This window comes from Salvelinus sp. IW2-2015, unplaced genomic scaffold, assembly GCF_002910315.2.
Source record: "Salvelinus sp. IW2-2015 unplaced genomic scaffold, ASM291031v2 Un_scaffold16674, whole genome shotgun sequence".
NCBI lineage: Eukaryota > Metazoa > Chordata > Actinopteri > Salmoniformes > Salmonidae > Salvelinus > Salvelinus sp. IW2-2015.
Window position 1 is genome coordinate 1 of NW_019957703.1, and position 65000 is coordinate 65000.

The 65000-nt window shown below is 43.2% G+C and overlaps 2 protein-coding genes and 1 long non-coding RNA gene across 12 annotated transcripts; 2 read left to right on the plus strand and 1 right to left on the minus strand.

The window, feature by feature from the left end:
• Positions 1-38: 38 nt before the first annotated feature.
• LOC139027508 (golgin subfamily A member 6-like protein 25) lies at positions 39-3880 on the plus strand. Its single transcript, XM_070442823.1, has 2 exons — positions 39-264; positions 803-3880. The coding sequence occupies exons 1-2, from the start codon at positions 127-129 to the stop codon at positions 2453-2455; spliced, it is 1791 nt and encodes a 596-aa protein (XP_070298924.1). The 5' UTR covers positions 39-126; the 3' UTR covers positions 2456-3880.
• A 7731-nt stretch (positions 3881-11611) lies between these two features.
• Positions 11612-58685, minus strand: LOC112081032 (kinesin light chain 1). Of its 10 annotated transcripts, none has more exons than XM_024146992.2 (17): positions 58370-58685; positions 44865-45134; positions 44194-44424; positions 35387-35465; positions 34703-34931; positions 33777-33864; positions 32839-32940; positions 32019-32192; positions 31089-31188; positions 27577-27629; positions 27259-27326; positions 26889-26997; positions 25141-25149; positions 24639-24797; positions 15584-15714; positions 14493-14553; positions 11612-13695 (listed from the first exon to the last, which is right to left on the minus strand). In XM_024146992.2, the coding sequence occupies exons 2-17, from the start codon at positions 45108-45110 to the stop codon at positions 13621-13623; spliced, it is 1914 nt and encodes a 637-aa protein (XP_024002760.1). In that variant the 5' UTR covers positions 45111-45134; positions 58370-58685; the 3' UTR covers positions 11612-13620. The 10 variants fall into 10 exon arrangements, with proteins under 10 accessions (XP_024002760.1, XP_024002758.1, XP_024002759.1 ...); XM_024146990.2 differs by having other exon boundaries at positions 35387-35468; positions 58370-58683; XM_024146991.2 differs by lacking the exon at positions 58370-58685 and adding an exon at positions 52875-53167 and having other exon boundaries at positions 35387-35468.
• Positions 15967-17027, plus strand: LOC139027509 (uncharacterized). Its single transcript, XR_011479607.1, has 2 exons — positions 15967-16094; positions 16155-17027. It is a non-coding gene; the product is annotated as an uncharacterized lncRNA (long non-coding RNA).
• Positions 58686-65000: the final 6315 nt, after the last annotated feature.

The following is a 65000-nucleotide window of genomic DNA, read 5'->3' on the forward strand; positions in this document are numbered from 1 at the left end:
TATACCAACCTCAATATCCCTACTGCCCTAAAGGTGTGTAGGCAGGGCAAGGAGAAAATCGATTCAACCCAGAAGAAGAGGAAAAAGAAGAGGCTAAATGAGAAGGGAACCCAGGTTGAACTAGGCATGCGGGAAGATATCCATGACCTTGACCTCGCCCATTGGAGATTGGCCAGACAGACATGGAGAACTGAGCGAGGAAACATGAGGGAGATTAAGGCGCTGTATGGAGAAATATTTAGGCTGCACCAACTCTTGGAGGAGGTAACAAGAGCAGTTTTCTTTAATCAGACTTTCATATAAGTAGATATACTGTAGTTGCTTTAGATGTTCCCAATCCTGATACACAGAAATGAGATCTAAATATTGAAAAAAGAAGGCAAGAACAAAACTGCACACTGGAAGTATTCTGAGGAAGGTCTGCATTCTGCACTGGTAGTATTCTTAAGAAGGCCTGCGTTCTGCACTGGTAGTATTCTTAAGAAGGTCTACATTCTGCACTTGTAGTATTCTCAAGAAGGTCTGCATTCTGCACTGGTAGTATTCTTAGGAAGGTCTGCATTTTGCACTGGTTGTATTCTTAGGAAGGTCTGCATTCTTAGAATAAAGTTGAATTTTTTTTGAAGAATTTGAATAAATCCACAAGTGTGGACCTTCCCATTTTCCTAATAGGCAAATATACAGTAATAAAACATGTTTTCTCTATGATATTTATTACCCATACACATGTAAATGTTTTTAGATAGTAATATCAATGACCATCAAGCTATTAAGTAATAAAAATGTGTCTGTCATCATACAGATTGGGGTGGATAAAGGGGTGATCAAGCAGCGCTCCACCTCCTCCATTCTTCGTCCCGTCTCCCCGACACTGCCAGCTTTCCACAGGTACAACCTCCATAGGTACCTCACCAACAGCCAATCGGAGCCTGACCAGCATGCTGCCGGCACCCAGAAGGACCCATCTAAGAAACACTCAATCTTTCCCCCTCTGGACACACAGAGCTGCACCTCCCCTAAATGGCCTCCTTCTCAGTCCAAGAAGTCACATCCACACGCTTCACACCGATTTGCTGTCCCATCCCACCCCCTGGCTTCCGGCCCTCCTGCCCGGATGAGACAGACCCATCCGCATGTCCACCCCAGATCCTCATTGACTGGCCAGGCAAAGGTCAAGAAAGAGGTCTATAGGCCAGAAATTACATCGTCTGAGGAATTGTCTGAAGAAGTTCAACGGAGAGGTGCAGAAATTGCGAATATGTATAAAGCACAGCTGAAAGAGAGGATGGCCCAAAAGAGAAAGGACGAGATTCTGAAGAAAAGGGTAAACAACGATGACAAGAACGATGACACTGAGGCCTCCTGCTCCTCTGCAGTARAACAATCCAATACCCCTGCCACAGCTGCCGAGCGCCCGGCCAGCCCAGACGCCACGCCAGTGGCCGCCCGAGAGGACACTCAGGGGGAAACCCAGCAGGACCTGGCAGASGTTGTGAATGTGCTCAAGAGGCAATCATCTGATCACCTGCCTGACAACGTTTGTGAGGAGTCACTCACATGGAAGTCCATTTACGAGGAGCTGTGCCCGCTCGCTCACAGGGTGAACACAGAAGCTGACTACATCAAGGCGCTCCGCGTCATCACTGAGAAGGCTGTGACTCCCTCGTGCTCGTCTGAGGATGATGTGTCTCAGAGTGTGAGTGAGGTCACAAGTCAGGAGGGGAGTAGTGAAAGTGAGGAGAGCATGAGTGGACAACAGCAGAGATGTCTACACAGGGAACCTTATGGTGAGAGGGACAGGAAGGAGATTGATAGTGGTGAAATGGAAGGGAGATATGCAACCGCCAATGCAATGTCTGTGATGGTGAGCCGAGCGAGAGAAGAACTTAATGCCATGAGCTACGCAGACAGGATCAAATATTTCAAGGACGAGGCTAAGAGAAATGAAGAGATGATGAAGATTGAAAGGAGGAAGGAAAAAGCCAGGGAYGAAGAGCTCAAMAAGTGGGAAAAGAGACAGAAGAAATTGAATGAGGAGGAAAGGAAAAGGACAAAAAATATGGAAAAAAACWAGTTAGAGGAGCAGAGGAAAAGGGAGAAGGCAGAGATGAAACTAAAGATCGAACATGAGAAAAAGAGACAAGAGCAAGAGAAAAAAGAAAGAAAGAAGCAGGAGATGCAACAGAAGGCCCTTGCAAAAGAAGAGAAAAAGAGGGCAGAGGAAGAGAAAAAGATGGAGAAAAAGAGGGCAGAGAAGTTGAAAAAGATTGAGAAACAGAGGATGGAGGAGGAGAGGAACAGGGAAAAGGAGAGAATGAAGGTGTTGGAGATGCAGCAAAAGGCACGAGAGAAAGAAGAGAAGAGGAGGAAAGAGGAACAGAAAAGGAGATTGAAGATACAGCAGGAACAAGAGAAGGAGGAACAGAAAAGGGACAAGGATACGGGACGAGGATAAGAAGAGAGCAGAGCTTCAAAGAATAAAAGATCACGAGGCCAGGTTCAAGATGGAGATGGAGAAACTGTATGAGAGAGAAGAGAGGAATGCACAGATTGAAAGAGAAAAGAGGCGTGCGCTGTGTCAGAAAAAAGGGCAGACACAGAGAGCAAAAACAGGTGGTGGCATACGAGGTCCAGCGTCTACATCTGACGCCTCTGTGCGGAGGGAAGAGAGGGAGCAGCGTCCAGAGACCGCTCACGCACAGTCTGCGAAGAGGAGAACAAGGAAGAAGCAGAAGAAAGCGGCGGACGAGGCATTGACAACTTTGAGTAGATGACAAAAGAAAATACTAACAAAAAATGAGAAAATAAGCAAAAGGAGGAAAATATTATAAGGAAGCCAGGCATGAGGGTGAAGAGGAGGAAACATGGAGAGGAGGAAGGGAGACCAGAGTGGTTTATCAGGAGTAGTAGAAGATACAGAATTCAAGTTCTGATGGACAGAATCAGGAAGGACCATGGGATAAAAGGTAAATGAGATTAGCAGTAAAGAGCTGAGTGGATCAAAGAAAGTAATGGAAAACACAAGGGGGAGGCAAGATAAACAGAGACCCAGAAAAAGAGGTGAAAACATTTATAAAGAGTAAAAGAGAGGAGATTGAACTAGAATTCCGATGGACATATGGCCAAAATAACTATCTAAATAACTAAGGATGAGCAGAAAAGGAGAAGACCAAGAGCACAGGAAAAAGAGCCAACAGACATGTCAAAAAGAACTGAAGTCTGCCTCTTCTACTTCTCTTTTAAAGTTGCTTTGGTTTCCTTTTGTCCTCTTTCCAAGCCTGTTCAAGTCTGAGATAGATGAAAAGAGCAGCCAAAGAAACAGATCTGTTGAAGCATCAATTGGAAAGGAGGGAGGGTTGGAGAGGAGCACAGCTGGATGACTACATTAGGTAAGTGTTTACTATCAACGCCTGTTCTCTGTAGACAACTGTATTAGGTGTTGATAGACATTTCTTTCAACTCAAACACTACAATTCCTGATCTCATGTGATTATTCACCTCATGTGATTGGGCTTTCGGATGTTTTTTTCCTGAAACAGATTGTGGCATATAGGTACTTTATCTGTTGAAGCATCAATAGGAAAGGATGAAAGGGAGGAGGCAGGAAGAGGAAAACACAGAGAGCAGATGAGGTAAGTGCTTGGGCTTGTGATGAGAGGATAGGGGCTCCAGAACTGGGGTTCATGATTGAAAATTCTCAGACAAATGTATTACTGTGAATCCCATTCGTTCAATACTGTTTGATTCATTCCTGACGGGATAATTGTTTTACAGGAGCTCTGTTCTGCTTCCATGTGGATTGACAGCATTGCTTTCATGAGCTCTGGAGGACACCATGGAGGGAAGAGGGTCTATGATAGGCAGTTTGCCATGGCCCTAAATGGGCTTTTGGATGTTAATTCTTCCTGCTTTATATCATACAACTTTACAATAAAAATGAATTGCAAGCATCAGCCTTTTCTGTTTGATTGTGTCAGTGCAGTAGTAGTAAGATTGGTGTAAACCAATGAATATTCTGGAGTAGTTAGTGATAGTTATAAGAATGATCAAATCTATGAAAACAATATGGAGATAGAAATATCAAAAGAAGTGTTGCATTTACTTAGTAATGCATATTCTCCCTCATAGAGAATGGTGTCCTTGTTGTGATCAGTCCATCGACAAATGCATGTATGCGCGACACACACCCCAAGAGTTAGTCATGATTTCCCTGAGTCATCAGACTCTGGTGAAGGTTTCTTTGCATTTGAGCAGTCTGTGTTTTACTTGCCGGACTCATCTATAACAATCTCGAAGGCCGCCTCTTCTTCTACCTCTTCACTTTCTCCCCTTTCGCTGCAAGGATTTCCTCATGTTCCTGTAGGGAAAAAAAACACATGACTCATTAAAAAAAATTATTCAGGAATAATACTCCAGTCTTAAGGAGGCTACACACTTCATGCAAACAGAGCGAAGGAGCATCGTATATAGTTTTGTCCAAAACTCAAGTACCTACAACTGTGTGAGAAAATGATGCTGCATTTGCGTGAAGTGTGTAGGGCCCTTTAGTCCACACAAACGTTACAGCCTATTAATACGGGATTCACTTATGACTGCAGTTCCATTTCTCTTCTGTGCAAATCACTATCAATAGGGATAATACATATCCTTGTGGCCAAAAGTTCTGAGAATGACACAAATATTAATTTCCACAAAGTTTGCTGCTTCAGTGTCTTAGATATTTTTGTCAGATGTTACTATGGAATACTGAAGTATAATTACAAGCATTTCATAAGTGTCAAAGACTTTTATTGACAATTACATGAAGTTGATGCAAAGAGTCAATAGTGGCAGTGTTGACCCTTCTTTTCAAGACCTCTGCAATCTGCCCTGGCATGCTGTCAATTAACTTCTGGGCCACATCCTGACTGATGGCAGCCCATTCTTGCATAATCAATGCTTGGAGTTTGTCAGAATTGTGGGTTTTTGTTTGTCCACCCGCCTCTTGAGGATTGACCACAAGTTCTCAATGGTTCAAACAGCCAAACTGAACGAGCTCAACTATGAGCTTCAGGGAAAATACAAGAGACTGCACACATGATCAGCGCTGTCAATGCTTTAAGGCCAAGGTGGGGGTGTGGGCTCAGCTGAGGAATGGATGGCTGGTGCACTTCTCAAACCTGGAGAAAATGTCGCAAACCATCGGAAACATAATTTCCCCCCGCAATCATTTTGTGCCCAACTGGAGAGAAACTGGCATCCGAATTCAACAGCCGTTTTCAGGAGTTAAATGACATAGGGGAGGTTGTTGCATTTATCTCAAATTTTTTCCTCCTCTCCCATTGAGATTGAGGAGGTGTCCGCCAAATTCCAGTAAGTATTTGCTTTACCAATCGGAGTTGACATGGAGATAATTGAATTGCAAAATGACATCGAGTGGAAAACAAGCTCAAGAGACAGTGACATTTGAGGTCTTGTAAAACACTGGAAGTGTCCCCTCCTTTCATCCTGCACACTTAAGGTGAAGGCCCACTTTGAATCAACATATCTCGGTGAGATGAAAAATAATCAAGTCAAAGAACAGGTCTGTCTAACTAATAGACATCTCACAGACAGTGTCAGACTTGCTGTGTCGAACTGTGAGCCAGACTACAGAGCACTTGCTGATCGTGTGCAATCACACAGCCGTCACATTGAATGTGGTGTGGGGAGGGATCTCATCCACAGCCATCAGAAGGAGTGAGTATTGCCAGTTTGAAATCTGTTGTAGGCTATATCGTTTACAAAAGGATATGATCTGTGTTGTGTGTTGTTTAAAAAGGGGAAATGAAACAGTACTGTACATGATTGGCTTAAGCCTGTAATTGACTGATTATTGAGTAATGAATGGTATTGGGCAGTGATTGGTGTGAAAATATTTTTGGAACAATTGAATGTATGTATTGATGTTGTTATATTTTGAATGCTAGTTGCACTTACTTGAGTATTTTGAAGTGTCTTGAAATATGTTTAAAAAGTGAAACAGGACTGTACATGGCTTCGGCCTGTAATTGACGGATTATTGAGGTTATATATGAATGATTMATGAGTAGTAGGCCTGTGGAAATATTGAAAAATGTAATATGACTGTCATAAAATGTTGAATGATAGTTGCACTTCTGATTATACTATTTGTTTGTGCTTGTGACTGACAGGTAACACAATAAAGAATGTCAAAGTGGAAATACATTGTGGCCTTGTTTATTCGTAAGTGGTAGATCATGGTTTACATTTGGACTTGGGATGATATTTTAGGCTTGAAAAKGTTGGTGAMCACTGGTTTAAACCATTTATTTCTATGTGATGGTGCTGTCCACTCAGTAGTGCTGAATTTTGGCATAGATTTTCCTTTGTACTTCCTAATGTCCACCAATTGTTTGCCATGCGTCCTTGATAAAAAATATCCTATGCCTTAATTCCAATGCATTCTATTTATAGCATTGTTTGCTTTTGTCAGCCAGCTGTTTAGAGCACTCATTGCTTTGGTTTTCAGGTGCACACAGGTGGAATACTGGTGTTCTCCGTGCCATTTTTTAGTCAGCTGTTAGAGGTCATTGCTTTGTTTTTTCAGGTACGTGCGGGTACTGGTGTTCTTTGTGCCATCCGTGGCCAGAAGTTGTAGACTGTTTATTTAGCTTTATTATTTTCTATCAATATTTGTTTTCTTTCCTGGATCAGCTGATGATGGTCAACAATATCACTAGACAACTAGCCTACAGCTAGACACCAATGCGCATCCAAACCATCCAACAAGTAAGCTATGCGTTAGTGACAGTAGGCCTATAAGGTGATTATTTTGGTTAGAAGAGTTTAACGTTCGGTTAGAAGCATTAGATTTTGCAATGGCATAGGCCTACATTATTTTGGATTTGTGTGCCCATGAGAACTGTTTTCACAGCGAAACATAATTAAATGTTACTTAGGCATTGTTACACTTACGGTGCATTTTCKGAGATCTCCAAGATCCATGATTCGTACAGGGTTTAAGTTCAATGTCCTAATTAAATTGTTAAATCCTTAAGAATGACAAAGAACACTGTCATAAATGTCATTCATGTATGGAAAGAAAGGTAGAGTTTTATGCCACATGATCTGTGAAGGCAGCAAGCATTAACTCATGAATTTTGGACAACTCATGAACTAGGGTCTTAAACATGTTTTGATTCAACTCATGTTTTATCTTGAATGTAGGCTACCTGTTTTGCGTGTGTTCATGTGTGTAAACTTGCCTCGATTGAGATGGTAGGCTTCCGGCAGTGTAGGCCTAGTGGAGGTTAAACGCAAGTAAACGCGTTTACCTTTTTCAGAAAAATGGGGAACGTTAATTTTTTTTACCGTGACCAGCAATCAGAGTTTACCCACCTATTTTCACTGGCCTATATGAAGTTCATGGTAATGCATATTGTAGCCTAGTCTAGTAAATTAGGGTGAATCTCCCGTTTTTTCCCGGAACCATTTCAGGTGTCCCAACTTTTCAGGCTACAAAAAAGGTACATTTGTCAGCAAGACGCATCAATTCATGTAGGCCTAATMAATGGCAATCRTTGAATGTCATTAGGCACACTTTTTGGTGTTTTGTAACAGATGTCTATTTCCATTCATCAAATGGCACAAGTATGCATGTGGCTTCGATGCTGGAATTACACTATATATATACAAAAGTATGTGTACACCCCTTCCAATTAGTAGATTTGGATATTTCAGCCACACCCGTTGCTGACAGGAGGCCAAACCCTCCCCATAACCCGGACAATGCTGGGCGCGCTGCCCCATGGGTCTCCCGGTCGAGGCCGGCTGCGACAGACCCTGGACTTGAACCCAGAGTCTCTAGTGGCACAGCTAGTACTGCGATGCAGTGCATTAGAGCACTGCGCAACTCGGGAGGCCAAGCCCACTACTGTTGTGTCGTCTGCAAACTTGATGATTGAGTTGGAAGCATGCATGGCCACGCAGTCATGGGTGAACAGGGAGTACAGRAGGGGGTTGAGCACGCACCCTTGTGGGGATCCAGTGTTGAGGATCAGCGAAGTGGAGATGTTGTTTCCTACCTTCACCACCTGGGGGTGGCCCGTCAAAGTCCAGGACCCAATTGCACAGGGCGGGGTTTAGACCCAGGGCCTCAAGCTTAGTGATGAGTTCGGAGTGTACTATGGTGTTAAATGCTGAGCTGTAGTCGATGAACAGCATTCTTACCTAGGTATTCCTCTTGTCCAGATGGGATAGGGCAGTGCGCAGTGTGATGGCGATTGCATCGTCTGTGGACCTATTGGGGCGGTAYGGAAATTAAGGTGGGTCTAGGGTGGCAGGTAAGTTGGAGGTGATATGATCCTTGACTACTCTCTCAAAGCACTTCATGATGACAGAAGTGAGTGCTACGGGGCGATAGTCATTTAGTTCAGTTATCTTTGCCTTCTTGGGTACAGRAACAATGGTGGCCATCTTGAAGCATGTGRGGACAGCAGACTGGGATATGAAGAGATYGGARTACTCTGGAGTACTTCTCCTGTCTTATCCGGTGTCCTGTGTGAATTTAAGTATACTCTCTCTAATTCTCTCTTTCGGAGGACCTGAGCCCTAGGACCATGCCTCAGGACTACCTGGCATGATGACTCCTTGCTGTCCCCAGTCCACCTGGCCGTGCTGCTGCTCCAGTTTCAACTGTTCTGCCTGCGGCTATGGAACCCTGACCTGTTCACCGGACGTGCTACCTGTCCCAGACCTGCTGTTTTCAACTMTCTAGAGACAGCAGGAGCGGTAGAGATACTCTTAATGATCGGCTATGAAAAGYCAACTGACATTTACTCCTGAGGTGCTGACGTGTTGCACCCTCGACAACTACTATGATTATTATTATTTGACCATGCTGGTCATATATGAACATTTGAACATCTTGGCCATGTTCTGTTATAATCTCCACCCAGCACAGCCAGAAGAGGACTGGCCACCCCGCATAGCCTGGTTCCTCTCTAGGTTTCTTCCTAGGTTTTGGCCTTTTCTAGGGAGTTTTTCCTAGCCACCGTGCTTCTACACCTGCATTGCTTGCTGTTTGGGGTTTTACGCGGGGTTTCTGTACAGCACTTTGAGATATCAGCTGATGTAAGAAGGGCTATATAAATACATTTGATTTGATTGAATATGTCCGTAAACACACCAGCCAGCTGATCTGCGCATGCTCTGAGGACGCAGCTAGGGATGCCGTCTGGGCCGGTAGCCTTGTGAGGGTTAACACATTTAAATGTTTTACTCACGTTGGCCCATGGAGAAGGAGAGGGGGGGGTCGCAGTCCTTGGTAGCGGGCCACGTCTGTGGCACTGTATTATCCTCAAAGCGGGCAGAGAAGGTGTTTCGTTTTTCTGGAAGCAAGACGTCGGTGTCCGTGACATGGCTGGTTTTCTTTTTGTAGTCCGTAATTGCCTGTAGACCCTGCCACATACGTCTCGTGCCTGAGCCGTTGAATCACGACTCCACTTTGTCCCTATACCRACATTACACTTGTTTGATTGCCTTGCAGAGGGAATAACTACACTRTTTATATTCGGCCATATTCCCAGTCATCTTTCCATTTTTAAAYGCAGTGGTTCGCACTTTTCMGTTTTGCGCAAATGCCGCCATCTATCCACAGTTTCTGGTTAGGGTAGGTTTTAATAGTCACAGTGGGTACAACATCTACAATGCACTTCCTTAACTCACCGAATCAGCATATAAATCAATGTTATTCTCTGAGGCTGTCCGAAACATTTCCCAGTCCGCGTGATCAAAACAATCTTGAAGTGTGGATTCCGATTGGTCAGACCAGCGTTGAATAGTTCTAGTCACGGATACATCCTGTTTGAGTTTCTGCCTCTAGGACGGTAGGAGCCAAATGGAGTCGTGGTCGGATTTGCCGAAGGGTGGGCAGAGGAGGGCCTTGTATGCATCGCAGAAGTTAGAGTAGCAGTGATCCATTGTATTGCCTGCACGAGTGCTACAATCAATATGCTGATAGAATTTAGGTAGCCTTGTTCTCAAATTTGCTTTGTTAAAATCCCCAGCTACAATAAATGCAGCATCAGGATATATGGTTTCCAGTTTGCATCGAGTCCAGTGTAATTCCTTGAGGGCCGTTGTGGTATCGGCTTGAGGGATATACACGGCTGTGAAAATAACCCAACGAGAATTCGTGGTCCTCATTTGATTGTAAGGAATTCTAGGTCARGTGAACAAAAGGACTTGAGTTCCTGTATGTTGTTACGATTACACCATGAGTCGTTAATTATGAAGCATACACCCCCGCCCWTCTTCCCAGAGAGATGTTTATTTCTGTTGGCGCGACGCATAAAGAATCCCGGTGGCTGTACCGACTCCGACAACATATCCCGAGAGCCATGTTTCTGTGAAACAGAGAATTTTACAATCCCGGATGTCTCTCTGGAAAGCAACCCTTGCCCTAATTTTGTCTACCTTGTTATCTAGAGAGTGGACTTTGGCGAGTAATATACTCGGAAGCGGTGGGCSGTGTGCACACCTTCGAAGTCTGACTAGGAGGCCGCCCCATCTACCTCTTCTGCGGCGACGTTGTTTTGGGTCGGCCTCTGGAATCAGACCCAATGTCCTGGGTGGTGGTGCGAACAAGGGATCCTCTACGGGAAAGTCATATTCCTGGTCGTAACGTTGGTAAATTGACGTTGCTCTGATATCCAATAGTTCTTCCCAACTGTATGTAATAACACTTAAGATTTTCTGGGCTAACAATGTAAGAAATAATACATAAAAACTAAGTACTGCATAGTTTCCTAAGGACTAGAAGCGAGGCAACCATCTCTGTCAGCGCTGTCTTGCTCACTAATACCTACGTGTTTCAAGCAGACCACCATAGTCTCTGTGCGTCAATACATCACCATGAGAACATTGCCAACATAAATGTTTTCTTTGATACGTTCTTCTGTCCTGCACCTGATAAGTTGGATGTGCATATTGTCGATTTTTTTTCAATCAAAGGATCTGAACATAAGACATTGCAAGWGTTATCAGTTTTGAAAATATAAAGTACTGTACCACTTGCATCTGGAAAATGTACCAAAGTGATTAAAAAAACGTATATTCTAAGGCATCTTTTTAACCCAGTAGGCCTACACCACCTGACTCCAAGGGTGAATTGTAAACCTAGTYAATTACAAAAGTATGTAGCTGACAGACAGTGATTTGATTATTATCTAATTATATTAGAGATGATCTGCTGGGTGTGAAAAAATTATATAGTTCAATCCCATCAGATGAAATCAACATTTCTTTGTCACATGCTTAGTAAACAACAGGTGTAGACTAACAGTGAAATGCTTACGTCCTTACRGACAATGCAGAGAGAAAAATAGAAAAATAATRACTATTGGAATAAMTACACAATGAGTAACAATAACATGCTCTTGCTCTGTTATATTACATTGTAGATACACAGGGTACCAGGTGAGCCACCATCGTGTCAACGGTTATCCCACACTTAGCTCACTAAGTCCTCTATCCAGCTTCATAGTACACCCCTCAGGTGTCTGCCAGTCGAATACCCGTCACTTTCTAAAATGTAATATAACAGAGAGCAAGAGAGTTAGGCACAATGGGCAGGGGAACACATTTTTATTGGTAGACAGAAAAACAGAACCGACAGTGGAAAAGACCGATGTACAGATGACATATCCAGTATAACATGTAAGAACCAAAATAGATACAAGACAGACAGAACCTTACTAGAGCAGATGCATTGCAGCATATTGTTCAGCTGTACCTGAATGGCTTTTAAGTACAAAAGATGAATCGTTTAAATATGGAGAGTAGATAGAAAGAAGCCTTACATCTCACAAACCCTGATTATGAAAAGTGTGGAGAGATATCTGTCAAACTACTATGCAGATACCCAATATGTACCAGTGTTAAAAGGACAACAAAAACAAAGTGTTGAACAAAGTCGTATTCATTAGGGCACACTGTTTCAAAACGTTTCAAGACTTTGTGTAACGTCAAACGAAAGTGTTTCCTTTTGTACATTTTCAGATAGCACCTCCCCGTTTGACAGTTTTCTTTCATTTTGTGCCTAGTGAATATGACCAAACACACAACAAGCCAAGMAACTCCTTTACAATCACATAACATGCCATTTATGTTCAGTGTTGATTTTCTTTACATTACAGTTGATCAGTTGGTCCAGTGTGGCACTTCCAACACCAGGGTTGTGGGTTAAATACCCATGGGGGCCCAGTACAAACAAAATATGTTAATAAATAAAATGTTGCACTCACTACTGTATGTCGCTCTGGATAAGAGCGTCTGCTAAATGAGTCAAATGTAAATCAAAAGATAGAGACCCATCCAAGAGTTGTGCAAAAGTATCACTCCCAAAAATAATCAGTATGATACATTTCTAAATGTGTGTATATAAGTAACTCCAATTTAAACCATACTCTTAAGAGAGTGCCTGCTGGTRGTGATCCTAACATCAGACAGTAAATTCAATGAGCTCATTCTGGGTGGAGCCATCCTGTGAATTCRCCGACTTTTCAAGCATCTTACTTCAGAACAACAATGGCACCAGCGGGTGGCAGCAATGTGCTTAACATCACCCCTGTTATCTATGGCTACTTCCCAAATGGCACCCTATTCTCTATTTAGTATGCTACTTTTGACCAAGGCCCATAGGAGGGCCCTGGTCAAAAGTAGAGCACTATGTAGGGAATAGGGTGCCATTTAGGACACCCTCCTATACTAGTCACACAGTATTTCATTTTATTCGCCCTATTATCCAAAGCGTTCTACCAACACCCTGTCTCCCTAGGAATCTCAATAGGCAACTAAAGGGTTAATAAATCTTAAGGTTATGTAAATCCTGCCAGAATGACAGCAAACCAATCTGTTTTTGTTTTACAAGGTAAAAATGCAAAACAATTTGCAATGTTAAAACAAGGAATAGCAGCACAGGAATACTAAAATCAAAAACGGTAGGATTCATCACAAATAAACAAAATGTTACAGTATTTTACAGGGATGTATAAACATATCGCAATTACAGAAAAGCACAGCAATGGCAACAAAGATTCCAGATGTAACTAAAGCGTGTACACACACACACGCCTATAGTTATTTACTAAGGATATACAGGAAACATTTCACAAGAGGTGTGTTTCTTGCTGGGTMGTTTCCCAGTCTGATCCCAATAGCCTATAGGGACACACACCTGTTTCAGGAAATGCCCTGTTTTTAATGTGTCCCATAGCCAACATACCCTGTATACCTCTAGCCCAGAAAACATTCCCTCACTGGTGGAGGGTGTGGCAGGGGGGTCTTTGGGAGCAGGTCCCGATTACTGAGAGGGAGAAGCGGGCATGTCTTTGGGGACCAGAGTATCTGAAAGAAACAGGCAACTGCATCTTTGGGTTCAAGGCTCAGAAGACTTTCGAGCAACATGGATGTGTCTTTAGGGCAGTGGTTATGGTAGCCGAGATCGAGGTGTCGCTGTATCTTTGGGCTTCTGGCTCTGGGAGCTGAATTGGCGTAGTAGCTAGATGTTTCTTTGGGGCAGTGGTTATTATGGTGGGCTGAGACAGGAGTAACGTGTGCTAGTATGTTGCTCATTTCTCAGTTTCCGCTGTACAGATCTGCAGTGCTGGAGCTCAGGCCACGGCTCTCCTTTAGCCTGCTGATGCCTGGACCCTGAGAAAGAAAGAGAGACAAGAGGAGTTAGAGAGAGGGGCGCATCAATATATGCATCATAATTAAAGGAAAGAAGCTACCACACAAATAAAATAACATTTTATTTATCACATGCGCCGAATACAACTGGTGTAGACTTTACAATGAAATGCTTGTTTACGAACGTTTCCCAACAATGCAGAGTTTTAAAATTAATGATAAAAAAATGAAATAGTAACTAACATAAGAGGTATAAAATAAAATACACACGAAAGAAGCTATATACAGGGAGCACCAGTACCAGATTAATGTATAGAGGTACTTAGAGGTAGATAGTGTATGTACACGAAGGCAGGGTAAAGTGATTAGGCATCTGGATAGATAAGAGTAAAATAAAGAACAGAGTAGCAGCAGCAAATGAGTGTAAATGTGTGTGTGTGCTAATGTATTGCATATGTATGTTTGTTTTGTGTCTCTATGCATGTGTGTGCGTGTGTTGTTTGAAAGTGTGAGGGATTTGTGTGGGTGTGACAGTTTGTGTGTGTATACAGATAGTTCGGATACCATTGGTTGACTATTTAGCAGTCTGGCTATTTAGCGGTCTTATGGCTTGAGGGTAGAAGCTGTCTCGGAGCCTGTTGGTCCGAGAGCCGATGCTCCGGTACCATTTGCAGGACGGCGAAGTATACAAAGAATCAYTTTTATTACTAACATCTCAGCCTCACTGCTTTCATACCTTAATATAGGCATATTACTGTAGCAGTCATATGGAGCCCTCATTTCTACATCCCACGGAGCTACTAGACAGGGTCTCTTACCTGGAAGCCATCTAGGTCGCTGGCCTTGTTCAAGTAGTTCAGGGAGGCAGCTCTCTTCATGCTGTTGGAACACCCCCCAAAAATTTTAAATGTAACCTTTATTTAACTAGGCAAGTCAGTTAGGAACAAATAGTTATTTACAATGAAGACCCACCGGGGAACAGTGGGTTAACTGCCTTGTTCAGGGACAGAATGACAGATTTTGTCAAGTCAGACTTTTGCTAGGACTGTCTGGGAGTGGTCTGAGTGATGGACAAGCCTAGTGGGAGGCATATTTTACCTGAAAACTAGCGGTTATTGGCAGAGGATTGAAACTCTGTTATTGGTCTATTATTATGGTCTACTGTTGGTGACGTCGCCTGGCAAACCAAAACTCCTTGCCACCAAAACAKGCAGAAAATCCAGGTGGTGTTTTCAAACAGCGCTTACACTAAAAGGGCGTTATCATTGTCACAGTATTATTCCAACACAGAAAAAAATCATGTTTTTGACTACACTGGGCCTTTAAGAACACCAGACCTGGGTTCAAATACATGCATGTTTAAGTATTTGTATTTTAAATACTTGTGTATTTTTGTTTTTTCAAATAATGTGTCTGAATCAACTACTTCTATTTGAAAGTATTTTCTAATAAGTTCCCATAAATAGCCTACTATTAGAAACTACTTTCAAATACTTGTTTCCAAATACATTATTTCAAATACCCCTRGGATGAAAAAGACCTGGGTTCAATTGCATGGAATATTTGTGTATTTCCAAATATATTCAACTACTTGCATTTTTAAAAAAAAGTTGAAATATCCAAATGTGAAAGTAATTGAAATAGTATTTGAACCCAGGCCTGAAGGACACAAGAGGTTGTTTGTGATCTGAGCAGGTGTCTGCTTTACCAGCTTTAGCAGATTTTGTCATGTTAATGTGAAAAGTATGTTTCAGATTGGCCAAGCATCTTGACACTGTTTTTTCCCCCATGACTTTCATCGAGTTCTTTTCATTAGGCACCAAACAGATGAAGTTGGACTATGTCCATTGCAAAATGTTTTCTGCTGTGTGCCCTAAAGAACACGACTCGGTGACGGTGTTGTTCTTACTTGGTGCTGGTTCTGGTTGGTTCTGGAGGTCCATTGCCCTGTAGTTTTTTCACTAGTAGCTCGCTGCTTCTACGCAGGACGTCCCTTAGCTTCCCTAGGGAACCACTGCGCTGTAGCGCCCCACTACCATCCTGTAGATACACCCACACATCAATGACCCTACACATACTGTACACATATACAATCAAAACCAATCAGTAAACACAAAGACAACCACACATCAGGGACCCTATATACATATTAAAATTACACAATCAGTGCAAATCAGTAGACCTGCAGAAAACCACAGCTCATTAAGCTAGCAGGCACTTTCACAATCCACAGCCCAATCCACTCACTCCACATTGATTAAATAGATGTGGCATTACTGGGTTATCAGTTATTTTGTGTTCATTTCAGATTGAAGTTGACATGAATACGCTTGTGGCATAGGCCAATTAGTATTTCCTGTAGGTAGGGGATCCTTTTTTAATTATATATTTTTTTAAACGTGGCCATCTTTATCCAATTTGTAAGTCGCTCTGGATAAGAGCGTCTGCTAAATGACTTAAATGTAAATGTAAATGAATAGAGGTAAAAGGTACACAAGTGGAAGAGGWGTATGAATGTTTATTTCACTATAGAAGTGGTCTACAGTGGGCTCCACCTGTCAATCCATGCATCACTTTCATCCAGACGTGTCTGTCCTACATAACAGGTCCCTCTGGACCCAAACCAGACTTTGGTAGCATCTTTTGAACTGGACACTTTTCACAGCACTTTGATATAAAGTGATTTTCATAGCATTTTCACTAACCCTAACCTCAGTCTCGTAACCTGCTACGATAATTCTACTAACCTGCTGCGTACATTTTCATGACCAGGAAGATGTGCAGAGAGAAATGACACCTCACAAATTAAAAACTTTATTTGGGAATACCAACAAGCATTGATGCAACAATCACAATGCAAGAAGAAATGGTAAACATTATGCAGTCCTACATTCTAAGATGGTGCTTATAGAGCTTGCCATGGAGTTTACTCCTGCCCTAGGAAACAGAAGTTCACACTATATAACATCAATTACAGGCAACTTTAATAATTAATCAGCATTCCACTATAACAATAATACTGTCAGAATTACATGATGAACATTGTCGTTTCTCTCCCTCTTTTTCAGTGTTGCTTGCATTCTTAAAAGTATGCTTTAGGGTTAGGAATGGCAAAGGACATTTCAAAAGCCTGTGYGATGAGTGCCTTATCAAATCCATAAAATATCATTACTACATTTACGCATAATATGGAAATTATATTACATTCAGTTAGTTAAACACTTAAGATAATGATCTTAAACCAGCACTGACTATGGGTTTTGCGGTTCTAAAAGAGGTCTAGTCAAAATGGACAATGTTCACCTGTAATGAACTGTGTGATGTRAGGGGTAGGGAAGGCAACATATTAAAAACACACAAATACACACATGCAATGATTCATATGTTTCCTCAAAATGGCAACACTAATATGTCCTATAATCGCAACACCAACATATTCAAAGGCAATATAAAGCAGGCAATGAAGAGCCCACGTGGTCACTAACTTGCCCTTGGTCTCAGAGGTTTAAAAAAAATCTAATTTGAAGGCAACAGATGTGCTGTTGCTTCGAAACAGRGATGTTTTGGTAACGTTACATGTTGGTTCTGTTACAGTAGCCTTTAACCAGATAATGTGCCACTATTCCCTTTTTGAAATGTAACCTATGCACGGTAAACAATAGGCCTACAGTATGTAAAATGCTATGCATCAAAGGAGGGAGAGCAGTCTAGCCAAGAAGAACTCGAGCTCTAGGGAAATTGTGAAGGTGACAAGGACAGTTTGCTTATAAAGCTGCTGTATTACACAGGCTGAAAATGCTGCAGTGTGTTTTAGTCCATCAAGACAAACAGGCAGCGGTTACTATAAGACCACATATTGGTAGTATAGTAGGTTGACATACCACCGCCTTCTTCGGCAGTCAATACACAGCAAGCATAATAAAAGTTGTAAATAAGAAGAAAAACACACTAAATTAAAAATGAATAGGAAAAAAAATATAGAAAAAGAGGATACGTTTGAAACCCCAACATCCCCACTTTTGTCAGAGTTAGCCAACCTAACATACCAAAGTMATAAGCATTTATTACAATACAGTACCTTTTTAAAACTGCTCAGGCATATGGTTACACTTCAAAATKATGAAATTAACTTTAAGGAAGCAAATTTATATTTTAAGATACAGGCACCAAGTCTGTCAACTGCAGACCCCAAGCCATTTTGTATTTGATCACAGACTATTTTCACCTGCCAGCTGCTTACAGTCCTGGGAGTGTGCGTGTACGCTATAGAAGGCAAAGCCACTCCAACACAAATACAGACTGAGGCCAATGCAAAGCAACAGTGAAGTCCTGAAGGGAGATGTGAGATGCAGACAGTCAAACCACAGCTATGTTGTGAAGGCAAAAGCACAGGTGTTGTCATGGTAACRGACTGGCGTTTTGGGCAGATGTTAAGGGCTGTGGGAGCAGTTGCAGGTCATTGTCCAAAACCACTCTGGCATTTCTGCTTTGCTCTGTGTTCCCAACGGGCCACCGTATTTCCAAACACTTACCCCTTCTATCATGCCATTATTAAATACAGTTGAATATTACAGATGCATGTTAGAAGAAGACTGAGGTGGAGAGAGAGAGAGAGTTGATGAGTTTTAGAGGAGAATGTGATAGGCATGACTTCATGTTATGGGAATAGGCAGAGAAAATTCTGACGAAGGAGCAAGACGGGGTTAGTGAAAGAAAAGGGTGAAAAGAGAAAGAGGGATCAGAGGGAAGAGGAAACCAAACATCCCAACGGTTGTCAGTACAGGGACAGAGGTGACAACAGGGAGCAGTCTCGCCGAGGACACCGGGAATGGCAGAGGAGGAGCTTTTCATTTGGTGGTAGGAGAGAAGAGAAGGCCAAAGGGAATCGACAAAAACATCCTTTACTATTTTGGTTGGGGAAGAGGAGAGAAGGATGGAGGAATAATCTTGATGTGGCTTAGGCCTGAAGGAAAGAGGAAAAACACACAAACAAACATATGATTAAAAAGCTCTGGGGTGGGGGCATCTTAATTATCCTAATGAGAAAAGACGTGACCTTGGCCAAATCTGCACTGCAGTATGATCTACTCTTGATGTAAAATAGAATCCATCTTAATTTGCATGGCATACATGTTTAAATAGAAAGGAAGCATGCTTATGTTGAGACTTATGTGGCTCTGCCTTCCTATTCGAAGCGCAGAAATAAATGTGTAGGCCTATGCGTTTATCGATGTACTTTTACAGCTTCACCATAAAATAGCAAATTAATGACTGGCAATCAAATCAAATAGCCTTTCCGAACACATGAAATTCATCCACTGACCTAAATAGCCTGCAGCATCACAGCTGTGTTTTGTTTGATGAAGGAATAAACAGTGGGCAGTTTCTGGATGGAGCTACAGCCTCCCTCCGCCTACAGGGCTGGTCAGTGATGTTACTATTGTGTCTGTGTGCAGTCAGTCACTGTGACTCAGCTGTTTGCTGTACCGTCTCTGTGGGTGGACTTGGCACAGCGAGCCCAGCCAGTGACGGTGCACTGCAGACTGAAGGGCATTTGCAAGCATCAGCACTTCAGCAGCACAGTCATCGAACTAACAAATTGAGAGGCTGGGTAAAGAGAGAGGTGTCTGTACTGACCATGGCTAATACACCTGAAAATCTATCCATCTCTCTATACATATGATATACTGCTGTGAAGAAACCAGCAGTGGCACAAGAGAGGAATATGTATAGGCCTGATCATATGAATGCAGGACAGCTAATTGTTATGAACATATCTTAAATTGTAATGAATAAAYATTTTTGTTATAGATATGTTAGATAACATAAGGTAGTCTATGTTAAGTGATAACAGCCCAAATTGTAACCCCCACCCCCTACTAGGCTACCTTATAATACATGATATAATAGCTCTGATATTCTAGTCTGTTTTCTGACATAATGACCCCTCCCCAACCCCCCCCAGCTTTGGTCCAACCTTAGTAGAATGCCGGAATCAAGAGGAAGAGTACAATCCACTGAATGAAGGAGGAACATTTGATGGACAGGCTGATTGGTTGCCATGGCAAGGGTAATCATCAAAAGGGTAGGTTAGTAGTTGCACAAACAGAAAGAGAAGGGAACTTGAAGAGGATGACATGCATAGACGATGCAAAAAGGCACCTACATCACAAGCACAGTACATACGCACATTCAAATCATGCATTTTTCACAGGCACACATACTGAGACAAGTTCTTCATAACTACAGGATACGAACACAACACCTGCTTCCATGCTGCACAGAAAATCCCCACTACCCTCCGTGTACCGCTCTCGAACACTTGTTCAACACAGTGAGAAAGGAGTAAGGATGTAAGAGGGAAGGGACCTTGCGCCAACAATGCTGTTTTCAGCATACTTGTATTTTTTCATAACTGGTAATGCAGTAAATAGGCTATTCAATATACACTGAGTATACCAACCATTAAGAACACATTCCTAATAYTGAGTTGCACCCCCCCCTCTTTTGCCCTTAGAACAGCCTCAATTCGTCTGGGCATGGACTCCACAAGGTGTCAAAAGTGTTCCACARGGATGCTGGCCCATGTTAACTCCAATGCTTCCCACAGATGTGTCAAGTTGGCTGGATGTCCTTTGGGTGGTGGACCAGTCTTGATACACGTGAAACTGTTGAGCGTGAAAAACCCAGCAGCGTTGCAGTTCTTGACACAAACCGGTGCGCCTGGCACCTACTACCATACCCCATTCAAAAGGCACTTTTGTCTTGCCCATTCACCCTCTGAATGGCACACATACACAATCCGTCTCAATTGTCTCAAGGCCTTCCCTTTATCTACACTGATTGAAGTGGATTTAACAAGTGACATCAATAAGGGATCATGGGCACACCAGGTGAAAACTACGCCATGGAACGAGGTGTCCCTAATGTTTTGTATACTCAGTGAGTCACACACTAGCCTTTACACTGCACAAAGGAGTCAGAATCCAGAAGACAAGATCACGTTTCAACAAACCAACTGTATTGCACTTCGAACGATTCAAAGTGAAAGACGTCTGACCTATTGACCCAGGAAGAGTCAAGAAAAGTTTCCTAATGAAAAAAAACACAGCTTATGAATCAATGTAGGTGATGAACTGGTAGTAAGTACCACACCAGAATTATACATGGAAGTGATGAGCATCCCATACTCAAAATGAGTTAAGAAAACAGCATAATTATGCTTAGAAGGAACCTTTTATTGTAGAATTTGACATGTTCTTACAGTTGTACATGTATGAAATATTGATTGATTCTCTATTCATGCTTTCATTGCAATGGATGGATGGATGGAGAAACATGTTCTTGAATCTGAAGAGTTTCCCCCTTGATTGCCATGATATTATTTCAACAGCTATGGCCATCACAAGGATGATAAACGCGAGCATTCACCAACCAAGATTTACCTTGAGGAGACCCGGCACAAACCTCAATAAATGTATGGGCTGCTGTGAACCTCATTGGACAATTTAATAGTGTGATCTATCAAAATCAATTTGTAGCAATCTCATTGGCAGAACTCAAGCGGATGAGTGAGCTTTGTCATCTTCTTACAAGATCATTAATTACACCTATGTGAACGGTCTGATGATATGGTACTAGGTCCGCAGAATTCCTGTAGGAGACTGAATTTTGGCAAATGGAAAACATATATTTTTTAAACCCTCKGCATATCCGAATAATTGAGTTCAGACTGTGATAGCAAGCATCATATTTGTTCAGCCATCATACACGATTCAACAAATATATACTCTACCCTTCTTYAAAAGATAAATTCCAGATATGAAAATTATGACATGAACATATGCAGAAGATTACGGAAAGGATTATGATGACACGTGAATCAGCCGCAGCACAGCAGGTGGTTAATGGGTAATGTAGTGCAGTTCAAACCAACGGAACACAACACGTTAAACATCGCTGGCCTGTGTTAAAAAGGTGAGCCTCGCAGCCTAGCAGTTGTGGAACATGCGCGTTTGGGAGGGGTGCAGTGAGGAGTGGCTGGGTGTGCTAGTGAAAGAAGGAGGCACAGACTCAGACTGGGGATCTCAGGGCAGTACCAGAGAAGGGAATCCCAAATACCACCCTACAGTGTGTCCCCTATACTCATTTGGCTAAATCACATATATAAAACTGGTAAAGTATATATATATATATATATACGTATATATATATATATATATACATACACAGTATCAGTCAAAAGTTTGGACACCTACGCATTCAAGAGTTTCTTTATTTTAACTATTTTCTACATTGTAGAATAATACTGAAGACATCAAAACCATGAAATAACATGTTTTCGCTTTGCCATTATGGGGTATTKTRTAGATTGCAAAGTATTTTTTTTATTTAATYAATTTTAGAATAAGGCTGTATGTAAAGTAACCAAATGTGGAAAAGTCAAAGACWATTTATATATTTTTAAGGATGGTAAAACGTTGACCTTCAATTGGCGGACAGATAGCCTTACATTCTCYTGCAAAATGTCTTGATAAACTTGGGAATTCATTTTTCTGTCGATGATTGCAAGCTGTCCAGGCCCTTAGGTAGCAAACTGACCCAAACCATGATGCTCCCTCCACCATACTTTAGAGTTTGGATGAGGTTTTGATGTTGGTGTGCTGTGCCTTTTTTTCTCCACACATAGTGTTGTGTGTTCCTTCCAAACAACTCAMCTTTAGTTTAATCTGTCCATAGAATATTTTCCAGGTGCACTTTTGCAAACTTCAACTTTTGAACAGCAGTGGCTTTTTCCGTGGTGTCCTCCCATGAACACCATTCTTGTTTAGTGTTTTACGTATYGTATACTCGTCAACAGAGATGTTAGCATTCAACTGAAATGTGTCTTCCACCTTTTAACCCAACCCCTCTGAATCAGAGAGGTGCAGGGGACTGCCTTAAATCGACATCCATGTCATCGGCGCCCGGGGAACAGTGATGGCCCTGGCGGAGTGGTGCCAGGAAAATAACCTCTCCCTCAACGTCGACCAAATGAAGGAGCTGATCGTGGACTTCAGGAAAGAGCAGAGGGAGCACGCCCCTATCCACATCGACAGGAGAAGGTGGAAAGCTTCACATTCCTCGGCGTACACATCACTGACAATCTGAAATGGTCCACCCACACAGATAGTGTGGTGAAGAAGGCGCAAGAGCCTCTTCAACCTCAGGAGGCTGAAGAAATTAGGCGTGGTCCCTAAGAAACTTTTACAGATGCACAATTGAGAGCATCCTGTCGGGCTGCATCATCAAATGCACCGCCWGCAACCGCAGGCCTCTCCATRGGGTGGTGCGGTCTGCCCAACGCATCACCGGGGGCACACTGCCTGTCCTCCAGGACACCTATAGCACCCGATGTCACAGGAAGGCCAAAAAGATCATCAAGTACAACAACCCCCCGGGCCAGAGCCTGTCCAACCCGCTATCATCCAGAAGGCGAGGTGCATCAAAGCTGTGACTGAGAGACTGAAAAACAGCTTCCATCTCAAGGTCATCAGGCTGTTAAATAGCCATCACTAGCCGGCTTCCACCCGGTTACTTAACCCTGCACCTTAGAGGCTGCTGCCCTGTATACATAGACATGGAATCACTGGCCACTTTAATAATGGAACATTAGTCACTTGAACAATGTTTACATACGGCTTTACTCATGTATATACTGTATTCTACTCTACTGTATTTTAGTCAATGTCACTCCGACATTGYTCATCCTAATATTTATATRTATTTCTTAATTCCATGATTTTACTTTTAGATTTGTGTATTGTTAGATACTACTAGGGGTGGCAGGTAGCCTAGTGGTTAGAGCATTGGGTTGTTGGATCGAATCCCCGAGCTGACAAGGTAAAAATCTGTCGTTCTGCCCCTGAACAAGGCAGTTAACCCACTGTTCCTAGGCTGTCATTGTAAATAAGAATTTGTTCTTAACCGACTTGCCTAGTTAAATAAAGGTGAAATAAAAAAAATAAAAAATGTGTATGTGACCAATAAAATAAAATTTGATAACTGCCTTGCTCAGGGGCAGAACGACTTATTTTTTACCTTGACAGCTCGGGGATTCGATCCAACAACCTTTCGGTTACTGGCCCAACACTTCTACCCGCCAGGCTACCTGCCACCCCTATACTAATCAAGCTGTGAGCCATCAGATTGACACATTAGCTAGGTGTCAGCCTGGTGAATTAGCCTGGTGAATTCTGTAAAAAGGGATTCTGCCTTCCCAGGATGCCCCAGAGTGAACCTGTGCCATTTGTTTCTCTCCTGTTTAAGCAACATTTAACAAAACTGTTGGATATTAAAACGAGAAATAAAATACTTCAACAAGCGCCACCCAAAAAATGTAACACATACAAAGCCAGCAGTTAAAATGAACAGGAGTTACACATCAGGTTATGCCAGCACTCAATCAGCTTTGTGCCTTTCCAAAAAGGATTTACAGGTGACGCTTTGGTGAGGACAGGGCAATAATACAGAGAGCTGSCTGACTGATACAGTATATATATCTGGAATAGAATTCCTTATAGATGCATCTCCAGGACCAGGGGTGAACAGCCTTGATTGCCTTGCACACATACTGTACTAYTGATGACACTGTCAGCCTCCCAAATGTTTCATGCTTCACCCGAAATGTGCGCTTCAGGCGACGGTACACWCCCTCTCATGGATTTAACTCCCTSCAGCAAATGMTTACACACCAATCYAATGCTTTTAAATMCATGATAGGTAGTGCGCAAGTACACAMTTCGGGAAAAGTGTGTAGAATTGGTACACAACCACTGTATGCAGTGTGCAGTGTTTAAGATTAGGGCTGCGGGGGGTGTGCAACCTGTACCAGCCCATCAGCGTACTGTGTATAACTGCTCTGTCCATCATTAAGGCCACCGGAATTTAGGGGACTGAATAAATTGATGTGGATTTGTACTCACCCCGTTCCACTCTACGCCCATACTCACTTCCTCGACGGTCTCAGAGCCRCTCTCGTACTTGACGCTGGACAGGCTGTCCCGGCTCCTCCGCCTCTCCCTGTCCCCCTCGCCATCCTTTAAGATCTCCACCACACGTGTCTGTTGGATGGGGTCTATGCCCTGGGGGAGGTACCAAAGACAGGCGCCACAGACACACACACAAATACACACAAACAAACAAACACATGCATACACACGCAAACCCACACTTTAAGAAATCACTAACCTTGAACAATTAAATGGCTAGCTAGTGCATTCTGGTACAGTTCGGCTGTGAAATTAGAGTGGAATTACAGGGGGTGCTATGTGATATTTGTTCCACTGCCTCAGGCATTCTGCTGGTGCATGGAGACAATGGAGCCACTACAGAGACATGGACACCACAATGACAGTTACATGAGAGTGATGTTAGTAGGGATACATGGAGACTATTGACAGTTCCTGTTATAATTAAACCACTTACTGTGTTGATCTGCATCCAAAGCATGGTAGAGAGAGGAAAAAATAGCATGAGATTCTTTGCCCATCCTATGAGCAGGTAATGCATACTGTACCAACTTACGCAATAGATGTGCACTAATGGTTTATTGGTATATGAGAAAATATTTATTCAAATCATACAAGTATTCAAGTATCACAAAAGCATTGTAGCTTTAGGCATATACAGTGACTATAGAAAGTCTACATCCCCTCAAACTTTTTTCACAAAATTTGGGATTGAGAAAGATTGAATTTTATTTTTTTGTCATTGATCTACACCAAATACTCCATAATGTCAAAGTGATTTCATTTTTTTTTTTTTACTAAAGTAGTAATTTCATAAGTATTCACCTCCTTTGTTTAGACAAGACTAAATTAGTTCAGTGGTCAAATGTGGCTTAAATTATTTTTTTYCCRCATATGTTGATGTTGGGGTGGTGCTGGAGATGACGAATATGAAGCTGGCATTTTTTTTCACATTTCCCTTTAACAAATCACAAGTTATATGTATTGACCGTGTGAAATAGAGATTGACATGATCGTTGAATGACTAACCCTTGCTCTGTCCCCCATACAACAACTGTAAGGTCCCTTGAATATGGAGCACATTCAACTACAAAGACCAGGGAGCTTTTCGAAAGCCTCAGAAGGGCAGTGATTGGTAGATGGGTAACAATAAATCCAACATTGAATATATCTTCAAGCATGGTCAAGTAAATAATCATGCTGTGGATGATGCATTAAACCACCCAGACACATCAGTGATGTCACCATGAGGCCATTAGTGATTTTAAAACAGCTACAGAGTTCAATGGCTGTGATGGGAGAAAAGAGAATATGGATCAACACATTGTAGTGACTCCAAAATATTGACCTAAATGACACAGTGAAAAGAATCCAAAATATCTCAAAACAAGGCACTAAATTAATACTACATTAAACAGGGAATAAACTTTTTCTAAATGCAAATCCTTATGTTTGGGGCAAATCCAACAACACTGAGTAACTGCCTATTTACAGTGTTTTCGAAGCATGGTGGTAGATGAATCATGGTATGGGTATGTTTGACATCGGCAAAGCCTGGGGAGTTTTTCAGGATAAAAAATAAACTTGGAGGCAAGCACAGGCAAAATCCAGAGGAAAACCTGCTTCAGTCTGCTTTACACCAGACACTGGGAGAGGAATTCACCTTTCAGCAGGACAACCTACAACAAAGCCAAATCTACACGGTTTCTTACCAAGAAGAAAGGGAATATTCCTGATTTGCCAATTTACTCTTTTCACTAAAATCAACTTGAAAATCTATGGCAAGCCTTGAAAATTGCAGTCTAGCCATGATCCCAACACCTTGACAGAGCTTAAAGAATTTTGAAAAGAATAATTGGCAAATATTGCACAATACAGGTGTGCAAAGCTCTTATGAGACTTACCCAAGAAGACTTACAGCTGTAATCGCCGCCTAAGGTGTTCCTAACATGCATCGACTCAGGGGGGTGAATACTTATCTAATCAAAGTATATTCATGTTTTATTTTTTCATTAAACTTTTAGAAATATTTAAATGTTTCATCCACTTTGGAATTAGAGCATATTTTGTGTAGATTGTTGACAAAAAAATTACAATTAAACCCATTTTAATCCCTCAGTGTCCTGAGTTAAAACAGTGTCATCCGTGGTTATTTGTGTACATTATACACTGTGTGAGTATTTATAGCTACAGTATTATCCTGACCTGCTTGCGGGACCTCATGGCACACTCCTCCAGGGTCTCAGCGGCCTCTAGCTTGCCCTGTCGGCGGTACAGAGCTCCCAGGTTTCTCAAGGTGGTGTTCACTGTCGGGCTAGAGGGCCGACAGACACAGCAGTGGTCACTCATAATGATGACAGGTGTGTGTGCAGTAGGGTACACCGTAGTTTTGCAAGTTCAGAACATGAGATTAATCTCTTTTAATAACGCTATGCATAATTGACRAAACCACATTGCCCTGTTATATTGAAACCTTTGAAATACATCATCTCAATATCTGTTTGAATAGGGACAAGACTAATGACTTAATGTGTTGTCTCAGCTAAGTCATCACAATTCGTGGCTCTTGGCTCACCTGTTCACTTTGCAGGCCTTGTACCAGCCTCCATACTCGCCGTACGGGGTGTTGTCTCTGTGCTTGCCCTGGAATMAAATCAAAGTTATTGGTCGCATACACAGATTTTCCAATGTCATCGCAGGTGCAGCGAAATGCTTATGTTTCTATCTCCAACAGTGTAGTAATTAAAAGAGAGAAGGAGAGACGAATGGAAGTGGAACTTCAGACAGTAACTATAACATTCGTGCTGTTATACAGGTAGGTGTTATAGAGCTCCACCTAGTATGGCCTTAGGTACACATGTGAGATCAGAGTAGGTAAATACACAAAACCCACCTTACTCATCTCCTCTCTCTCTTCGGCGTGCATCCAGATGGGTTTGTTCTCAGCTGCAGATAAAGACAGAGGAGAGGTGTTCTGTACAAAGTTGTCAGGCTGACCACAAACAGACATATACAGTGCCTTCTGAATACTTTCCGACAGCTTGACTTTTCCAACTTATTCTGAAATGGATTCAATAAAAAAAACTTCAGCAATCTACACACAATACCCCATAATGACAAAGCAAAAACAGTGTTACACACACACAGTTCAGACCCTTTGCTATGAGACTCAGAATTGAACTCTGGTGCATCCTGTTTGCATTGATCAACATTGAGATGYTCTTACAACTTGATTGGAGTCCACCTGTGGTACATTTAATTGATTGGACATGATTTAGAAAAGCACACACCTGTCTATATAAGTTCCCACAGTTGACATCGCATATCAGAGCAAAAACCAAGCCATGAGGTCGAAGGAATTGTCCAGAGAGCTAAGAGACAGGATCGTGTTGAGGAACAGATCTGGGGAGGGTACCAGAACATTTCTGCAGTATTGCAGGTCCCCAAAAAACACAGTGGCCTCTAAACTGAGCAATCGGGGGAGATGGGCCTTGGCCAGGGAGGTGACCAAGAACTCGATGGACACTGACAGAGCTCCAGAGTTCCTCTGTGGAGATGGGAGAACTTTCCAGAAAGACAACCATCTCTGCAGCACTCCACCAATCAGGCCTTTATGGTAGAGTGGTCAGACGGAAGCCACTCCCCAGTAAAAAGGCACATGACAGCCCACTTGGAGTTTGCCAAAAGACACCGAAAGACTCTGACTATGAGAAACAAGATTATCTTGAACCCTTTGGCCTGAATGCCAAGCGTCCTGTCTGGAGGAAACCTGGTACCATCCCTACGGTGTAGCATGGTGGTGGCAGCATCATGCTATTGCAATGTTTTTCAGCGGCAGGGACTGTGAGACTAGTCAGGAGCGAGGCAAAGATGAACGGAGCAAAGTCCAGAGAACTCCTTGATGAAAACCTGCTCCAGAGCGCTCAGGACCTCAGACTGGGGCGAAGGTTTACCTTCCAACAGGACAACGACCCTAAGCACACAGCCAAGACAACGCAGAAGTGACTTTGGGACAATTCTCTGAACGTCCCAGCCAGAGCCCGGACTTGAAACCAATCGAACATCTCTGAAGAGTACTGAAAATAGCTCTGCAGCGATGCTCCCCATCCAACCTGACAGCGCTTGAGAGGATCTGCAGAGAAAAACGTGAGAAACTCCCCAAATACAGGTGTGCCAAGCTTGTTGCATCATACCCAGAAGATTTGAAGCTGTAATCGCTGCCAAAAGGTGCTTCAACAAAGTACTGAGTAAAGGGTCAGAATATACTTAAGTAAATGTGATATTTCCCCCCAAAAAAATTATACATTTGCAAAAATTTCTAAAAAGACGTTTTTGCTTTGTCATTATGGGGTACCGTGTGTAGATTGACGRGGGGGGGGGGGGGGGGSATTTAATCAATTTCAGAATAAGGCTGTAACGTAACAAAGTGGAGAAAGTCTAGGGATCTGAAAACTTTCCGAATGCACTGTATATGCTCTGAGGACCAGGCAGTGCACCTCTCATTTCTATTCTTTAAAGTGTGTGACGCAGCATTCTTCAGATGGAATAAAAGTTGTCATTTTAAAGTGTCATTGTTTCAAACCAATAGGTATTCTGAACTATTAATAATCAAGACTTGGGACTTTCACAAGAAATTGACTGTACAATTAACATTTCTCCTAGATAAATAACCTGCTAAATACAGTTTCTCTCATTGAAACTAGACCAATCAAGTATGTTATTTTGCAAGCTGAGACAGAGGTCACAAATACACCCCATTCTAAGAATAAAAAGACAAAGATAATATATGACACATGGTAAAATTGATATACTCCACCTACTTTGTCTAAACTTCACGAAACCAACAGAAACAAAGAGTTGCCTTGTCCCAATTCATGAACAAGCCTTGAGGCAATTTCGAGAATCCACCAAACTCTTTTAGTTTTGCTCTGTCAGCTTTAATGTTCCCTTGTGCCAAGTCGCACCTCTTTCTATTTTTGTACAAAAGCGACATTCTAAAGTAGGATATCGAATCGCTCGAGGCAGACCATTAAATAGCAGAGTTTAACCAAGTTTATCGTAAAAGGAATAAGAGCAAGGAAAGCGAATATGTTAAACCGGGAAAACCCCTCTTTATTTTGTTCAGAATCGTCTCTTGAAAAATCCTATCATCCTCTGACTGGTGAGCGAGCCTCGCCTTGACGAATCAACGGCACTCTGTCCATTTTKTAACCCTGTGTCCGTCCGTGACCCTGCTCGCTGGGGAAAGACAAGAGGCATATCGAGAAGATTTGCATGTTGTAAAAACATAACATCTTCTTTCTAAGGGAGCCCTGCCCTACTACCTCCACCAGTTCTGCTCATATCTTGATTATAGAAAACTACAGGTAAATGCCAAAATATTGGAAACACTTGAGTAAATGAGGAATACAAAGTATATTGAAAGCAGGTGCTTCCACACAGGTACGCTTCCGGAGTTAATTAAGCAATTAACATCCCATCATGCTTAGGGTCATGTATAAAAATGCCCGGCAGGCCGTTATTTTAGCTACTATGGCTATGCCACCATAGGATCACAAATCCCCCATCCACAGGGCACGGGTGGTCATTGAATGGTTTGATGAGCATGAACACAGTGGAAACTATATAACGTGGCTGTCTCAGTCACCAGATCTCAACCCAACTGAACACTTCTGGGAGATTCTGGAGTGGCGCMTGAGACAGTGTTTTCCACCACAATCAACAAAACACCAAATTATGGACGTTATGGAAAAATAGTGTTGCATCCCTCCAGTAGAGTTCCAGACATTTGTATAAATCTATGCCAAGGTGCATTTAAGCTGGCTCATGGTGGCCTAACACCCTATTAAGACACTTTATTGTTATTTGACCCTGCTGGTCATCTATGAACATCTTGGCCATGTTCTGTTATAATCTCCACCCGGCACAGCCAGAAGAGGACTGGCCACCCCTCATAGCCTGGTTCCTCTCTAGGTTTCTTCCTAGGTTCTGGCCTTTCTAGGGAGATTTTCCTAGCCACCGTGCTTCTATACCTGCATTGCTTTCTGTTTGGGGTTTTAGGCTGTAATTCTGTACAGCACTTTGTGACATCAGCTGATGTAAGAAGGGCTTTATAAATACATTTGATTGATTGACTTTGTTGGCGTTTCCTTTATTTTGGCAGTTACTTGTATATTCCCCTTCCGAGGTAAGAGCTTAATTGAAAAGCATTGATGTAGGAAATGCAATTTGGCCCATATCCAACCTTAATTGACTCCACCATATACATTCCTCCTACAGATAACCATTAACTTCTGGTGTAACAACCAGACTGCGGACCTTCTCCTTTCCATAGGTTACCTGCTGAATAACAGTATTTCAAATCAGAACCCATCAGATCATACAGTAGAACTCAGTTCTTCTTACCATCGACAGAGCCAAACTCTTTCTCATGGGCACGGGTCAGAATCTCTTTGTACAGAATCTCAGCCTCTTTGTATTTCCCCTGTTTGAGAAAGCAGGATGCCTGGAGAGAAAAGAGAGAAAAAAAGTACTTATCAATGTTGTATCAAAACGAGGGTATTGAATCACACTGCGTTCCCTGAAAGAACATGGCCAATGCATCCATCCACATATTTCCCCAATGTAGTTCAGGGGCTCATGAACAATGATATAGCACTACTGCGCCTGCCTCTGGGTCTCAATGAATCATAAAGCAGACACGATATGAGTGGGCGGACGAGACTAGCTACGGGACTCTGAAAGCTGGCGGAGAATAGACAAAGCCCCAGTGGCCTTGTGCAGTGCACCAGTTTGCTTTACATACTAATTGAGACCGTTTTTCCCCTGTTTGTAGAGCGACGAGTTCAATTAACTACAAAGCAAAGGTGCCGCTGTGTGTCAATCACGCTGTGAATGTGACGCAAACTCTAAAAGTGGAAAATCCTTGGTTTCTTTTCTCTGAATACCAATATAGATGGTTCCTCCTGGACTGAATCAAATTCTGTGTCTTTCAGAATACGAACTTTGAAACTCCACAGCTGAATGTGAAGTGATGCTTTTATTTAAAATCTATCAAAACGCATCTTCAGCATCTACAACTGTAATTACAAGCCACTCCCACAGGAACATAACTAATCTAGGGACACAGAAACCCTGACTCTAACCAAACATGCAAGTTCAAACTAATCCACACATGGTTTATATGGGTGTGATTTTGTAAGCGAATGTCTATGCACATTATCATTTGTTTTTCTAAATTGGACAAGTCCAGGTAGTCCATCTCCCTGTTTCAGTCAATTTTCTTCAGTTTGGTGCCTATTGAACACCACCCAAGTGTTGCCCAGTAGTACTCACCAGGTTGTTCTTGGTCTTGGCCACATTGGCGTCGTCGGGACCCAGTCTGCACTCGTAGATCTCCAGGGCGCGGCAGTAGTAGTACTCCACCTCCTCATACTTGCCCTGGTTCTGACACAGCAGGGCCAGGTTGTTCAGCTGCTTGGCCACATCTGGGTGGTCCTTGCCCAGTACCTGAGAGGGACAAAAACRTAAGAGGTATATGTATTTATATGTYGTTTGGCAACCAGGAAGGTCAATACAGTATCCATGTAATTATCTATATGGTTGCATGAACGAATCACATTATCAAAACGTCAAAATAACAGAAATTCAACCAAAACCGTTATAAAACGGTCAAATAAAAACTGCCAAAACGTTAYCACAAATCAGTAGCTTTTTCTAAGYGTATTATACAACTATCTTAGTGCTGTAGGCAGAGAGCTTAACTGTTTTGTTGTCTACCATTTAAGTACGTCTCAACCTTTGATTGTGTTCTAATCTGCTTAATTAAATAATATCCCCAAGTCTCTTTCARCAGTCAACATCAGGTTTCTCCACTCGAAAGAAGCAAATCTAATAAAACCCAGATCAATATGGAGCGAGMTGTTTGGGGCTCTGAGGCACAGAACGTATCTGCTACGTTACGTCTGCACTGTTCTTTCTCTCGTCTTCCAAACCCCTCTCTCCTCCGTGGTAATTATAATCATCACGTCACAGGAATTTCATTCTGCGAGAGTTTCTATCAGAACTGAGGCCTAGATACGTGTGTGTTTTCAGGTGATCTGACCAATATTACGTCAGGGTAGCAATAGATAAGAGGTCCAGGGATATGGCCTACCTTTTCTCTTATCTCCAAAGCTCTCTTGCACAGTGGCTCGGCCTCCTTGTACTTTCCCCTCTTTCCATAGAGCACGGCCAGGTTGTTGAGCGTAGCAGCAACCTGGATGACAGGAACAAACACAACGAGGATTAGACTACTTGGAGTTGTCACTAACCAGCAACCATTTTTATATAATWTCAATATTTCCATCTATGTCATCAGGTGATGTATCAAGACCATAACATGGATATTGCCCAGTCTAGCATGTTTTAGCTATCTGTCACTTGGGTCTGGTATAAGTGAGATTCCTATAGCCAACAGTGTTTTCATTAGTTTGTCTAGAGGACCAGGGAGAGGGAGTTCAGGGCATGGCACCTAGCGCATGCTTCAAATTGACTTCCTCCAACGCTTATTCTTAAACAAAAACATAGTCATCCTTCCTTTCTCTTGACTACACCAGCAGCGTACGGGTCTATGTCCCAAATGGCACCASMYATAAAGCACTCTAGSGGCCCTGGTCAAAAGTATTGCACTAAATAGAGAATAGGGTTCCAYTTGGGATGCAGCCTATTKTTATGGATCATTCTCATGGATGTTGATGAAGTGGTCATAAACATCTAAGGACCATTTCTCTGTGTGTGAAGTTGTTTTGGAAATGCATTAGCTCTGGGTTTAGGTGAAAGGGTATTGAACAGTTGTGCTTGATGACCTTCAGGTAAGAGACTAGCAACATAAATCCATATCAGGAATTGATGTGGATAAAGCAAGRAATGCATATAGAGACGTAGTGTGGGACGGTAACCAAGGCGGGCTGTACATTATTGCCTCCCCAGTGACAAAGCCCACCAAGCCATTCTGGCTATTATGAACTAACACCTGATGACAAATCTTTTTATTCCACATATGGGTCAGTCTGACCACATAGTGTGGTTGTCATGAAGACGGTCCTTGCTTACAGCAGGGTGGTCTTTGCCGAGAGTCTTCTCCCGGATGGACAGAGCGTCGTTGAGCAGGTGGGCAGCCTCTTTGTATTTGTTCTGATCCCTAGAGAGAGAGAGAGAGAGAGAGMGCGAGATCCGATATAATCTCWGMATACWAGCACACCGCAAAGTCATAATGGGCTGTCTTCACTGCATCCATTGAAATGCAGAAATTAAGACAGATTAGTATATAAGCAATGAAGGATTACAAATCCTACAAAGACTGCAAATAGGAAAACCTAGCAAGGCAAACTGAACAAAATAACAGGCAGACCATGCAGCATTGTCCCTAGGCACAAACTAGGCACAAACAAAACGGAAGAAAACTGAATGAAACCGGGTGGGACTTCGTAGTCTTGTCCAATATAAAAACTTGTTACACACTTTAAAGGCCCAGTGCAGTCAAAATGCAGTCTTTCCTGTGTTTTGCATCATATTGTACAACTGCTGATGAAACTAACACTAAAAGTGTGAGAACATTTGATCAGTGTTATTTCTTGATAGTTGCCAGTTGAAAATACAATTTACASAGGACCTACACAGGACCTTCTAAATCAGCAGGTTTGCATGGGCAGGAATTTCAGCATTCCATGGTGACACCACCATGCGGTAAATTGGTTAATAGGCCAATAAGAGTTCCAAACCACTGCCAATAACATATAGTTTTCAGTTTGCCCCTCCCGACTCAGACCACTAACAGACAGTCCTAGCTAAATTCTTGCTTGAGAAAAGTGTCATGCTAAAAAGCTATTTACGCMCATTTTAAAGTAAGGTACTTCAATTGTTACCCAGAAACGATTTGATATAGAAARRAATGTCTGCATTGGGCCWKTAAAACATTGTCTGCTAGGTGCCCTAATGAACACGRCCCTGRTATAGATCAAGAGAATGCCAGGYCTCACCTGTAGACAAGGGCCAGGATGTTGAGCATGGTGGCGACATCAGGGTGGTCGTGTCCGGAGGTCTTCTCCAGGTCCTCCAGGGCCTGTTTGCAGAGGGGMACGGCCACCTCGTAGCGCCCCTGGGAGGCATACTGGATCACCAGATTGTGGAGGGTCCTCAGGCGGGCTGGGATCTCATAGCCTCCCTGTTGGGCTGCGGCCACCGCAGCACTGTTGTGCTGGTGCTGCACTGTGGGGGTGAAGGAAGGAGGKGACACAGAGCAAAGGTCATGTCAACAGGAAGACGAAGGACACTGGTTGACCTTGTTATTGGTAACAAACAGTGCAGTGAAAGACTGAAATGTTGCCACAATAAACAATGTGCAGAGGTAATTGTGTGTGTGAGGGAGAAATCTTTTCTACAACAGTGCATTTTTTAATTGTAGTTGAGTAGCAAAACTCCAATAATACATTACAAGCCAAGGATCTACAATKATATCTAAGACTGTGTCCCAAATGGCAGGCTATGGGCCCTTGTCAAAAGTAGTGCACTTGATAGGGTAGAGGGTAGGCTGACATTATTGTTATCCTTTATTTTACCACAGAGGTCACATTGAGATTAACATSTCTTTTACATTTGGGATGCATCCTAAAAAAAGTACCGAGATCTCATGGATGGCTAGTAATGATGTCAGTGGTTCTTACTGCCTTGGCCTTGCTCCTCTTCATCGTTGGGGAAGAGATCATCCAGAGAGTCCTTTGGGGGCTCGCCGTCCTTCTCCTCCTGCTGAGACACACATCCCCAGTCATTAGCCCAATTAACACAAGCACTTACCTACCATGAACAATACACAGCATGAGACAGCCACGTAAAATCAGAATATTATATTGTGATGGAGTGAGAGCAATGTAAAATCTGAATATTATATTGTGATCGAGTGAGGGTGGGTGTGTGACGGCCGGTATATTCCTGCTTGTTGGCTACATCTGCTGGCCAGGAGAGAGGGTGGCCCGGAATGGTAAGAGCCTAATTACCCACACCTGATTATAATTAGCTTGGAGGATGGGTGGTGGCTGTTTTTAACCTGGCTTTGGCCAGATCTGCTTGTGTCCCTGGAGCAGCATGAGCTGAAATGCTGAGCCCTCTAATGCGGAGAGGGATATCAGACCCAACGGAACAAGAGCGTTACTTGGCCGTAGACCTGACCCCAGTAAGAACAAGACTGATAGATTTCTGTTTTATACGCCGGCAAACAGCTTAGCTGTCCAGTAGCAGAGACGGACCGGAAGAATCATGTAGAAAGGCTCGGTTTTTGGTTTTGCTACCCAGCACTGTTGCCCATTTTATTTTATTTTGTTTTTACTGAATAAAAGTCCTGGGTAGTTTCCCTGGAGAAAAGGTCCACCTTGGTCTAAGCTTGTGCTACTTCACACTTCACACTTGTGGGCCAGCCCGGCACCCCTGACCCTACACTGGTGGGGAATGCAGGCATTAAATCTCTGGGTTTGGAGTGCTAAGTGACAAAAGACTGAAGTAATTCCATATCATAGAGAACCTCAAGCAGCTGGCTCATGACAGCCAGGCCCAGTATGACATACACAGGGAGTTCATTACAGAGTGAAAGAATCAAAATGCTAGGTTCCTAGTCCATTTACAGACCATCACCACTGGTGCTCCACAGGCAACCCCAGCCAGTGGACCCAAACTGGGAAGGCTTCTGTTGAAAATGACAGAGGTGGATGAGGTGGAAGCCTACCTCTCAGCCTCAGAGAACCGCAACACGGAAGGGTTGGCCCGAGAGCACCTGGGCTGGGCTGCGTGGACCCTTCCTGGCTAGAGATGCACACCGGTCCTACTATGTATGACCTATCAGATGATTAAGCTAAAGACAACAAGGTGGTTAAGGCAGCGATTCTGGCCCAGCATGGCTACACGTTGATGAGCCAGGTCTTGAAGTTCCATGAATGGACCTTTGTCCCCATCCAGTCAGTTAGGGCCCAGATGCACTACCTTATCCGGCTGGCGAAGGCCTGTTTGCAGAGTGACCCCTCAGGGCTTAGTGTGGAGGAGAGTGGTAACGGACCACTTCCTACGGGCCAAGAAGGTGGCCAGCCAGGGCAATCCACAATCCGTGTACCAACTAGTCCTCCTAGTAGAGAGCCACCAGACCACTATGGATATGCTGAAGTCTGGTAAGACGGACAAGACTGAGGGTAAGCTAAGGTAACAACCAGAGAGACCCCTGCCTCACGCCCAGAGGGGGAGCCTCCCCGACAACGTATGTTCGGGCTAAGCCCAGACCCAAGTTATGCGTGTAGAAATTAGCCCATGCCCACTCCACAGACCCAGTTGGGGGGAGGCCCTGTCACTTAATGACCTGTTGTTAGGAGTCACCAGCCCCCACATTCCCAACCAAAGTAGATGGAAGAGATGCAGAAGCCCTGTTGGACACCGGCAGTACGGTGTCGTTGATACAGCCACAGCTAGTAGGTGAGCACAATCGTACCCCAGAGAATTCCATGGTAGTGTCCTGCATTCATGGGGACACCAAGGAGTATAACACGGCAGTGGTGAAGCTTACAACCCCTTAAGGGAACTATCAACTTTAAGTATGGGTAGTGCCCAACCCCCCGGTACCCCTTCTGGTGGGTCACGATTGTCCTCATTTCTAAACTGATGGGAAGCAGAAGGCCCAGTTCAACCGTTCAACTGTAAAGAACCCAACCTGGGGCTCAGAGACAAACCAACCAGGCCATAGCCCAAGAAACACTCCAACTGTCTACGAATATCCCTATTTGCGCGGCCCAGTGGAACCCGGATGGGGCCTACACGGAGCTGGGATCAGAGGAAGAGTTAGCAGGACCCTTCGATCCATTCCCAGACTGGAAGCTGTCAGAGGAAGATCTCGGGGAGAACCCCTCGGTCTCAACCACCAAGGCCAGTTTGGAACGGCTCCGCTAGAAGACCCCAACCTCACCCAAGCGAGGAGCCAGGTCACTGAAGTAGATGGAAAGATGATCCCTGGGGTGAGCGAATTAAGATATCCTTGATTTTTGATTAAGAGGCAGCTGTTGTACTATGCTAAATAAGTCAATTCTAAAGTTAACGAACTGTTATTGGTTCTAAGGCAGTATGTCCCCACCATTTTGCAAATTATCCAACTCACATGTCCTTGGAGGCCATCTGGGGGTCCAGAAGACAAAGGACAGGATCCTCTGGCGCTTCTACTGGCTGGGAGTGGTAAGAGCCATGGAGGACTATTGTCAGTCGTGTCTCGAATGGCAACTCAGTGCATCTAAAGCACACTTCAAAAATCCTCTAATCGCTCTTCCTATTATAGATGTCCCCTTTGAGAGAATCGCAATGGACCCGGTGGGGCCCCTGGTGAAGTCCACCAAAGGGCACCAATACATCCTTGTGATTCTAGACTATGCCACCCGCTAACCAGAGGCCATTCCCATAAGAACTATGACCTCGAAAGGGATTGCCAAGGAACTGGTGATGTTCTTCAGACGAGTTGCCTGTCCGCACAGAAGCATCTCGAAAAGGTTGCTGCCATCGACACGCAGCTTACAAAACTACAGCGGCAAGAGATGGGGGAACTAGTGGACCAGAGCAGGGACATCTCTCCCTTCCCAGGGTGCACAACCTTAAAGCACCACCACATCCACACAGAACCCAGAAAGGTAACATTATGGCCTTACAGGGTCCCAGAGGCCAGACTGGAGGCCATCAAAAAGGAGGACCACCAGATGCTAAAGATGGGGATTATCGAGCCGTCCCAGAGTAAATAGTGCAGCCCGATCTTCTTAGTGCCGAAGCCGGACGGGTGAGTAAGGTTAAGCGAATGACTTCTGAAAACGAAATGTGACGCTTATCCTATGCCCGGTGTAGATGAGCTGACTGACCACCTTGGCAGCGACCAGTATATCAGCACCCTGGATCTTACTATGGGGTACTGGCAGGTTTGCGTGGCTCCAAAAAGGGAAGAGAAGACTGCCTTTGCCACACATACAGGGCTGTACCATTACACGGTTCTACTTTTCGGCCTGCACGGAGCTTCGCGTACGTTTCAGAGGCTAACGGCTAGGGTCCAGAGACCCCACAGTGAGTACTCGGCAGCATAATTGGAAGACGTGGTAGGGCTGTACACAAAGTGGGAATCTCACCTGAAGCAGCTCAACGCTCTCTTGGAGGTACTTCGCAGAGCAGGTCCAACCGCCAATGCAAAAAAGTGCAGGCTGGGACTAGAGTAAGGAGAGTACCTGGCATCACCATCGGGAGGGGCAAAGTCAAACTGCTAGAGAAGAAAGCTCAAGCCATCCGACAGTGGCCACGGACCCAAACCAAGTCTCAGGTAAAAACCTTTGATAGGAATGAACCTAACTATGCAACTGTAGCTGGTCCTTTCACAGACCTGACCATAAAAGCCCCAGCCCAGCCGGGTCAGGTGGACTGACAAAGCGGAAGAAGCCTTCCAGAACCTAAAGGAGGCCCTGTGTTCCAGACTGGTCTTGGTGATGCCCGACTTTGGAGGAGAGATGGTGGTCCAGACTGATGCCTCAGACAAATGGGTGGGTGCAGTCTTGTCCCAATAAATACGCAGGGAGGAGCATACCATCCTATAGAATCAGCCGGAAGCTGTATCCACGAGACCAAATACTCAGTGGAGAAAGAGTGCCTAGCGGTGCAGTGGGCATTGAAGAAGTTAAAGTACCTCCTGGGACGACACTCACGCTGGTCACGGACTATGCTCCTAAGGAGACCAACGATAGTGACCAGGTGGTTTCTCTCACACCAACAGTATCGTTTCTCTGTTGTCCACAGATCTGGGTCGAAATACAGGAATGCAGACGCACTGTCCCGCCACTATATTCCTTCTCATTGGCTACATCAGCTGGCCAGGAGAGGGGGTGGCCTGAATTCACACATCTGAATATAATTAGCTTGGAAGTTGGGTGGAGACTGTTTTTAACCTGGCTTTGGCCAGATCTGCTTGTGTCCCTGGTGCAGCAAGAGCTGAAATGCTGAGTCCTCCAATGCTGAAAGGGAAATAAGACCAAAACGGGACAAGAACTTACCGGACATTACTTGGCTGTAGACCTGACCCCAGTAAGGAGAAGTCTGTTAGATAAATGTTTTGTTTGATATGCCGGTAAACAGCTTAGCTGTCCAGTWGCAGAGGGACCAGAAAGACATGTAGAAAGGCTAAAAGGAGGAGCTAGGTTTTTGGTTTGGTTTTGTTACCCAGCGCTGTGGCACATTCTGTTAATTAATACAAGACCTGGGTAGTTTCCCTGGAGAAAAAGTCCACCTTGGTCTAAGCTTGTGCTACTTCACACTTGTGGGCCAGCCCAGCACCCCTGACCGCTAAAATATTAAAATCCCTCATGGCAATCWTYCAGTCAAGTGCCACTAGAATAGATAGAGACCGAGAATGACAAGCGTATTCATCTAATAATCTAAACAGCTGCGTCCTGAACGCATGACAGAATGCCAGTTCTGAGGCATGTCTGCTGAGCAGCTGGCAGGCGGTTTCTTTACCAGCCATGTTGGAAAATTCTTGCATTCACTGAAATGTTATCAGTACATATTCATCAGATATTCTGAAAACCAGAGATATTTTTTCGTTCATAATCATCTCAAGACCAGTGGGGGGAAAAACCTGAACCATTTGGTTCCTTTTCAAAATTCAGTTACGTTTTATGAACTAAAGACACGACCCAGGAGATATTTTAAATTCTATATTGTCAGCGTCCTTCAAGAACCCTACGTGGAAAATTGCACATCCATATGCATTTAAACATTTTCTTAGCCAGGCAACCTTTTCAAAGACCTTAAAATAAATAGCAGGGTGAGGGTTGTGGTCCCAGAGGAGTTTAATCTGGAACAGGTCCTGCTGCTTAGTTAAGCTTAGTCATTGCTTGGGCCATTACAGCTTGTGACTGACTGAGGAGAAAGTCGGGTRCATTCAATGACATTCAGTGACAACGTTGCAGATATAAATGTAACGAATCAACCTGACAATGGCCAATTCTATATGACAGAAAATCATATCTGTCCTACAAAATGCATTTCTATCTGAATGTTGTGTAACATTGCACCCTTCTAAAACAGACCCACGAATACTGTCAGAGTCATTTTCATTATGCATTAAACAGAGATAAAAAGGGCTGAAAAGGGGAGCGACAACCTAGACTTGTCCAATAAGAAACATTATTTTTCGTTGCAAAACAATTTGCATGCCCTAGTTAACATGGCCCAGGGGGGTTTCATTCCAACCACTGGATCAATGAGGCCCTGACCAATCACTTTCCAGGAAGGCCATGCAGGTCATTTCCCCTTMCCGGTAAAGACGTGATAGTTGCATTAATCTCACACCATAACCTGTGTGTGTGTGTATATAGATGTTTACATRCACCTAGGTTGGAGTCAWTAAAACTCGTTTTTCAACCACTCCACAAATTTCTTGTTAACAAACTATAGTTTTGTCAAGTCGGTTAGGACATCTACTTTTTGCATGACACAAGTAATTTTTCCAACAATTGTTTACAGATAATCTCACTTATAATTCACTGTATCACAATTCCAGTGGTTCAGAAGTTTACATACACTAAGTTGACTGTGCCTTTAAACAGCTTGGAAAATTCCAGAAAATGATGTCATGGGTTTAGAAGCTTCTGATAGGCTAATTGACATAATTTGAGTCAATTGGAGGTGTACCTGTGGATATATTTCAAGGCCTACCTTCAAACTCTGCCTCTTTGCTTGACATCATGGGAAAATCAAAAGAAATCAGCCAAGACCTCAAAAAAGAATTGTAGACAAGTCTGGTTCATCCTTGGGAGCGATTTCCAAATGCCTGAAGGTACCACGTTCATCTGTACGAACAATAGTACGCAAGTATAAACACCATGGGACCATGCAGCCGCCATACCGCTCAGGAAGGAGACGCGTTTGGTCTCTTAGAGATGAACGTACTTTGGTTTGAAAAGTGAAAATCAATTCCAGAACAGCAAAGGACCTTGAAAATGCTGGAGGAAACAGGTACAAAAGTATATAATCCACAGTTATCGACATAACCTGATAGACCGCTCAGCAAGGAAGAAGCCACTGCTCCAAAACTACCATAAAAAAGGCCAAATTACAGTTTGCAACTGCACATGGGGACAAAGATCGTACTTTTTGGAGAAATGTCCTCTGGTCTGATGAAACAAAAATAGAACTGTTTGGCTATAATGACCATCGTTATGTTTGGAGGAAAAAGGGGGAGGCTTGTAAGCCAAAGAACACCATCCCAACCGTGAAGCACAGTGGTGGCAGCATCATGTTGTGGGGGTGCTTTGCTGCAGGAGGGACTGGTGCACTTCAGAAAATAGATGAGGGAAAAGTACATGGATACATAGAAGCAACATCTCAAGACATCAGTCAAGAAGTTAAAGCTTGGTCGCAATTGAGTCTTCCAAATGGACAATGACCCCAAGCATACTTCCAAAGTTGTGATAAAAGGACAAAAGTCAAGGTATTGGAGTGGCCATCACAAAGCCCTGACCTCAWWCCTATAGAAAATWTGTGGGCAGAACTAAAAAAGCGTGTGCTTTTTTGKAGGAAGCCTACAAAACTGTCTCGGTTACACCAGCTCTGTCAGGAGGAATGGGCCAAAATTCACCCAACTTATTGTGGGAAGTTTGTGGAATGCTTCCCAAAACGTTTGACCCAAGTTAAATAATTTAAAGGCAATGCTACCAAATACTAATTGAGTGCATGTAAACTTCTGACCCACTGGGAATGTGATGAAAGAAATGAAAGCTGTAATAAATCACTCTACACTATTATTCTGACATTTTACATTCTTAAAATAAAGCAGTGATCCTAACTGACCTAAGAGGGGATTTATACTAGGATTAAATGTCAGGAATTGTGAAAAACTGAGTTTAAATATATTTGGCTACGGTGTATGTAAACTTCCGACTTCAACTGTATATATATATTTATTTATTTATTATACATACATACATACATACACACAGTCCCAGTCAAAAGTTGCAAACCTACAAGGGTTTTTCTTTATTTTTACTATTTTCTACATTGTATAATAATAGTGAAGACATCAAAACTATGAAACAACACGCACTCATGTAGTAGCCAGAAARTGTTAACAAATCAAAATAGATTTTAGATTCTTCAGAGTAGCCACTCTGCCTTGATGACAGCCTTGCACACTCTTGGCATTCTCACACACAGCTTCACCTGGAATGCTTTTCCAACACTCTTGAATGAGTTCCCACATATGCGGAGCACTTGTCGGCTGCTTTTCCTTCACTCTGCGGTCCAACTCATCCCAAACCATCTCAATTGGGTTGGGGTCGGGTGATTGTGGAGGCCAGCTCATCTGATGCAGCACTCCATCACTCTCCTTCTTGGCCAAATAGCCCTTACACAACATGAAGGTGTGTTTTGGGTCATTGTCCTAATGAAAAACAAATGATAGTCCCACTAAGCGCAAATCAGATGGGATGGCGTATCGCTCCAGAATGATGTAGTAGCCATGCTGGTTAAGTGGGCCTTGAATTCTAAATAACTTAGTGTCACCAGAAAAGCACTCCCACACCATCACACCTCTTCCATGCTTCACGGTGGGAACCACCAGTGGAGATAATCCKTTCACCTACTCTGCATCTCACAAACACACTGCTTTTGGAACCAAAAATCTCTAAATTTCCACCGGTCTAATGTCCATTGCTCGTGTTTCTTGGCCCAAGCAAGTCTCTTCTTCTTATTGGTGTCCTTTAGTAGTGGTTTCTTTGCAGCAATTCAACCATAAAGGCCACACAGTCTCCTATGAACAGCTGATGTTGAGATGTGTCTTACTTTATTTGGSCTGCATTTTCTGAGGCTGGTAACTCTAATGAACTTATCCTCCGCAGCAGAGGTAACTCTGGGTCTTCCTTTCCTGTGGCGGTCCTCATGAGAGCCAGTTTCATCATAGCGCTGATGYGAGTGCACTTGAAGCAACCTTCAAAGTTCTTAATGTTCCTCATTAACTGACCTTCATGTCTTAAAGTAATGACGTACTGTCATTTCTCTTTGCTTATTTGAAGTGTTCTTGCCATAATATGGACTTGGTCTTTTACCAAGTGGGGCTATCTTCTGTTTACCACCCCTACCTTGTMACAACACAACTGATTGGCTCAAACGCATTAATTTCCACAAATKAACTTAAGGCACACCTGTTAATTGAAATGCATTCAAGGTGACTACGTCATGAAGCTGGTTGAGATAATGCCAAGAGTCTGCAAAGCTGTCAAGAGTGGCTACTTTGAAGAATCTCAAATATAAAACATATTTTGATTTGTTTAACACTTTTTTGGTTACTACATGATCTCATAGTTTATGCCTACTATTATTCTACAATGTAAAAATAAAGAAAAACTCTTGAATGAGTAGGTTTGTCCAAACTTTTGACTGGTATTGTACGTGCATACGTGAATCCACAAATTTGTTAACTCACAGAGGGAGAGACGTCCTCGTCGTACTTCTTGAGCTGGTTCATGAACTCCAGGTGCTTCTTCTCCTCCTCCAGCTGTGCCACGCTCTGCTCGCTCTTCTGCAGCTTCTGCTGGGTGTTGGCCAGCTCGTCCCTCAGCCACTGGTTCTCCTGGCACAGCCGACGCACCTGGGCTCGCAGCTTCTGCTTTTCAGACTCCACCGCGTTTAAGTGGTTGGACAGGGCCATCATCACCTGAGGAGAAGAGGGGAGGAGGTTATCAGACCACTGCACATCAGTAGCTGTCCATGGTTCTCTTCAGTCCGCTTTCATCTTAGATCTCCCTGGTTCCTCAGATGGAGAMATAGCATTAGAGGTAAGAGAACAGGGCAATGGCAGAGAGAGCCTTGTGAAAGACAGAGACCCTAACAGACAACTAGCTGTGTTAAGGGTGAATCATGATGACTGATTTCCTAAGCTTGGTCTAATATACTGTAGGTTAAGTTGCTGTGAAATATAAATACCCTCAGAAGTTAAAGCAGCAACCAACTTGAGTCATTTGCAGAGAATCTGATCCCAGATCTGTTATACTGTCTACCTCTAGCCAATGGTAATTTTAACACCAAATACATTTTGAAGACAGCATTAAATAGACGTGTGACCAAACTACTCAGCTCCTCCCTCAGCTCACATACCTGTGCTTCTCCAAGGCCCAGCTCGATCATCTCCACAGACTTGCGCAGAAGGCTGGACTTCTCGTGCACCAGGTTAGCCTCATCTTTCTTCAGGCACTTGATGGTCTCCAGCAGGCTGTGCAGGATGGAGTTGTGCTCATTCTTCAGTGCCTCCAGGCCCTGGATCACCAGCTTAGTGTTGGAGATTATCTCCTCCTGGGACAGCTTCTCCAGCTTCTCTTCCCTTGGGTACACCATCGTGGACATCGTCTAGTCTACCGTAAGGGGGACCTGGGGGAGAGGAAGGGGGGAAACAGAGGAGGACAAGGGTGGGTTAATGTCTTGGAAGAGAGGAGATATATATCTACCTCTCTCTATGGTTGCAAAATTCCCATAACTTTCCAAATTTAAAGAAAACTTGGTTGCAAGGTAGATGGGCCCATTCAATGTCAGGTGAAAGGAAATGTCAATTAAATAAAACTATGCATCCCAGTGGGGCAATTATTGCAGGGCATATTAGAAGACAAGTAAACAACACATTTGATTAGTATTCCAACACAGCAGAGTTTATTTACACAGAGCCTATTAAGCCGGGCGTACAATACATAATTATGGCCCCRATTTAGCTRTCGCAGAGAAGTTTGAGATCCAGCGCCAAAATCCCCATGACGTTGCCACTCGGGGCACACGGACGTCACCGACACTCGTTTAATGCGAGGAGGTCAGAGACACAATCTGAGGGCTACCAATCCCGTCTGAGCCTCCCCAGACGTCCCAATATTTTAATAACATGTTAGATGAAAAATTAAACAACATCGGCACAAAATCTGCAATAATCTTGTAGTATGAGATGTGCAACTGCAAGTTGAGAACTTTGATGAGCAATAGCTAATGAGAGCACGCCAGAGAAGAACCCAAATATGATGAAGTTGTATCGCATCACCCAGAATGTGTAGACTCTTGAACAGGAGTGATGACTACTATGTGTTCGGACTTGCCTTTAACCAAAGCGTCAAATCGTTACATCTCTGAAGTTCAATCTAAATCACCGTGTTTTCGCGAGACAGCGTGGCATCGAGAATTCTCACGACCAGGTGAAGAATCTTGTATTAAGTGACCCCCGTCTGTACAACATTGTTTTAATGTGCGCACCACTACATTGGCAGGACAAAAAAAYGACAGGAAARACGGTTGTTTAAATTGAGAGGCTCGGCGATGTTAGGATTTTGAAAGCGGGGTAGTGTACGCCCCGCATAAGCCTTACAGTCCCTATCCAGAGAGAGACGGGAGAGGGTTTGACTTGATTGAAGTTCCAGAGCCAAAGCACAGCACCTCCTTCACGTCCCATGCTATCCATGTCAACGTTTTAAAGCCTCAACCTCTGGCCTCAATTACAACGGATTCAATCTTCACACTACTGATCAGTGCGCACTGTCTCAGCAGTCAGTGTCAGTCAGGTATGACAGGAGTGGAGCTGGGTACTGTCAAATCTATACTGAACAAAAATATAAAACCACCACATATTAAGTGTTGTTCCCGTGTTTCATGAGCGGAAATAAAAAGAGCCCATTAATGTTCCTTACGGACAAAAAGCTTCTCTCAACTTCTTTGCACAGAATTGTTTACATCCCTGTTAGTGAGCATTTCTCCTTTGCCAAGATAATCCATCCACCTGACAAGTGTGGCAATCTGACAAACAGCATGATTACACAGGTGCACCTTGTGCTGGGGATAATAGGACACTAAAATGTGCAGTTGTGTCACACGACACAATACCACAGATGTATCAAGTTGAGGGAGCATGTAATTGGCATGCTGACTGCAGGACTGTCCACTAGAGCTGTTGACAGATAATGTTATGTTAATTTATCTACCATAAGCCACATCCAGCTACCTGGACAGCTGATGAAAATGAGGGTTTTCACAACCGAAGAATTTCTGCACAAACTATCAGAAACCATCTCAGGGAAGCTCATCTGCATGCTCGTTGTCCTCACCAAGGTCTTGACCTGACTGCAGTTCGGCATCGTAACCGTCTTCAGTGGGCAAATGTTCARCGTCGACGGCCACTGGCACGCTGTAGAAGTGAGCTCTTCACGGATGAATCCYGGTTTCAACTGTACCTGGGCAGAAGGCGTGTATGGCGTCGTGTGGGGGCGAGCGGTTTGGTRATGTCAATGTTGTGAACAGAGTGCCCCATGGTGGGGTTATGGTATGGACAGGCATAAGCTAAGTACAATGAACAAAATWGCATTTTTCAATGGCAATTTGAATGGACAAGAGATCCCGTAACAAGATCCGCCGCCATCCCCTCATGTTTCAGCATGATAATGCACGGCCCCATGTCGCAAAGATCTSTACACAATTCCTGGAAGCTGAAAATATCCCAGTTCTTCCATGGCCTGCATACTCAGACATGTCACCCATTGAGCATGTTTGTGATGCTCTGGATTGACGCGTACAACAGCATGTTCCAGTTCCCGCCAATATCCAGCAACTTCTCACAGTCACTGAAGAGTGGGAGAATATTACACAGGCCACAATCGACAGCCTGATCTAACCTATGCGAAAGAGATGTGTTGCGCTGCATGAGGCAAATGGTCACACCAGATACTGACTGGTTCTCTTTTTTTCTTTTAAAGCTATCTGTGACCAACCGATGCATATCTGTATTCCCAGTCATGTGAAATCCATAGATTAAGGCCTAATTAATTTACTTCAATTGACCGATTTCCTTATATGAATTGTAACTCAGTAAAACATTTGAAATTGTTGCATGTAGCGTTTATATTTTTGTTCAATGTAGATTAAAAAAAACATGAACACAAAACATCCATCTACAGCTCAGTGGCTCAGTGAACCCGCCCTTCACAGTGACAGGCAGGCACGATGTCATCTCTCTGCTCCAGTCATGACACAGTAAGCATAAGACTGAGGATGCGTGACTGACAAATTAACAGATTTTCTGGACATACAAGAAGAGATGAAAGGATTCAGAGACTTCATCAGTGAGATGGGTCATTACTTGTATGGGGCTGTTAAAATTATGCCATGACTAACAAATGTACTCGGATTAGGCTAGGCTACTAACTGCTCAAAGTGAGTCACTACTGCAGCTTTAATGAGTAGCCTATGCAAAACATTACTCACTGTTCTGTGTGGCCTTGATAGAAGAATGTTAGACCCAGCCTTATCACAGATAACCACAACGGCAAAACAATTAAGAAAATTGTATRCAAAAACAGACAAGACAAAAATGATTTACAAACTATAGGCCTGTAGGCTGTWACACTGGCCTTGTTTACTTCTCAGCTGCTCTTATTCCTATAATTTGTATAGACTTCATGTACACTACAGTATGTGGAAGGTGAACTTGTCCATAGACCTGCTTTCCCTGATGAACAGCCGTGGGGGAGAATGGGATAGGAGAATTCTAGTGGATGGGCAAATTCTAGTGGATAGGCTGGCAGGCGGGAACGCTTTGGGCCAATCCCAAAACACCAGGTTCAGAGCAGGACAGGGCTGCAGTTGCCCGGCTGTGGACTGAGGGCACACAGATTAGAGGTTGACCAATTAAATCGGCATGGCTGATTAATTAGGGCCGATTTCAAGTTCTCATAACAATCGGTAATCTGCACATTTGTGGCCTGCTGGAGGTCATTTGCAGGGCTCTGGCAGTGCTCCTCCTTGCACAAAGGCGGAGGTAGCGGTCCTGCTGCTGGGTTGTTGCCCTCCTACGGCCTCCTCCACGTCTCCTGATGTACTGGCCTGTCTCCTGGTAGCGCCTCCACGCTCTGGACATTACGCTGACAGACACAGCAAACCTTCTTGCCACAGCTCGCATTGATRTGCCATCCTGGATGAGCTGCACTACCTGAGCCACTTGTGTGGGTTGTAGACTCCGTCTCATGCTACCACTAGAGTGAAAGCACCGCCAGCATTCAAAAGTGACCAAAACATCAGCAAGGAAGCATAGGAACTGAGAAGTGGTCTGTGGTCACCACCTGCAGAACCACTCCTTTATTGGGGGTGTCTTGCTAATTGCCTATAATTTCCACCTTTTGTCTATTTTTTTGAACAATATATATATATATATATATATATATATATATATATATATATATAGCTCTTTCAGCAAAAAAAGAAACATCCCTTTGTCAGAGATAATTTGTAAAAATCCAAATAACTTCACAGATCTTCATTGTAAAGGGTTTAATGCAGTTAAATTGCAACGAGAGGACACTGTCTAGACATACACTACATAACCAAAAGTATGTGGTCACCTGCTTGTCAAACATCTCATTCCGAAATCATGGACATTAATATGGAGTTGGTCCCCCTTTGCTGCTATTCCAGCCTCCACTCTTCTGGGAAGGATTTCCACTAGATGTTGGAACATTTCTGTGGGAACTTACTTCCATTCAGCTACAAGAGCATTAGTGAAGTTGGGCACTGATGTTGGGCGAGTAGGCCTGGGTCGCAGTCAGCGTTCCAATTCATCAAAGGTGTTTGATGCAGTTGAAGTCAGGGCTCTGTGCTGGACTTTATACACCTGTCAGCAACAGTTGTGACTGAAATAGCCGAATCCACTAATTTGAAGGGGTGTCCACATACTTTTGTGTACATAGTGTTTCTCAGAAGGGCCATGAATGAACAGGAAACATTTTTTTAAAGTCTCAAAATGAAGCCAGTCAGCAGACATGAAGAAACATGTTTTTAGGAGTACTGGAATTGCCTACAAAATGTACAAAAAGAGCGTGGTGGCTTACATCAAGGTGTGTTTACTTTCAAGACAAGAAACCTGCAAAACCTGCTTCTTTGCAACTACAGGCTAATCCTGTAGACTAATGAAATACCAGGTGACTCCAGCAGTAGCATAGCCAGAACAGCTGACTTCTACACACTTTGCCATTGAGCAAAGAGAAACATTTGCAGTTTTATAGCTAATCTCATGCAATTCTAAACATTTTGCCATGAAGCTGAGAGAAAAGGGTGCCGTTTTAAAGCTAATTAAAGTTCAATTATAGGTGTGTGTTGACGGTGATAAAGGCAATGGATTATGAGCAGTTGTGTTTGCTAAGTGAACAAATGAAGTAGGCAGTGGCATGGTGCATATAGCCAAAGAAGGGCAGTAACATATGCCTTAATGCAGTCATATTTGTGGCTTGTTGGGGGTGTGACTTTCAGTTTATTTTTGGCCACCCATCCCATGAGAGTGAATGTYATTCAAGTTAATCTGAATGTCATTTCAGTGCACTGCTATGAATTCTGATGGTGTTTGCGTGTTTAGGTAAAAATAAATACATGTCCCATTTGGAACAGTGACAAGTAGAACATAAAAAAAATAACTTTTTGTTGTTGTTGCGCAATGTGATTGGGTGGGCCTGACTCCCCAGTGGGTGGGCTGGACTCCAGTAGTTTGACTTCTTATCGAAGGTYAAAACGTCAGTGGCAGAGAAGGATGTGGCTGTGTGCGAACAATAACTTTGCATAGGCTAGTAGTCTATAGGCCTTATCTTGCTTTACAAACAAAATGACTGTATAATTCCCCTTGCTTAGGCCTAGGCTATATGACAAATTTCTACCTGAACAGAAAATGACAGTCAAACTAAGCCAGGAGGAGCCAAAYGATTAGGGTAGATTTTGAAATCAACTGCTAACACACACACACACGCACAAACACAAACTTTAATCCAGTGAACGGAGGAGAAGGGGGATTTAGAGAAACCCTGGATAGAGTGAGAGAATATTACAAGCCTCTCACCAAGGTTGCACTGAAAGAAAAAGAAAAAAGGTATTACAAACACAAAACAGCAGTGCCACAGAAGCTACGGCGATGTTTCTAGTTGATGTGGTGCTCAAAGCTTCTACTTGCCCAAGCGAATATTTCTATGCTATTTGAGCTCAAACGATGAAAACACATTCACAAATCAGACTGTTGGGGGTAATAAACTCCCACTGTGAGACGCAGTGGAGTGCCACTGCTATGGATAAAAGGATACAAGCCTCAGAGGCTCACCGCAGTGACAGACTAACCAGGGTCTCAGACAACAACAAAAAAGGCGTGAGCTATTGTTTCAAGCTCCTCAAGCGGTAAGGTATCACTGTGCAACAGTGTAAGAACAAAACCCCTTGAGGTATTATTGCTCTATCAAGGACTGCTAGCTACCCCAGTAAATGGGTATCAGATCTACAAGAGCAGTGAAAGCTCAAACAGAATTCTTACTGGTATGTAAGGACTCCTCTAGAATCCAACCGTTTAAAATGCAAAATAACCAACAAAAAAAAGGAGTTTGGGAGGCAAGTTGAAGTTTGTCATGAGTATTTCCCAGGAAGCAGAACTGAGTGATTTCTGTTAGATCAGCTAGTTGCAAAGTCAAAATTGCCTATACTATAAAAATGTATGAAAACATGATAATTTAAGGTTAGGGTTAGGCATAGCACTGTGGTTAAGTTTAAAATCAGATGTTATGACTTTGTGGCTGTACCAGCTAGTGACCACTCTGCAGTGCTGCCTCCAGTACTGGAGTCATCCCAATAAATGCCAACCTGTGTTAGGGAGGGGGGTAAGTGGATGGTGTAGTAGGGTAAGCATTAGACAATCACGTACCAGAATATATTTCTAGGCCTAGGCTTTATTCCTTCCAAACAAGTGTTTTTTTTTGTTGTTTTTTTACAATGTGACCTAGTCATTACCATTGATTACCAGGTACTAGGTGGTGTAATAGATGCAAGCAAGTAGCGTTCATGACCTTTTTCCATACCAGCACCAGAGGGTCTCCAGTGATTATGGTAAAGTAGGCTCTAGTGCAGGGCTCTCCACCCTGTTCCTGGAGAGCTACCCTCCTGTAAGGTTAGTTACAACTGGGGTTGAAACAAACTGAGTCAGCTTATCAAAAAGCTAATTATTAGAATCAAGTTGCACTAGATTAGCGTGGAGAGAACACTTACAGGAGGATAACTCTCCAGAAACAGGGTTGGAGTGCTCTGTTCTAAGCGCAATTTTTTTGGGGGGGGAAGTGTGTCTCCATCACCCAGGGTGACACGAAAGACGTGTGAAGAGCAGAATCAACAACCTCTGCATAATCAAAAACAGTTGCTTTGTAAGGTGTTAACTGCGGAAGATGTTAGTCCATGTGCACAGTTAGCCATTGTTATATAAAATGACACCCTCAAGTCAGAGCAGGTCTGTAATCCCCTATCAGKGTGCCAAGGAATTCCATTGTAGGTTTATCCGAGGCAATGAGGTTTGCACAGTACAGTAGCTACTACAATAGWCTGCGGGCATGCTTAGACATGCTAACACCTATAAGCAAAAACACAGRCTATCACGCGCCACTCCTAATGAGAAAGTGATGCTCGTTAGTAACACCACACTGCAGGACCCTGCATGATAGCCTACTCCTGCCCATATGTAGGCTAAAGATTTACTAGTTCTGTTAATAAGCAGATGGGATAAGAAAAGTGGGAGATGGTGGCCCATGTGCTAATGATGATGATATCCAAGCAGTTCAAGCAAAGTAGCTACATTGTAGAAGAAAGGTAAGATGAATCAAGTCCTACATAATTATCCTGATGCTTACATCTAACCTAGGAACAAACTTTACCGATATATAACCTAGGTCTAATCTAATCACACAGAAGAAAATCAATGAGTATAATTTCCATCAGAACATTCTTCAGGAAAAATACTAGGCTAAATGACACGTTGGCAGTATTTTGCTAGACATGACACTAACCAGACATACGGTTATCAAAACATCTAAAACATCTCCCCAGTGTTTTTAGTTAACTTGACATGGACGACGTAGAAAGGCCCACATCTAAACATTCCAGCAGAAAAATAACCAGACGCAGCGAAAAACATTTAAAACGCTGAGAAAATGTGTTTCATAAGAAACCTCATACCAAAATGTCCTGGTCTGAGAGTGATTCCTAAACACCGGCACTAAACACAATCTATTAAGTCCCTGTACCGATAATATGTACCGACGTTGAAATAAAGCCAACTCAGTGGACCAGAAAACCAACCTCCGTTTCGGCAACAGATGATCAGATCCTCAATCACTCGGCACGGGGAGAGGCTGATGAAATAATGACTCCGTCACCAGCAATACACCCCGAGCACAGTCACCGTAGCAACAGCATCACAGAAAGACAAAGGTTAATCCAAACAGAAAGAGACTGAGTGAGACTCCTTGGGATGAGGGAAGAGAATCACTGAATGAATGGAAACAGCTAGGCAGGGATAGAAAGGAAGGAGTGTGTGTCTGTGGTGGAGAGGATGGGAGAGCTCTGTGCCTGCAGGACTGTGACCTTCCCACTGACTGAGAACAGCCAGCCTCAGCATGTGGTTACGGAGCAGGCATCAGAGTGTGGAGCCCCACCCTCACAGAGGAGCAGGTCAGGTGGGGGTAGGGGGAGGGGAGAGGGAGCTGTYCTGATCAAGAGAGCAGACACTGCCTCTGCTCTGCAGCCACCACCATGCACAAAACACGAGCAATATTGGGACTCTGCRCGCACAGGTTTGGGCACGTTTGCCAGTTCACATTCGCATATCATTATCCAGGTGGAGTAAGTTCATGCAGACATAATGCAGGCTATTTAACAAAAACAGACATTCAGGCCACAAAGAATACACAAACACTTAGCCTAGGCTACAGTAGGCTAACTACAATTTTTCTTCAATCACARTATTTTCAAAATAAAGCTAGTAGCAGTGCTATTTTGGTTATTATAGTTTGACATAATGCATCAATAATATGGGCAACATTTTATTATTGATAATGAAAGGAGTGGRAATGTTGTTCTCTTGTCATATAATTGCTACATTTAATATAAATATAGCATTAAAAATAATTTCACAGATATTTGGGGGGGGGCTATTGGCTGCACAGATCAAGGTCACTGGCTTATATGGAGTCCCGCTGCAGAATTCTGTGGTAGCCATGCTGGTTAATTTTGCCTTGAATTCTAAATAAATCACTGACAGTGTCACCAGCAAAGAACCACCACACCACCTCCTCCATGCTCCATGGTGGGAACCACACAGAGAATGTAATCTCACAAGCAGAGATCATCCGTTCACCTACTCTGCGTCTCACAAAGGCACGGTGGTTGGAACCAAAAATCTCACATTTGGACTCATCAGACCAAAGGACAGATTTCACCGGTCTAATGTCCATTGCTCGTATCTCTTTATCTTATTGATGTCCTTTAGTTGTGGTTTCTTCGCAGAAATTTGACCATGAAGGCCTGATTCACACAGTCTCCCCTGAACTGCTTTGCTTTATCTTGGCCAGGTCGCAGTTGCAAATGAGAACTTGTTCTCAACTAGCCTACCTGTTTAAATAAAGGTGGGGGAAAAAATTGAGATGTGTATGTTACTTGAACTCTGAAGCATTTATTTGGGCTGCAATCTGAGGTGCAGTTAGTTGTCCATTTCTGAGGCTGGTAACTCTAATGAACTTATCCTCCGCAGCAGAGGTAACTCTGGGTCTTCCTTTCCTGTGGCGGTCCTCATGAGAGCCATTTTCATCATAGCACATGATGGTTTTTGTGACTGCACTTGAAGAAACTTGAAATTTTCCGGAATGACTGACCTTCATATCTTAAAATAATGAACTGTCGTTTCTCTTCGCTTATTTGAGCTGTTYGTGCCATAATATGGACTTGGTCTTTTACCAAATAGGACTATCTAATGTATACCACCCCTACCTTATCACAACTGATTGGCTCAAACRCATTAAGAAGGAAAGAAATTCCACAAATTAACAAGGCACACCTGTTAATTGAAATGCATTCCAGGTGACTACCTCATGAAGCTGGTTGAGAGAATGCCAAGARTGTGCAAAGCTGTCAAGGCAAACGGTGGCTATTTGAASAAWAWCAAATMWMWWWKWKATTTGWTWAACACTTTTTTGGGTTACTACATGAGTCCATGTKTTATKTCATAGTTTTGATGTCTTCACTATTATTCTACAATGTAGAAAAATAGTAAAAAGAAACTCTGGAATGAGTAGGCGAGACCAAACTTGACTGGTASCGTATATTCCAGACCAACATTGCTCATTCTAATACTTTATAAATTTGTTATATTTATTTACTTTACCATTTTGGATTGTGTGTATTGCTAGGTATTACTGCACTGTTGGAGCTAGAAACACAAGCATTCCGCTGCACCTGCGATAACAACTAATAAACTTTTAGTTGATAGTGAGTGTTTGGGTGCAGGTTGATGTCTGTCTTGAATCTTGCCCTGGAGGCAGAACTGAGCGATTTCCGCCAGATGGGCCGGCTACAAAGTAAAAATTGGCTATATCGTAAAAATGTATGAAAACTAAAAATGTGCTTTTCAGTCTTAATTTAAGGTGAGGCATTAGGGTTAGCAGTTTGGTTAAGGTTAGGTTTAAAATCTTAYTTTATGATATTGTGGCTGGCTGATCCAGCTAGTGACCACTTCGCAAAGCTGCCTCCAGGGCAAGATTAATGACAATACATGTCAACCTGCTGTTTGGGTGTGGTACGCTTTAGCCTGACATCTCGGCTTTGAACTAACTCACCACCCATGATATAGCCAAAACATCAATAGGCTATGAGCTTACTCTGAAAATGACCATTTGTTACAACAATAAAAAGAGAGAACAGTAGCACTGCAAAAACAAGCCAGTTTGACTGAAACCAAGACCTCTGTACCATCTCTCCAGAGAAGCATTTCCTGTCCGCTTGCTCTGGCTGCTGAACACCAGTAGATCATTAAATCTTCCTGTTTACTGCACACACACATCTCTTCCTCCCCAGTGGTACCAGACACAAAGAAACGTCAGCCAACTGGGAGGGTGTGGCAGGACATGGGACAGCTGAGAGGGAAGTGCCCATGATACAGCTCCAATTCAATAATCTGCCCTATAAGCCCCTGCCAGACCGCTTTAGGGAAGGTTTGATGGGGTTTGTTTGAGGTGGGCTGGTAGACATAGTGCTCTCTGTAGTCTGTAGTGCAGACAGTGGCCTCACAGATAAAATATCAAAAGAGTTAAGTGTATTGCTAAAGCGAGCCAGATGTGCAGCAAATCAGATGGCACAGCATATTTGTTGGCTTCTCTGTACACGTATTGTTCGTTTACAATATAGTGATGGTTGGCTTCATATGCACAGATATGAAGACAGGCAAATACTGTGAGACTATTTGGGTGAAAGCTAATGCCGAATGTTATGTCATAACGCCTTACCCTTAAAACTAGTCAGCAAGATTCATTTGGTAATGGGCAGTAGCAGTGCTATTACCATTAACCCCCCCTCCAACAAAAAGCCATATTACAACCGATGTGCTGTGATAACTACATTGTTTGCTCTATAACCTTTAAAKTCATATGCCTTGTGACCCGTGATATATAGGTCTAAAGGCCGACGCAATAAGACAGTGGCCGAATAAATTCAACCACACCTTTGTTTTATCACAAAACTGGATAACAACCTCGGTCCAGTGAAGTACACAAAGCATATTGCATGTACAGTAACAGACAGTTACAATACCTACAGCATGGTCAAGCAAGTTAATGTTCCTAACATTTTCGGACCACTAAACTATTGATTTAGAAACACAGAGAGTTACCGTAAATCGCAAAGRAAACAGGAGCTGCCTCCACTATTCCAGCACCATTTCAACATCAAATCACCTATGCTTAGTCTAATACAGTGTCTTCACTGACATGTTCAACCTCTCCCTAACCGAGTCTAATACCTGCATGTTTCAAGCAGACCACCATAGTCCCTGTGCACAAGAAAGAGAATGTAACCTGCCTAAGTGACTACCGCCCCGTAGCACTCACGTCAGTAGCCTTGAAGTGCTTTGAAAGGCTGGTCATGGCTCACATCAACACCATCATCCCGGAAACCCTAGACCCAATCCAATTTGCATACCAACAGATGACACAATCTCAATCGCTCTCCCCACTGCCCTTTCCCACCTGGACAAAAGGAACACCCATGTGAGAATGCTGTTCATTGACTACAGCTCAGAGTTCAACACCATAGCGCCCACTAAGCTCATCACTAAGCGAAGGACCCTGGGACTAAGCACCTCCCTCTGCAACTGGATCCTGAACTTCCTGACAGGCTGTCCACAGGTTGTAAGTGTAGGCAACAACACATCTACCACGCTACTCCTCAACACTGGGGCCCCTCAGGGGTGCGTGCTTAGTCCCCTCTGTTCACCCACGACTGTGTGGGCAAGCACAACTCCAACACCATCATTTAGTTTGCTGACGACAACGGTGGTAGGCCTGATCACCGACAACTGCTTAACCAATTAATACAAAAATGTTACACTGCTGCTACTCGCTGTTTATTATCTTTGCATAGTCCCTTTACCCCTACCTACATGTACAAATTACCGACTAACCTGTACCCCCAAACATTGGCTCGGTACCGGTACCCCTGTATATAGCCTCAGCATTCTTATTTTGTGTAACTTTGTTTGTTTATTTTAACTTTTGTTTATTTAGTAAATATTTTCTTAAACTGGCATTGTTGGTTAAAGACTTGTAAGTAAGCATTTCATGGTAAGGTCTACTGTTGTATTCAGCGCATGTGATAATGAAATGTGGCTTGAAATATACAACTCCATGTGCTTTTTGGATGTGCAGGAAAAAGAACAAATTCGAATATGCAAATAAATAGATTTGGAGTCACTTCAAACTGCCAACGTGAACATGGCTTTAGCTTGAATCACAACCATTCCTGGAAGTATTGTGATGCTGCATCTCTWGGTTTAGAAAGTGATGACATAATGAGGAAAAAATATGTATAGGTGGCACTAGTCACAACCACTAGCTGCGTTCAGGGAACAGRGAACGGTTATCCAACAGGSAACTCGGAAAAATACAAGGTCAAATAATGACGTCCTTTATCTTGATGTCGGAGCTCTAGAAAGAGGTCCGAGTTCGATAACCGTTCAAATCACTTAAGTCGGAGATATTCAAGTTCCCAGTTGTTTTGAASGGGGCATTGATTGAGTACAGCTACGGCTGGTAGTGACTTTTCGTATCAGGTTAGGAGAGCATTTTCGCTAACCCTTTTCCTAACCTTAGCCTAATTCACCTAGTTAGCTAGGTTCATTATCTTAACCTGCTGCSTAAGTTCTTACCTGCTACGAAAAAGTCACTTCCAATCGTAGCTGTAGTAGTTATTCCACAGCTTGAACAATGACTAAATCTTTGGTTATACCACTTAGCAGCCTATTTTATCCATGAAGATTATAGGTAGCTACTAGTACATACCTAATGCGATAAAATTGGTTGCTACAAAAAYAATGCGAAATGCTTCACGCCAGTTCAGAGAAAGCTATCTAATGAATGTTTGCTAGCATTATCAGGCTAGACTGACACCACAACCTTTTTATTGAGAATAAACTGTAAATCACCAGCAAAACACAATAACGGAGTGACATGACATTCTAATAATATACGTTTATGGCAGTCACACGTTGACGTTAAGAAAAATAAAATWAATATCGAACTTGGACTCACCGAGAACTGAGACTAACAGCTGGACCAGTCCCTTTAAATCCAAAATGTCCTCTGGAAACGCGTATGCTCCCAGCAGGCTTTGCGTGCGGGTAAAATTACGTCATATTTTGTTTTCACCRGTTTGCTGGGCGGAGCATGGGTTATTCTTCTTCTGAATATTGGCGTTCGCGCACTTTACCCACAGATAAGCTGTGTTCGAATACTCATTCTAACCGCACAAACCGTACTATTCGTGACGTAATTGAGCATGTAGTATGCTTAATGGTAATAGTATGAATAGAGTTAGTATGCCAAAAGTTCCCGGATGTCGTACTACATTCGCCAAAATACGAAGTATACAAGCAGTGGACACTATTTCCGTGCTCTTAGGGCCCATAATGCAAATGTTCAGAAAATGGGCGTGGCTTCACAACGTTATCAGATTTTAAGAAAATGGCAAAAGTCCCACAAGAGGGGATACAAATTTATTGCTTTAACTAATTATGACAAATATTAAGAAAATGTTGAGCAATGTAATAAAGTAATAACTTTTCAAATAAGTTATGCTACACATTAAGTGTACAAACCGCATATTATATCATTACAGCAGTAGGTATGTTAGCTAGCTACCTAACRTTAGTTGGCTACTAATACATCTTACTTGCCAGTATATTAACTATATGCTTGCTATCTAATAGACTGCTACGCCACTAAGGCACTGCATCTCAGTGCAAGAGGCATCACTACAGTCCCTGGTTCGAATCCAGACTGTATCACATCCGGCCGTGATTGGGAGTCCCATTAGGGGTAGGCCGTCATTGTAAATAAGAATTTGTTCTTAACTGACTTGCCTGGTTAAATAAAATAAAATAAACTATCCAATGTTTATTGACTTGACTATTCACGTCATTCTTAGCTAAGTGCTAAAGTTGTTGTGCATTCTCAATGGACATAAATTCGCTCTTAGCTATCTACTCCGATTTCAGAGCACTCTCTTATTAGTGTGCCAAAGCGCAGAATAACTGATGAATTTACTAATGCTCAACACCTGCTGAGCATTCAACACCATAGTGCCCTCAAAGCCCATCAATAAGCTAAGGACCCTGGGACTAAACACCACCCTCTGCAACTGGATCCTGGACTTCCTGACGGGCCTGAAGGGTAGGTAGATCACCAAGCTGATCCTCAACACAGGGGCCCCTCAGGGGTGCGTGCTCAGTCCCCTCCTGTACTCCCTGTTCACTCATAACTGTACGGCCAGACACGACTCCAACACCATCATTAAGTTTGCAGATGACACAACAGTGGTTGGCCTGATCACCTACAATGACGAGACAGCCTTTAGGAAGGAGGTCAGAGATCTGGTCGTGTGCTGCAAGGACAAGAACCTCTCTCTCAACGTGATTAAGACAAAGGAGATGATTGTGGACTACAGGAAAAGGAGGACTGAGCACGCCCCCATTCTCATCGACGGGGCTGTAGTGGAGTAGGTTGAAAGTGCCGTTGTGTCCACATCACCAAAAAACGAACATGGTCCAAGCAAACCAAGACACTCGTGAAGAGGGCACGACAAAACCTCTTCCCCTCCAGGAGACTGAAAATATTTTGCATGGGTTCTCAGATTTTCAAAAGGTTCTACAGCTGCACCATCCGATCGCAAGGCAATACAGAGGGTAATGCGTATGGCCCAGTACATCACTTGGCCCAAAATACCTGCCATCCAGGACCTCTATACCAGGCGGTGTCAGAGGAAGGCCCTAAAAATGATCAAAGACTCCAGCCACCCTAGTCATAGACTGTTCTCTCTGCTACCGCACGGCAAGAGGTAACCAGAGCGCCAAGTCTAGGTCCAAGAGGCTTCTAAACAGCTTCTACCCCCAAGCCATAAGNAACAAAGAGACACGACTCCAACACCATCATTAAGTTTGAGGATGACACAACAGTGGTTGGCCTGATCACCTACAATGACGAGACAGCCTTTAGGAAAGAGGTCAGAGACCTGGCCGTGTGGTGCAAGGACAAAAACCTCTCTCTCAAGGTGATCAAGACAAAGGAGATGATTGTGGACTACAGGAAAAGGAGGACTGAGCACGCCCCCATTCTCATCGACGAGGCTGTAGTGGAGTAGGTTGAAAGTGCCGTTGTGTCCACATCACCAACAAACTAACATGGTCCAAGCAAACCAAGACACTCGTGAAGAGGGCACGACAAAACCTCTTCCCCTCCAGGAGACTGACAATATTTGGCATGGGTCCTCAGATTTTCAAAAGGTTCTACAGCTGCACCATCGAGAGCATCCTGACTGGTTGCATCACTGCCTGGTATTGCAACTGCTCGTCCTCCGATCGCAAGGCAATACAGAGGGTAGTGCGTACGGCCCAGTACATCACTGGGGCCAAACTACCTGCCATCCAGGACCTCTATACCAGGCGGTGTCAGAGGAAGGCCCTAAAAATGATCAAAGACTCCAGCCACCCTAGTCATAGACTGTTCTCTCTGCTACCGCACGGCAAGCGATAACCAGAGCGCCAAGTGTAGGTCCAACAGGCTTCTAAACAGCTTCTACCCCCAAGCCATAAGACTCCTGAACATCTAATGAAATGGCTACCCAGACTATTTGCATTGCCCACCCTCTTTTACACCGCTGCTACTCTCTGTTTTTATCTATGCATAGTCACTTTAATAACTCGACCTACATGTACATATTACCTCAATTACCTTGACTAACAGGTGCCCCCGCACATTGACTCTGTATCGGTACCCCCTGTATATAGTCTCGCTATTGTTATTTTACTGCTGCTCTTTAACTACTTGTTACTTTTATTTCTTATTCTTAATCATATTTTTTAAACTGCATTGTTGGTTAGGGGCTTGTAAGTAAGCATTTTACTGTAAGGTCTACTACACCTGTTGTATTCGGCGCATGTGACTAATACAATTTGTTTTGATTTGATTTGATATGGCTGGTGAAAAGCGTAATTAAATTGTTGCCAGCAGCACAGTTAGTCACCAATGCTCTGGATAACATGAAAACAGCCTAACCAGCTCTGCTAGTGTGAGTCAAATGGTCAGAGTGAGGTGTTCTCTCCTTTGTGTCTGGAAGTATCTAGCCAGCAACTCTGCTCCTCTGCCAGAGAGTCCAGTGTGCGCTCTGAATGCTTCGAGAGGGAAACGCTCAGAATTTACTAACAGACAATCTGACAAAGCTCTGAATTTTCAAACGACCAGAGCGCACTCTGGCACTCCAGATAAAATTTACGAACACATCCGAAATCGCAAAATGTCTAGCTAGTTAATTGTTACGCTAACAATCTGGGGAGAGGTTGCATAGCAACAGCATCAACTTCCGGTAGACAGGCGTAGACAGGTGTATGCTCTACTGAAAGGAGACCGTTTGTTTACAGTATACTAAAATGAAGTAATAGTATGTAGTATATACTCATTAAGTATGTTAGTATGGGTATTCGAACACAGCCATAGTTCTAAAAATCTTTGACTTTAGTGTACATCCCGCAACCTAGTGTGCGGGATGGAAACAGGATTCCCCCCACAGCGGAACAAACTACCAAAAACTACCAAACAACCAAAAATAAAATAAAATAAATCAAACAACTTTTCTGTTAAAAAGAAATCAGCTCTGATCCCTACACAGGCTCAATGGGAGCCTGGGAGGGCACGCCGTCTTCCGGGACCAGTACACATCGCCAGTACACACAAGTCTTCAGATGTTTAATCCTTAAGTCTCCCGAACCTTTCTGCCACAGCCACAATAATGTCCAGTTTATCTGACTTCTTTGAGACTGGAATTGTACAGTTGGAATCGAGACTGGAATCGTATCTTCACTAGCTTCACTTGTTTTCTCAACTCTTTTAATTGCAACCGCATAGGAGATTCGATTGACCGCTCTAACTTTTGCCACCTCAATATCCTTCACCCTTAGAAGGCACTCCAGAAACTCGGGATCATGATGCTTACCACGATTGCAACACTGTYGTCYTTCTACACATTGTTCTTCAGTATACTCTGTCTGCACACACTTGAAACATGGCCAAATCYTTACTTMTTTTTACACTGCAGCGGTTTGGCGACGAAAGCTCTTACAGCGTATCTTACATAACCAAGCTTCACATGCGTAGGTAGGTGCTATTTATTTTAAAAAACAACAGGACCAACAGATTTTCTTATTTTTCTCCATTCACCCTCAACGGGTCAGACGCTGGGTACCAACCACACCAGGAATTATTTTCAGGTATTCAACCTGAACATCCATCGTCACCCCTGAGATGACTCCTTTTGATGGGTGCCCTGCTCTGAAGTTCAAAGCACAATACTTTTGTTGTCCGGATTCTTTTGAGGCTCACTGCAGTYTTCCTCTTGTTCTTCAGRAATACAATTAATCAAAATAAGACCCTCTGAAAGACTCAACCTTTCCCAGCGCACACTTCACCATTTTCAACACCTCAAACGGGTCTCCCACATATGCATCCTTACTCAACAAACGCATCCTAACAAGGAACGATTCATTATCATTCATACACGTATCCTCCACTCCAATTTTAGACTATTTCCTATTTGTTCCAGTTTTTGACACTGCAGTTGTCCAGTCAACTTTGTTCGACGGGCTGCTTGATTCGWACTCAGGATCCACTTTAGCCATCTCTCTGGGGGAATTGGTTTGGCCTTACAGTACATTAAGTAATATCAAAGATTTTTTTTAACTAACCCAAGATAGACCACATCCTGTAGTTTCCAATGGGAGGCTAGTGCCGAGTGGGCAGGATCAAGTGTGGGATAGGTTTTTCACGTTTATCCTCCCTCTTAGTGCTTTCAAAACAGCTGGGAACTTGTAAAAAAACAAGGTCAAATCATGACGTCAGTGATCTTCAGGTCAGAAAGTCGGAGCTCTAGAAAGAGGCCCAAGTTTCCAACTTGGTATTCCAAGTTTTCAGTTGTTATGAGCGCAGCCTCTGCTCAAGCCATGTGGTCGTTATCAATAAAACATCACAATACGGTGCAGAGCATTCGATTCGGCTGCTGGGGGGCAAGGAGAGTCACTGCATTCTTTTCGTGATCAGTAAATATAATAATAATAATAATGGCATTTCTATTTCGCTTTTCATAGCATCTGAAAGTGCTTCAACAGCAAAAAAACAAACAAGCAATATATCATGACAGGTGACAGGTCAACCAATAAAGGCCAAATCTTTGAAAGCCGCATCCTCCAAAGATGGAGAGGGTCGAGTACGAGGAGAACTCCTCCCGAGAAAATGTCAGAAGTGGATGTTATGTTTGAATCAGATGGTGTGTYGAGTGGAGATGAGAGTGAGAAGAATTGGATTACAGTGGCGAATGCAAAAGGAAATAAGAGAAGTAAAGTGGTRGTGGAATCTAGTAAATCCAAACCTAGTTCAGATATTTTTTTGGTCAGAGAAAGGGTTTGGATCGATGTTGTTACCTGGGAGATTCGATTGAAGACTCWATTAAAATTGTGGATGTGTTGGATGAGGTGTCGTCGATGTGAGTAACGAGAAGTGGGCTTATTTCATTTTTTGGTGTATCTATGGGACAGAAGGAGCGTGCCCTGCACCTCAAGAAGATATCGGATTGAAATGTGTTGTCTGTGGATCAACGAAGCTGGGCGCCTATCAAGGGTGTTATCTCTGGGATGGCACTAGAAGTAAAAGCAAAGGATATACAGTGCCCTCGGAAAAGTATTCAGACCCCATGACTTTTTCTGCATTCTGTTACGTTAAAGCCTTATTCTAAAATTGATTAAATTGTAAAAATCTTTAGCAATCTACACACAATACCCTATAATGACAACGGTTTTTAGAAATGTTGGCTAATTTATTAAAAATAAAACCAGACATACCTTATTTACATAAGTATTCAGACCCTTTGCTATTAGACTCGAAATTGAGCTCAGGCGCATCCTGTTTCCATTGATCATCCTTGAGATGTTTCTACAACTTGGTTGGAGTCCATCTGTGGAAATTTATTTGATTGGACATGATTTGGAAAGGCACACACCTGTAAATATAAGGTTGACTGTGCATGTCAGAGCAAAAACCAAGCCATGAGGTCCAAGGAATTGTTCGTAGAGCTCAGAGACAGTGTTGTGTTGAGGCACAGATCTGGCGAAAGGTAGCAAAACATTTGCAGTATTGAAGGTCCCCAAGAACACAGTGACCTCATTCATTCTTAAATGGAAGAAGTTTGGAACCACCTAAACTTTTCCTAGAGCTGGCCGTCCAGCCCAACTGTGCAATCAGGGGAGAAGGGTCTTGGTCAGGGAGGTGACCAAGAAACCGATGGTCACTCTGACAGAGCTCTGGAGTTCCTCTGTGGAGATAGGAGGACCTTCCAGAMGGACAACATCTCTGCAGCACTCCGCCAATCAGGCCTTTATGGTAGAGTGACCAGACAGAAGCCACTCCTCAGTAAAAGGCACATGACAGCCCACTTGGAGTTTGCCAAAAGGCACCTAAAGACTCTCAGTCCATKAGAAACAAAATTCTCTGGTCTGATGAAACCAAGATTGAACTCTTTGGCCTCAATGCCAAGCATCACGTCTGGAAGAATCCTGGCACCATCCCTACGGTGAAGCATGGTGGTGGCAGCATAATGCTGTGGGGATGTTTTTCAGAGGCA